Raw genomic sequence first — 72,089 nt, 5'->3', positions numbered from 1 at the left:
ACAGCCAGGTGGTTTTCGAGAAGGCAGAGAGCTCCTCTCTTACCCTCATTGGTAAGTGTCATCCTCGGCTTGCTCTCATGTGAAAAACGCTGTCTTGTATTAAGTGACTACAGATAATCTATTTAGTCTCACTCCATTAAGGTATTTGTAAATCAGGGTTGTGTATATCTGAGAAGTTGGTCCGCTCAAAGCGTGATAGACCCGGGATATTAAGATGTAAACAAATTAGGCTTGATATTTGCGTAATGAACCAAAGTGGATACGTTTACAAGGCTATGCTAAGTGACACTCGGCCTCACTCAACCACCCTGACTGACTTTATCGGTTTGTGTCATGTGCTTGTTGTAACCCAATACGACCCCAAGGGGGCACCCTGTCCACATTTTTTGTTTGGCTATCCTCCCCTTGCTTTCAGTTGTTTTGAGTGATGAAATTGAGATGGCTCTAGAGAGGAAAGTGTCATTCATTCAGTGGCATGTAAAGTACATGTTTCATTATGTCTTTGATGGACTATTTAGTTAATACATGAAAAGCTTAGCACCATCTATGAGCTGCCACTGGTGCTAGGTTTACACACATACAAACACTAATAAAGAAGAAAATGTCAAACGTGAAATAGATGAGAACCTGAGGTTAACAAAGTATTTAACCTTTTTTGTATATTTGCCTTTCTGAAAATCAAGGGAAAGCGAAGACCAGAGAGTCTCGTCAGTCCATCATCAACCCAGACTGGAACTTTGAGCGCATGGGCATCGGTGGCCTGGACAAGGAGTTCTCTGACATCTTCCGTAGGGCCTTCGCCTCTCGAGTCTTCCCTCCAGACATCGTGGAGCAGATGGGTGAGCTCCTCTCTGTCTCTCTGTCTCGGTTGGTCTTTCTCGTCCTCCAGATCTTTCTTTCTCAACAGCAGTTTCTCTTTCTTGACTTTCACTCAATCCATTGTATTCAGTGTTATTTTCACACATGCCTGTTCTCTTGCACACTGTTTCTCGCTCTCTTACTTGTACTTTTTATAGCTCTCTGTGTATTTTTCTCTCACCACATCCCCCTGCTAACCACTTTTCAAGGTCCCAGTGAGCCTGTGTTCCAACCTAACGTTAGACAGACTGAACCATTAGCAACTGTGAGGGGAGGGGGAGGGGGGGGGGGGCAGGACAGCCTGCCAAACCAAATCACACAATCGGTCTCTGGATGAAACACCATGATATGAATAAGACTCTCTGTGTTCTGATGGCATTGGTTTTCAGACCAATACTACTACACATTGTGACAGTCTCAAACAAATGGACCGAATGGGGATACTATTATTGCACTGACAATGTAGTTTAAGACTTTTCGCTTTGTTTGACAACACTACTGAACACTAGACTACCGGTAAACTAGTTATTTGAAAAATGAATTGTCTGACTCACTCGGTTAGGCCCAAGGGGGCTTCCATCATTGGACAGACAATGTAGTGTCCTCTCGAGATGCTGCTCTCATTCGTCAGTCGTCCGTCAGTTATGACGCAGACAACCATCCCCCACGGAATAATCCTTGCATGCACTGGTAAATAGTTGTTTGACATGTCTCAGATTACAATGCTGATTCCCAACACCAAAGGATGGTTCATAGTGAAAGCAAGTCAGGTGCTCTTCTGCATCATCCACACACAAACACACACAGAGAGAGAGCCCCAGTCCTAGCCTCATGGCGTCCAGTGTGAGTGCGAGAGATGACCTTAAGCAGGGCGGCTGGGTGCTATGGGGTGCAGGAGTTGGCCCCTGGCTGTGGCCAGCTGGCTGGTCTAATGAGATGGCGAGCCCTGATAGAGGAGAGTCTAAAGGTGAGGGTGTAATTGGGGAGTGTCGGGGAGCGCAGGTGCTGAGAGAGATGATCATAGGGGGGAGGTGTGTGTGTGTGTGTGTGTGTGTGGTGGGGGGGGGGGCTCTCACTCTCTCCATGTCTCCTCACACTCCCGCAAAAGTCAGGAAGACGGCAAGGGATCACACACGCTATAATGCTTTACCTGCAGCCCCTCCTCACTACCCCTGTCTGTCTCCCCTTCAGCACGTATAAATGACAGGGGCGATGTTTATCTCTGGCCCTTCGATGAGTTGGGAGCAAATGTCACTAAACAGGTGCAAAAAGCTACTAGGACCAATGCAGTCTGGGTTTCAGTCTAGACCCAAAACTGCTCCAAATTGGTTGGGTCTAATCACAAGACTTGATCTTTATAAGAAACACACCACAGAGTCAACTTGTAGTGAATCAGAGCAGTAAATACAGTAAATCTAGCTGATTCATCAGTTTTTCCTGCTCATTCTCACAAATTGAACTTGTGAACTTTAAATACCTTGGGAATGTTTCATATCTGGATGTGACATATGAATCAGGGATGAGATCGGACAATGACTTTAAGGCAAAAGTCACCTCAAACACAGTGCATCGGAGAAAGAGCCAATGGAAGCATAGAGTGCTAAAGAGGCCTAAGGACTTTTCCCACCGACTCTGATACGATTGTGACGCACACAAACCATTCACACCAAGGCTGATGTGTTTCTGTTAACTTTGTGTCGGTGTGTCCCTCCCTGGCAGGCTGTAAGCACGTGAAGGGCATCCTGTTGTTCGGGCCTCCTGGCTGTGGTAAGACTCTGATGGCCAGGCAGATTGGGAAGATGCTGAACGCCCGCGAGCCCAAGGTGGTCAACGGCCCTGAGATCCTCAATAAGTACGTGGGAGAGTCCGAGGCCAACATCAGGAAGCTGTTCGCCGACGCAGAGGACGAGCAGAAGAGGGTGGGAGGGAAAAAAAATCATAAACACAATGTGACATAGATAAAAACTCAGTAAGATGCGTACACACACACACACACACACACACACACACACACACACACACACACACACACAAGTAAATCAATTGTGTATGTCATTAATTACACCCAGTACCTTCACTGCAATTACTCATGTGGTTATCAAGCACAACATACCTGATAACAAGTCAATCAAATAGATGTCATACTAAATGGATTCCTTATCCTGAGGCCAATATGCAGCCTACTCCACGAAACACAGATAAGCATCACACAAATCCTCACGGAGAAGCTCATTTCTCCTGCAGAAGATTGATTTGCCCTTTAAGGAGGCATATTAGTAATAATAACGGTGGAAAAGTCAGTGGGTTTCACCATACTGGGGGACAGTTGTGTATTGAGCCCCCATGGTGACGTCGGTGTGACAGTGACGGCCTCACTCCTCACCACCTAATGAGTTGCTGGGTTATCTCTGTCCCCCTCTCTGTCCCCCTCTCTGTCCCCCTCTCTGTCCCCCTCTCTCACCTAGCCCACAATAAGCCCAGCTCCACACCTGCTTTTAATGCTACGTCTGGAGACTGACAGGGCCAGAGATGGACAGATAACCCCCCACCCCGCTCTCTCTATCTCTCGCTTTCAGTCTCTCTCACCTCGCTCTCTCTCTTTCTCTCACGCATTCTCTCGGTCTCTCTCTCACACAAACTCTCTCTTTCTCTCTTTATCTTTCTCTGTGCGGACTCTGTCCCTCCATGGCAGAGCAGAGGGAGGATGAGGAGGCTTTGAAAGGTTTTAGATTTCACTCTGGTCACACCAAGGAGAATTTAGCCCAGAACAGCCATGGCTGCGAGTGGTAGACATTCTACATATTCTCCTAAGTTAGCACTGCATTGACTGTGTGACCACAGCATCCTTCCTCCTGCTTCATTCACCCATATCTCTCTCCTTCCACAGCTGGGCGCCAACAGTGGGCTGCACATCATCATCTTTGACGAGATCGACGCCATCTGTAAGCAACGTGGCAGCATGGCGGGCAGCACAGGTGTCCACGACACGGTGGTCAACCAGCTGCTCTCCAAGATAGACGGAGTAGAGCAGCTCAACAACATCCTGGTCATAGGTAAACACGCATACATGCGCATACACATACGTGCGCACAGAAACACATACACACATACAGTACCAGTCAAAAGTTTGGACACACCTACTCATTCCAGGGTTTTTCTTTATTTTGACTATTTTCTACATTGTAGAATAATAGCGAAGACATCAAAGCTATGAAATAACACATATGGAATCATGTAGTAACCAAAAAAGTGTTAAACAAATCAAAATATTTTTGAGATTCTTCAAATAGCTACCCCTTGCCTTAATGACAGCTTTGCACACACTTGCCATTCTCTCAACCAGCTTCATGAAGTAGTCACCTGGAATGCATTTCAATTAACAGGTGTGACTTGTTTAAAGTTAATTTATGGAATTTCTTTCCTTCTTAATGTGTTTGAGCCAATCAGTTGTGTTGTGGCAAGGTAGGGGTGGTATACAGAAGATAGCCCTATATGGTAAAATACCAAGTCCATATTATGGCAAGAACAGCTCAAATAAGCAAAGAGAAACAACAGTCCATCATTACTTTAAGACATGAAGGTCAGTCAATACAGAACATTTCAAGAACTTTTAACGTTTCTTCAAGTGCAGTTGCAAAAACCATCAAGCGCTATGATGAAACTGGCTCTCATGAGGACCGTCACAGGAATGGAAGACCCAGAGTTACCTCTGCTGCAGAGGATAAGTTCATTAGTTACCAGCCTCAGAAATTGCAGCCCAAATAAATTCTTCACAGAGTTCAAGTAACAGATACATCTCAACATCAACTGTTCAGAGGAGACTGTGAATCAGGCCTTCATGGTCAAATTACTGCAAAGAAACCACTACTAAAGGACACCAATAAGAAGAAGAGACTTGCTTGTGCCAAGAAACAGGAGCAATGGACTTTAGACGGATGGAAATTTGTCCTTTGGTCTGGAGTCCAAATTGGAGATTTTTGCTTTCAACTGCTGTGTCTTTGTGAGACGCGGTGTGGGTGAACGCATGTGTATTTCCCACCGTAAAGCATGGAGGAGGAGGTGTTATGATGTGGGGGTGCTTTTCTGGTGACACTGTCTGTGATTTATTTACAATTCAAGGCACACGTAACCAGCATGGCTACCACAGCATTCTGCAGTGATACACCATCCGATCTGGTTTGGGCTTAGTGGGACTGTCATTTGTTTTTCAACAGGACAATGACCCAACACACCTCCAAGCTGTGTAAGGGCTATTTGACCAAGAAGGAGAGTGATGGAGTGCTGCATCAGATGACCTGGCCTTCACAATCCCCTGACCTCAACCAAATTGAGATGGTTTGGGATGAGTCTGACCGCAGAGTGAAGGAAAAGCAGCCAACAAGTGCTCAGCATGCTCAGCATGTGGGAACTTCTTTAAGACTGTTGGAAAAGCATTCCAGGTGAAGCTGGTTGAGAGAATGCAAGAGTTTGCAAAGCTGTCATCAAGTAAAAGGGTGGCTATTTGAAAAATCTGAAATATAAAATATATTTAGATTTTTTTTTTTAACACCTTTTTTCTTACTACATGATTCCATATGTTCTAAAACTTTTGACCGGTAGTGTATGCAAATGTATACACACACACGCACGCACACACGCCGTGTCCAAGTACTTATAAATACACAGCAAATTTGATATCAGAATTTTAACACCCACAGTGTTAAATTTAACACTTTCTTAGTGTGTGTATGTGACCCACTGAAATAGTGTTAAACCAACACTTTTCAAAGTGTTGACAAACTAACACCCTAAGAGTGTTGGGTCACTAACACTGTGGGTGTTGCAAATTCCGACTTAAAGATGCACTATGCAGAAATTTCTTCGGCATTTCCTTGTTGCAAAAATTCTAATAGTTCACCTAATTTCAGTTTATGTACCTAAACAAGCAATAATGTAGAGAATCATTGTATCATCTTAACCGCTATATATTATCCATAACCAGAAATATTGTATTTTCAGCTGTTTGAAACTGGTGTACAAACCTGAAAGTAAAAGACCCAAAAACTAAACTTTAAAATGGGAAATGTAGAAATAGCACAGATCAACCACTTATTAGACTTGCTTTCAATGAGAATGACAAAGCTATAATACACATTTCTATGTGAATTTTGTCAGGTCGCCCAAAAAGTTACATAATGCAGCTTTAAAAGAACACTTAGTTGTGTTAAAGTAATATTTTGTGGTGTTTTAACATTGTAGTGTGTAGAGCCTCAGTTACATATTTCCCAGCATGCCTTTCAAGTGAATGTTAGAGATACCGACCCATGAATGTGTGTGTTAGTGACAGAGGCATGGTTTTTGCAGTCAAAAACGTATAGTCCTGAAACCTTCAAGTGAATGTGTTTGAATTAAAAGTAAAACATTTATGACCATATATTAGACATTTCATAAGGCCTTTTAGATATGGCCTAGTTTTTCCCCAACATTTGTATTTGTATTTATTATGGATACCCATTGCCAAAGCAGCAGCTACTCTTCCTGTGGTCTAGCAAAATTACGGCAGTTATACAATTTTAAAAACATTACAATATGTTCAGATTTCACAACACACTGTGTGCCCTTAGGCCCCTACTCCACCACTACCACATATCTACAGTACAAAATCCATATGTATGTGTGTGTGTATAGTGCATATGTTATTGTGTGTGTGGACGCATGTGTCTGTGCCTATGTTTGTGTTGCTTCACAGTCCCCGCTGTTCCATAAGGTGTATTTTTACCTGTTTTTTTTTTAATACAATTTTACTGCTTTCATCAGTTAATTGATGTGGAATAGAGTTCCATGTAGTCATGGCTCTGTGCTGTACTGTGCACCTCCCATAGTCTGTTCTGGACTTGGGGACTGTAAAGAGACCTCTTGTGGCATGTCTTGTAGGGTATGCATGGGTGACATTCAACATGTCAATACCTCTCATAAATACAAGTAGTGATGAAGTGAACCTCTCCTCCACTTTGAGCCAGGAGAGATTGACTTTCATATTATTCATGTTAGCTCTCTGTGTAAATCCAAGGGCCAGCCGTGCTGCCCTGTTCTGAGTCAATTGCAATTTTCCTAAGTCCCTTTTTGTGGCACCTGACCACACAACTGAACAGTAGTCCAGGTGTGACAAAACTAGGGCCTGTAGGACCTGCCTTGTTGATAGTGTTGTTTAGAAGGTAGAACAGCGCTTTGTTATGGACAGACTTCTCCCCATCTTAGCGACTGTTGTATCAATATGGTTTGACCGTGACAGTTTACAATCCAGTGTTACTCCAAGCAGTTTAGTCACCCAAAACGTGCTCAATTTCCACATTATTTATTACAAGATTTAGTTGAGGTTTAGTGAATGATTTGTCCCAAATACAATGCTTTATGTTTTTCCAGCAGCAACTATGATTGATAAAGCCAAAAGCCGCACTGAAGTCTAACAAAACACTGAAGTCTAACAAAACACTGAAGTCTAACAAAACACTGAAGTCTTACATTGTGATCTGATGATCCTGGCTCATGGGTCATATCCGATCTGCAAGTCACAATATGCTGGCTAGTGAAGTGATTGGTAATTCCTATTGGAATCCAGCCAGAGGGAGGATATTCAACAATTTGATCTTTTTATCACCGACAACCTGCATTCAAAAGGACTGCTATGGTGAAGAGCTTGTCAAACAAGACTACCTAAACCATCTAAACTGGAACAAACATCTCCGTAACAGTTGCAATAAGTCCAACCACTTACAGATTGGATTCGTTTTGAAAAATCAAAGTTATTTATCTTTTGTTTAGTATAATTAAGCAATAAGGCCTAAGGGGGTGCGGTATATGGCCAATATACCATGGCTAAGGGCTGTTCTTACGCACAACGCAACGCAGAGTGCCTGTATACATCCCATAGCTGTGGTATGTTGGCCGTATATCACACACCCCCGAGGTGCCATACTGCGATTTTAAACTGGTTACCAACGTAATTAGAGCTGTAAAACTAAATGTTTTGTCATACCCGTGGTATATGGTCTGATATACTGTGCCACGGCTGTCAACCAATAAGCATTCTGGACTCGAACCAATCAGTTTATTAGGTCAATGAATCAATAGGGGACAGAATAGGGGACACTGCAAAAATGAATGAATGGCTCGCAACAAGCGCGATTGCGCTTTTCAATATGGTTGAGTAGCATGTTGATATTTGTTGCTTACTGCATACGTTTTTACTAAACAGTACTTTCTAAAATAGTATGTAGTAGGGCCACAGTCTGCTTGACTGACCGGTCGAGTTGGTCTGAAAAGATGAGCGGGATTATCTGAGCTATGCCTTTCTTTCCCTTCCTCTTCTTCTATCTCATCCTCCTTCTCCCTCTATCTCTCCACCTGTGTCTCTAAGGAATGACCAACAGGCCTGACCTGATAGACGAGGCCTTGTTGAGACCAGGCAGGTTGGAAGTCAAAATGGAGATCGGTAAGAAAGCAGAACGTAGTACACCACAAAGCATCCACCCTAACCAAAGACCTTGCTTCATTTTTGTTAGTTTACTGTATTCCGGTTTTGTTTGTTTTCAGGTAGTTTCTTTTCTTCTGAGAAAGACATTGTTATTCATAGATGTCGTACCTTTTTACCCGACAACCAACAAACCAACACCCAGACATTTCTACTGTTCCATTTCCATCTCTTGTACAGTATGCAGTTACACGGTAAAAAACACACAGATATATACGAGACGTTTCCCCTCGCGCTTCCTCCCCCAGGTTTGCCTGATGAGAAGGGGCGTGTCCAGATCCTCAACATCCACACGGCTAAAATGCGTCAGTTCAACCTGCTGGGCAGCGACGTGGATGTCAGCGAGCTGGCCACCGAGACCAAGAACTACAGCGGAGCCGAGCTGGAAGGGCTGGTCAGAGCTGCCCAGTCCACTGCCATGAACCGACACATCAAGGTCACTATTACACACAGGTGGCCATTTTCATTAGCCTAGATCAACCCTCTTGGTTGGAGAGCTAACATCCTCAAGATTTTCAGTCCAACCCTGATTTAGCACACCTGGTTCTAGTTATTAGCTGCTCGCCAAGACCTTAAGTAGCCATTTCAGGTATGTTAAATTGGGGTTAGACTGAAAACCTACAGGACGTTCGATCTCCAGAAAGAGGGTTGGGCAGCCCTGGCCAAGGTAGAGGGCGTTTTTCTCTTCTCAGCATTAACTCTACAACTGACAATCTTTATGTGTTAAGGAGCTGTAGGTCTCGTAGGTATTTCACAGTCAGCCATGAGACAAAGTGCTCCCTCAGAGCGGAAAGGTCAGACAACTCTCGTCTGGGAGGGAGGGAGGGAGAAAACGAGTGATAAGGACCGAGAGAGAGATGGAGGGGAGGGGAGGGAGCTCTCCAGCCATTACACCTGTGTAAGCCCTTGTCTGTCCATGTCATCACCCTCTAATATGGTCCAGGAGTGTGGTGGGGGGGCAGACCACTTAACAGACTACCACCTCGCTTAATCTGTGTGTGTGTGTGTGTGTGTGTGTGTGTGTGTGTGTGTGTGTGTGTGTGTGTGTGTGTGTGTGTGTGTGTGTGTGTGTGTGTGTGTGTGTGTGTGTGTGTGTGTGTGTGTGTGTGTGTGTGTGTGTGTGTGTGTGTGTGTGTGTTAAATCAGTAAGACCTAAAAGTCACTATTACCTTGTCATCATTATAGGACGAAATAAAGGTAGATACTATCAATGATTAGCGTGAACATTTTGTCTTCACTCCTTGATATAACAGTGCCATTAATAAATCTAGTGTCAGGGTTTAGCTTTAAAGTTAGTCGAACAGTTTGTTGAACATCTATTAACCGTCTGTATTGCACCATCCTAATAACATGTCCCTCTGTCCCCCTGCAGGCCAGTGCCACCGTGGAGGTGGACCTGGAGAAGGCTGTGAATCTGCAGGTCCACAGAGATGACTTCCTGGCCTCGCTGGACAACGACATCAAACCTGTGAGTAGACCCCTTCCGTCCTCCATCTCTTTACTTTTCTCCAGCCCTCTCTCTTTACCATTGCCTACATCCAAAAGTCCTCCTCCAACATTTGGACTTACAAAAATGTCATCATCCACTTGCAGTTGATGGCAGTGTCCACTATATGCAGGGAATGAGATTTTTTTTTTAATAATTTTGAGATATTTTTAAGAAGTGATTTTAATAAGGGACCCTTTCAGGCTATGGATGGTTAAGTGCAAGGGTCCCCAATTACATTCAGCCGTGGGCCAATTTTTCTTTCAGAGCATGGTCGGTTGGCTGGAACATAGTTATAAATAATTTGTACACTGCAAATTGACCGCAGTAACCCCAAACAGATATAGTATTTGACAAAAACAGAATCATTTCAAACCTTGATTACATTTGGAAGCGATCACATATGCCTCTCTATTTATGCGTGGGAATACTTGGGAACAGATTTCCTTCGTTAAAATCACTTTGAGCTCATTTCCTGGTAATTATACAGCCTTTATATTCAAGAACGAATATTTTAGCGAAAAAAAAACTTGGGGGGGGCAAATAAAATCACCCGCAGGCTGAATTTGGCCAGCGGGCTGCCTATTTGGGAACCCTGGTTTAGTGGATCTGACTCTCTCTCTCGCTCTCTCTCATGGCCAGGCTTTTGGTACCAACTCGGAGGACTATGCCAGCTACATCATGAATGGCATCATAAAGTGGGGTGACCCGGTAACTGCTGTGCTGGATGATGGGGAGCTGCTGGTGCAGCAGACTAAGAACAGCGACCGCACACCGCTGGTGTCTGTGCTCCTGGAAGGTAACACACACACACACTTTTACATTTGAATCAGTTAGCAGACAATTTTATCCAGATCGACTTACAGTTAGTGCATTTATCTTAAGGTAGCTAGGTACGACAAGCACATTTTATTTAAACTTTATTTAACTAGGCAATTCAGTTAAGAACACATTATTATTTACAAAGACGGCCTGCCACGGGCAAACACTCCCCTAACCCGGATGACGCAGGGCCAATTGTGCGCCGTCCTATGGGACTCCTGATCACGTCCGGTTGTGATACAGCCCGGGATCGAACCAGGGTCTGTGGTGACACCTTAGACCACTGCGCCACTCGAGAGCATCTCAGTCATAGTATGTCAAATTTCCCTCAGCAAAGCAGCTCTGAGCAAAGTCAGTGCTAGTAAGAAAAGCAATGACACCAACAACTGTTACAATGTTCTATATTATGTCTATAGAATATACTATAGAACATTGTAACACGTCTATAGAATATACTATAGAACATGGTAACACGTCTATAGAATATACTATAGAACATTGTAACACGTCTATAGAATATACTATAGAACATTGTAACACGTCTATAGAATATACTATAGAACATTGTAACACGTCTATAGAATATACTATAGAACATTGTAACACGTCTATAGAATATACTATAGAACATTGTAACACGTCTATAGAATATACTATAGAACATTGTAACACGTCTATAGAATATACTATAGAACATGGTAACACGTCTATAGAATATACTATAGAACATGGTAACACGTCTATAGAATATACTATAGAACATTGTAACACGTCTATAGAATATACTATAGAACATTGTAACACGTCTATAGAATATACTATAGAACATGGTAACACGTCTATAGAATATACTATAGAACATGGTAACACGTCTATAGAATATACTATAGAACATGGTAACACGTCTATAGAATATACTATAGAACATTGTAACACGTCTATAGAATATACTATAGAACATTGTAACACGTCTATAGAATATACTATAGAACATTGTAACACGTCTATAGAATATACTATAGAACATTGTAACACGTCTATAGAATATACTATAGAACATTGTAACACGTCTATAGAATATACTATAGAACATGGTAACACGTCTATAGAATATACTATAGAACATGGTAACACGTCTATAGAATATACTATAGAACATGGTAACACGTCTATAGAATATACTATAGAACATTGTAACACGTCTATAGAATATACTATAGAACATTGTAACACGTCTATAGAATATACTATAGAACATGGTAACACGTCTATAGAATATACTATAGAACATTGTAACACGTCTATAGAATATACTATAGAACATTGTAACACGTCTATAGAATATACTATAGAACATGGTAACACGTCTATAGAATATACTATAGAACATGGTAACACGTCTATAGAATATACTATAGAACATGGTAACACGTCTATAGAATATACTATAGAACATTGTAACACGTCTATAGAATATACTATAGAACATGGTAACACGTCTATAGAATATACTATAGAACATGGTAACACGTCTATAGAATATACTATAGAACATGGTAACACGTCTATAGAATATACTATAGAACATTGTAACACGTCTATAGAATATACTATAGAACATGGTAACACGTCTATAGAATATACTATAGAACATGGTAACACGTCTATAGAATATACTATAGAACATTGTAACACGTCTATAGAATATACTATAGAACATGGTAACACGTCTATAGAATATACTATAGAACATTGTAACACGTCTATAGAATATACTATAGAACATTGTAACACGTCTATAGAATATACTATAGAACATTGTAACACGTCTATAGAATATACTATAGAACATGGTAACACGTTTATAGAATATACTATAGAACATTGTAACACGTTTATAGAATATACTATAGAACATTGTAACACGTCTATAGAATATACTATAGAACATTGTAACACGTCTATAGAATATACTATAGAACATTGTAACACGTCTATAGAATATACTATAGAACATTGTAACACGTCTATAGAATATACTATAGAACATTGTAACACGTCTATAGAATATACTATAGAACATGGTAACACGTCTATAGAATATACTATAGAACATGGTAACACGTCTATAGAATATACTATAGAACATGGTAACACGTCTATAGAATATACTATAGAACATTGTAACACGTCTATAGAATATACTATAGAACATGGTAACACGTCTATAGAATATACTATAGAACATTGTAACACGTCTAAAGAATATACTATAGAACATTGTAACACGTCTATAGAACATGGTAACATGTCTATAGTAATTTTTTTTACCCCTTTACTGCTAAAAATGACACCAGCATGAAGATGGTAAAATAAAGATATATAAAAGAAAGACATTTTCCAACGTTTGGCATTATAAGAGCTGAAAGATATATTTAAACATACTGATAAATGCAAAGATTTATTCAAATAATCATATTATCGTTAAGATGTCCTTTGGTTGAAAATACAGGATAGCGGTATATATAGTATACTATGCTCTGTCTCCTAGGTCCCCCCAACAGTGGAAAGACGGCCCTAGCAGCTAAGATCGCAGAGGAATCCCAGTTTCCCTTTATAAAGATCTGTTCTCCTGACAAGATGATCGGTCACTCCGAAATCGCTAAGTGCCAGGCCATCAAGAAGGTGAGGAAAGGGTTACACACACACACCTGTGTCAGTACCTGTGTCTTGACCACCCTTAACCCTCTTTGTTCCAGATATTTGAAGATGCCTACAAGTCCCAGCTGAGCTGTGTAGTGGTGGACGACATTGAACGCTTGCTGGGTAAGGTCCTGCTTGCATTTGTGGTTACACTGTTCTTCTTTTCGTTTCTTTTTTAAGCATCCTTTTAAGTTCAGGGTTGTAACATACAGTAAACACTGGGCAGTTGGCTTAGGATACAGACCTTCTCAAAGAACCATGTGTTGGAAAACCATGCTCTTAGATTTTCCACCCAAGCATCACTTTGATGGTAAAAGTCCACAGATCATTGAATCATGAGGTCGGAATATTTATTCCAAATTCTCGTTAACTCTTTGTGCTTTGGTGTCCTTGTTCTCAGACTATGTCCCGATTGGCCCTCGTTTCTCAAACCTGGTCCTTCAAGCTCTGCTGGTCCTCCTCAAGAAACCCCCTCCCAAAGTCAGTATTCTGTGAACTTTGGCACTTACTTGAATGTGTGTGTGGGTGTGTGTGTGTGTGTGTGTTTAGTCTTAGCATTTAAATGTTTCTGTGCATACTCTAGTCGTTATTTTGCCAGTGGCAGACAGATGTCAGCAGATCGTACTGATGCCCCCAGTAATGCAAGTCATTTCCATGCAGAGTGAATCAAAGTGTATCCTAGTTGTGGCACAGTATACATCTTTACCCCTGTGTTTCTGTGCTCGTGAGCTATATCTGAATGTAAGCCACGACCAGATTTAAGGCTGTAGGCCTAGGCTACGTTCAGCTGTGAACGTTTGTCAATGAGTATGATAATGTATTGGTCCAGGCAGGCTGTTGTGCTGGGTGTGAATGGGAGCCGGGGCTGCTTCTCCAGGCTTGTGAAGCTCCAGGCCCAGCGGGGTGCCCGGCCCGGGTGAGGCCAGGGGAGGCCTGCCTCGGGGGGGGGGACAACAGAATGGAATGGGCTCTGTGAGAGAGCCGGGGGGGCGACCTGGCAGCACTGCTGCCTGTGTGGTACCTCATCTGCATGCATGGGCACACCCCCTCCGCACAATTGGGAGGGGGGGGCAGCCAGCCAGCCAGCCAGCCCATAATCCCCCTCTCTCCTCTCCTCTGGTCCCGAACGAGCGACTAGGGCCTCTGGGGAAAGAAACCAGCCTCTTTCCTGATTCAGAGTCACCTAGACTTAAGCAGCTGTGTAGAGGTGGTTGACCGTGGAGAGACTGACAGACTGACCAGAATCAAGCTTGATAAAAATGCAAAAGGTTTATAAAAATCCACAAGGCTCATAATAGGCAGTAGGGACCCCACCTTTCCAGACAAATGTCCCTATACCCATTGATGTTGATGATGTGAAGCACGCCGTTTTGAAATGTTTGATACACTTCCGTACATGATATGGTGAGCTGAGCTTAATTTCCTACTCCATCATGTGTCCCCCCCCCCCCCCCACACACACACACACACACACAAACACACACAGGGCCGTAAGCTGCTGATCATCGGCACCACCAGCAGGAAGGACGTGCTGCAGGAGATGGAGATGCTGGATGCCTTCAGTACCACCATCCACATCCCCAACATCTCTAGAGGAGAGCAGCTGGTTGAAGCCCTGGAGGTAGGCACACACACACACACTCTCTTTCACACGCATGCAAGCACACACACGGAAATGGATGTTCCTCGCTCTCGGGTTTTAAAGTTGTGATAAGTAATGATGGATTTGTTGCGTGAGTTTTTAAACTGCTTCTCTGTCTGCTGTAGATGCTGGGTAGTTTCCAGGAGAAGGAGCGGGCAGCCATTGCCAAGGCGGTGAAGAGCCAGGCGGTATGGATCGGCATCAAGAAGCTGACGATGGTCATCGAGATGGCTGTGCAGGTGAGAGTGACAAATCCCCGGTTTAGTTGACACATTTTTATTCCAGCCCAGCACTAACCATCAAATAATCACCTAACCGTGTCCTCCTTCAATCTGTACCACGATTAGCGGGTTAAGATGTGTTACTGCTGGGCTGGAACAAAAGCCTACACACACCCTTTAGCTCTCCCAGAGCGTGAGTTGGAGAACCCTGGCCTAGACAACCACAGTCTAGGGAGTCACAGATGGAATCTCGTCTGGTTTCAGTCAAAACAACCTGCTGTTAATTACGACCTTTCATTAAAACCAGTTTGGATTCAACAGTGATTTTTGTGGTGAGCCCCAAAAATGTCATCGCTATAGTTCCCGACCATTCTCTGCATACTTCCCTGTCTTATGTGTTCACATGCTCTGACTAGTAGAGGGATACCACACATAAAGACCACATCGCATCTTGGAAACGTCTTATCTACTGTTGTGAGGGTTGTTACTCTCTTAGGCCCAGTCCAGAAACAACCCCATAGAGGGGTGCATGTTTTTGTTATTGCCCAGCGCTAACACACCCGATTCCGCTAATCAAGGGCAGGAAGATGACTTGAATTGGTTGAATCATGATGTGGTTCCCAAGGACCAGGATGTAAAAATCCAGTGCAAGTGTTACTGCTGTATGTGTAGTTGACGGTATGTGGCTGTGGTGTGCTTGGTTGTATGGTCTCTGGTCGCTTGTCCATGTGGCTGCTGAATGCCGTGTAGCCTAATTGCTGTGGTATGCACTAATGCAGCCATGTTGAGTTGGCACACCGACGCACACGCACAGCTCCCTCCCTCCATCCTGGAGGAGTATGAACGAGTGTCTGCCGAGACATGCTGCACACAGACGCCCTGCTCCGCCGACGTGACACACACACACATCTTCAAATCCTGTTTCCTCAATAGAAAAGCATGAAATCGAGGTCATGTCTGAAATTCCACATCTTTTATGTAACACAGTTAATCGTGTTCAGTCCAAATCAATCATATACACTCAGTTTATTAGGTACACCCATCTAGTACCGGGTCGGACCCCCCTCCAGAACGTTGCTCAGTTGGTAAAAGGGACCTATCGTGTGGCAGGAAAACATTCCCCGCACCATTACACCACCGCCACCAGCCTGTACCGCTGACACCAGGCAGGATTACGCCAAATCCTGACTCTGCCATCAGGTCATGGGATTCCAGGGGATGTTTCGCCACTCTTCAATTGTCCAGTGTTGGTGAACGCGTAACCACTGTTTTTAGCTGATAGGCGGGGAACCCGGTGTGGTCGTCTGCTGCAATAGCCCATCCGTGACAAGGACCGACGAGTTGTTCATTCCGAGACTGTTGTACTGCACCGTTATTTGCCTGTTTGTGGCCTGCCTGTTAGCTTGCATGATTCTTGCCATTCTCCTTCGACCTCCTTCATCAATGAGCTGTTTTCACCCTCCCGAGTGGCGCAGCGGTCTAAGGCACTGCATCTCAGTGCAAGAGGCGTCACTACAGTCCCTGGTTCGAATCCAGGCTGTAACACGTCCGGCCGTGATTGGGAGTCCCATAGGGCGGCGCACAATTGGCCCAGCGTTATCCGGGTTTGGCCGTGGTAGGCCATCATTTTAAATAAGAATTTGTTCTTAACTGACTTGCCTAGTTAAATAAAGGTTACACACACACACCCACAGGACTGCCTCTGACTGGATGTTTTTTGTTTGTCGCTCCATTCTCGGTAAACCCTAGACACTGTCATGCGTGAAAAGCCCAGGCGGCCGACTGTTTTTGAGATACTGGATCTGGCGTGGCTGGCACCGACGATAATACCACGCTCAGTCGCTTAGGTCCCTCGTTTTTCCCATTCTAACTGTATGGGCAAAACTGAATGCCTCGATGCCTGTCTGCCTGCTTTATATAGCAAGCCACATCCACGTGAAAAATGTTTGTGAACAGGGTGGTGTACCTAATAAACTGTCCACTAGTCTATATCTCCATCATAAATGGAGAAGATGACCATAGTTGAATGCTACCACATATCTGCATTGTTATGTAACATTGTTTCTGTGAGCCCCTCACTCACACCTTCCCAGCCAATTACAGACAGCCCTGCGTGAACGTTTGCTGTGCTGGCCCCGGGCCTGTACTTTTCAACACGTTTATAGGAAAGGAGGCTATGTAAACAATGTAGGCAAGTGTATGGACATATGCACAGAGAGCTAACGTGTGTGTCTTCCAGATGGATCCTGAATACAGAGTTAGTAAGTTCTTGAACCTGCTGAGAGAACAGGGAGCGTAAGTAGAGCACTATTCTGTTCTGTCCCCAATCTCACACCACCTAATTCTTGTGTAGTTGGTTGACGGTTTAATCCATGTATATTTCCTTCCCTCCCCACAGGCTGGGTTCTGACAAGCACATAGCCATCTAAGCCCATGGTGGAGCTGCATTGCCCAGCAGTAGCTGCCTCTCACAGTAAGTGCTTGAACAGAGGGTAGAGCAGGGGCGTGTTAGAGTAGGTTTGGAACAAAATGATTCTTCCTCTTTCTCTTCCTTCCTGCTCTTCTAACTCCTCTCACTTTTTTTTTATTCTGTCTTTTAACCTCAGTGGGCGAGGAGTGGAAGCCCGGATGCGGCCGGCAAGATGGAGTGAGCGAGAGATTTTATATCTCCGCCTAGTCTGGCCATCGCAAACGCTCGCCGCGTAATCGCTGTACCGTGTGTTTCCATGGCAACTCGATCCACCAGCGTCGTCCTCCTTCCTCATCAGCACTATTTCTCTGTGTGTGTAAACTAAGTCTGTAATTGTTATTTCTGAAGGCAAAGTGTTGTGATTCAAATGACACTCTATTCCCTATATAGTGCACTAGGTTTTGACCAGATGTCTATGGGCCCTGGTCAAAAGAAGTGCACTGTATAAGGAATAGTGTGCCATTTGAGATGCATCCAAAGTGTTGTGATTTGTGCTGCTAGCACTCCAGGGGATTTTATGTATAAAAAATCTAATGTATGTTTGTAACTAAACATGAGACGAGAAAAGTGTATGCAAAATCATGTACACTGAGTGTATGAACCATTTGGAACACCTTCCTAATATTGAGTTGCACTCCCTTTTGCCCTCAGAACAGCCTCAATTCGTTGGCGCATGGAATCAACAAGGTGTCGAAAGCGTTCCACAGGGATGCTGGCCCATGTTGACTCCAATGCTTCCCACTGTTGTCAAGTTTGCTAGCTGTCCTTTGGGTGAGGGACCGTTCTTGATACACATGGGAAGCTGTTGAGCAACAACAACAAAAAACAGCAACGTTGCAGTTCTTGACACACTCAAACCAGTGTGCCTGGCACCTACTACCATACCCCGTCAAAAGGCACTTAAATATTTTGTTTTGCCCATTCACCCTCTGAATGGCACACCTACACAATCCATGTCTCAAATGTCTGTCTCAAGGCTGTCCCAAATCCTTCTTTAACCTGTCCGCCTCCCCTTCATCTACACTGATTTTGAGGGATCCTAGCTTTCACCTGGTCAGTCTGTCATGGAAAGAGCCGGTGTTTATAATGTTTTGTACTCTGTGTATATGATGACCTATTTGATTTTGATGCAACTCCAACATTGGGCATGATGCATTTGACAAAGCAATTTTCATATTGTATGCATAACTGACCAGTCAAACTTCTCTATAAATGCATCATATGCTGAATATGCGCAACATAATGGTGAAACTGATTAATTGCAGCATGTATTGTGTGTGCTCTAATATATTATGTGCTTAGATTTTATAATCATTCCAGGAAATGATGGTTCCAAGCCTTACTCTTAACTCTACTCACACAAAACCTAATAGGACCAAAGTATCACAGCAGTCTGTTTTGTGAATAATTGTTATGAATAAATATTAATGTTACTAATATTGATTAGCTAGTAACTGGAAAAAGTGATTCATTTTCAGACCCAGACCATTTTAGAAGGAAACCTCTCCCCAACCACTCAGACACACATGTGCGAACACACATACATATGACCATACTGTTGACAGTTCTTTTTTCTGCATTGTGCTGTTCTCTATGAAGGATCTCTGGAGACCCTCTGGCATGCCTTTGCATTTTTAGAAACACTTAAAATAAGGACTGTGTTTTGTGTAGGCTTACCCTGGCGTGACGTTTTGATAAACATGTTAATCTCAAAATAATCTCAATATATTCAGCTCTATTTACTTTATGATTCAAAAATGCTAATTAGCATCAAAGTAGACATCACGCAAAACTACAAATCCCTGCAAGCTCCTGCACGTCATCTCTAGCAGGTGTGTTTGTTAACAGGTATTGGGGTCAACGTGCATAAGACAGTTTACAGAATTGTCCATTTGAAGAAATGTAAGTGTTTGGTCCCATGTTTCATGAGCTGAAATAAAAGATCACAGAAATGTTCCATATGCACAAAAAGCTTATTTCTGTGCTGGGTACAATAAAAGGCCACTCTAAAATGTGCAGTTTTGTCACAACACAATGCCACTGATGTCTCAAGTTTTGAGGGAGCGTGCAATTGACATGCTGACTTCAGGAATGTCCACCAGAGCGGTTGCCAGAGAATTGAATGTTCATCAATGTCGTTTTAGAGAATTTGGCAGTACACCCAACTGGCCTCACAGCCGCAGACCACATTGTAACCATGCCAGGCCAGGACCTCCACATCCGGCTTCTTCACCTGGGGGATCGTCTGAGACCAGCCACCCGGACAGCTGAGGAGTATTTCTGTCTGTAATATATCCCTTTTGTGGGGAAATTTTCTGGGCCTTGCTTCCAAGTGGGTGGGCCTATGTGCAGTTGTGAAATCCATGCATTAGGGCCTGATGAATTTATTTAAATTGACTGATTTCCTTATATGAACTGTAACTCTTGCATATCTGTTTAATCTAACCCTGGAATGTAATGAAATTCCAAAGATCTGGAAATCAGCATTTGTCCTGCCACTTTTAAAAGGGGGAGATCCAACTCTTTTAAATAATTATAGGCCAATCTCAAAGCTGTCACCCCTGGTGAAAATACTTGAAACCCTTGTGAGTGACCAGCTAAAAGAGTTTTTATATACTAACTCTATTTTATCAATGTACCAATCGGGTTTCAGGAAGAAGCATAGCACAATTACAGCAGCCATGAAGGTTTTAAATGATATCACTGAAGCTCTTGACAAAAAACAGCATTGTGTCTCACTTTTTATTGATCTCTCTAAGGCTTTTGATACAGTTGATCATGCTATACTAAGGCAGAGATTGTCGAGTGTAGGTCTTTCAGAGCATGCAGTTGCATGGTTTGTTAACTATCTGTCTGATAGAACTCAGTGCACTCAATTTGATGGGCTTAGGTCTGTTAAATTGTCTGTCTTAAATGGTGTGCCCCAAGGCTCTGTACTTGGTCCTCTCTTATTCACTATTTATATAAATAATTTAGACAAAAATGTCCAAAATGCACAACTTCATTTTTATGCTGATGATACTGTTATTTACTGTTGTGCTTCATCTCTTACAAAAGCTTTCCAGAACTTGCAAACTGCTTTTAATACTGTTCAACATACCTTGTCTCAATTGAAGCTTATCCTCAATACTGACAAAACTAAACTTCTGGTGTTTTCTAAAGCAAGAAATAGACCCCTGAACCTTTCACCTATTACTACCTTTCAGGGCAAGGAGATTGAGGTTGTAACCTCATATAAATATCTTGGAATTTTGATTGATGATGGCCTCTCTTTTAAAATGCATATTCAACAACTTACAAAAAAATTGAAGCTGAAATTAGGATTTTATTTTAGGAATAAGGCTTGTTTTTCTTTTGAAGCCAGAAGGAGGCTAGTATCAGCTACATTTATGCCTTTACTAGACTATGGGGATATTTTATATATAAATGCTTCCGCTCAGTGTTTGAGATCAATTGACACCCTTTACCATGGCAATATGGGATTTATTTTAAATTGCAAAACCCTTACGCACCACTGCACTTTGTATACCAGGGTTGGCTGGCCTTCTCTAGTCACTCGTAGGCTCAGTCACTGGTATACTTTTATTTACAAAGCCATTTTGGGTTTACTACCTTTTTATTTGGGCATTTTTATTGTTCAGAAATGTGGTGGGTACTCTCTTCGTTCGAGGGACTTTATCTTGCTAACTGTTCCAAATGTCCGAACTGAATTTGGTAAAAGGGCTTTTATGTACTCTGCGCCATCGTCTTGGAATGCCTTACAAAATACTTTTAAACTGGAAGAACTTGTCCCGATTGGTATTTTTAAATCACTGATGAATGATCTTGAGACTGATTCCCTGACCTGTCAATGTTTTTAATTTGCTGTTTTTGATTTTGTTATATTCTTTGTTAATTCTATGGTTTTTACTAGATTACTTGTAGTTTTTCATGTTGTTTGTCTAATTTTTGTAATGACTTGGCGCTGCCTATCTTGGCCAGGACGCTCTTGAAAAAGAGATTTTAAATCTCAATGAGCCTTTCCTGGTTAAATAAAGGTTAAAAAAAAAAACTAAAAAAACTCAGTAAAATCATTAATTGTTGCATGTTGCGTTTATATTTTTGTTCAGTATACATTTAGATAACATTAGTTAATCCAGAGATTCTTACCTTTGCCTCAATTTGGCAGTCTCATCCAGATCATTATGGTACTTGTAGTTCTTCAAGATAGCCTCATTAGCTGCTAATTGGCATTTCATTTTGGGGGGGTAAATACAGGCAAATATATTGATGAAAGTCACAATTATCAAAATGTCACGCCAGGGTACGCCTACACGAAACACACCCCTTATTTTAAGTGTTTCTAAAATCAGAAATTATTGGAACCATTTCCCTGTTTGACCTCTAGGTGTTATCGGTATCAAATTGTATTAGTCACATGCTTACTTATGAGCCCTTAACCAACAATGCAGTTTAAAAAAAAATACACATAAGAATAAGAAACAAACATAAGTAATTAAAGAGCAAATAATCTGGGTAGCCACGTGATTAGGTGTTCAGGAGTCTTATGGCTTGGGGGTAGAAGCTGTTTAGAAGCCTCTTAGACCTAGACTTGGCGCTCCGGTATCACTTGCCATGCGGTAGCAGAGAGAACAGTCTATGACAGGGTGGCTGGAGTCTTTGACCATTTTTAGGGCCATCCTCTGACACTGCCTGGTATTAGAGGTCCTGGATGGCAGGAAGCTTTGCCCCAGTGATGTACTGAGCCGTTCATATTATGACTCATACTGTGGTACTCTATTGAGTGTTTGCTCCCTAAAATAGGATAATGTCGATATTAGACATTATTGCACCACCTCTCTCCCCATCTGTGTGCATGCCTAACAAACTTCCATTTACATACAGTACTACAGTATGCAGTTATTCTTTTGCAGATAAACACAAGAAAGTGTCCGTTTATTAGGTACACCCATCTAGTGCTGGGTCGGACCCCCTTCTTTGCCTCCAGGACTGCTTGAATTCTTTGGGGCATGGAAACATAGCTCAATTGCTATCAAGGGACCTAATGTTTGCCAGGAAGACATTCCCCACACCATTACACCGCCACAACCAGCCTGTACCGTTGACACCAAGCAGGATGGGGCCATGGACCCGCCTGTTAGGTTGCACGATTCTTGCCATTCTCCTTCGACCTTTCATCAGTCACTTAGGTCACTCATTTTGCCCATTCTAACGATAAATGGAACAGTAACTGAATGCCTCGATGCCTGTCTGCCTGCTTTATATAGCAAGCTTGGCCACGTGTCTGTAGGAGCTAACCGTTTTGTGAATGGGTAATGCACCTAATAAATGGGCCACTGAGTGTATATATGTACACTGACCAGATGTATACATTATTTGCAGTGACCAGTGCGCTTTTTGTCCAAAATCTATTTGTAATGAAGTCTTGGATGCTGTAAGAAATGTTTTATGGCAAGTTGCAATTGTATTAATTAATGAACATTTCGTACAGTACTCTTCTGAAATGTTTTATAAATATGTGTATTATTGATTGATGCTGCAGATGCAGTGGTAATTTACTTGTCATTCACCTATTATCAGGGGAAATTAGCTTGACCGAGACAAATTAGACATTTCACAGATGTGTCCTAGAGCAGATTGAGACATTCTGATTTATAGTATAGAAAGGATTGTACGATGGATAACTGTATCACAGTCAGGAACACCATCACAGCTTGCCATTTAAGTATTGTTATGTGCAATGCCCATATACATGATTTGGTAAGGAAACGTAGAGGAATCGATGCTCACAAACTGTAATGATTGGAAAAGTACCTCTGTCTAAGAAGCAAAAGCATGAGCCAGTCATTTGTTCTTCAAATATATAATCTTAGTTCAGTCATACAGATATATACATTGTATAATAAATTATATTTATAAAAACATAACATTTTCAGATTATAAAATAAAAAGGGAATTATTAACTTTAAAACCTTTGTACAAAACTTTGGATGTAGCGGTGAGGAAAGGAAGGAACTGAACACAGAAAGGTCCCGGGTAGGGAGAGCCTTTTAGAGGGTGACGCAGATACTAAGCTATGTCACAAAGGGAGGAGTCTACACTACCTAGGTAAGTTGTATTTTTGTTGTTAAATATAATGAATAGGAAGCACGTAGGACTGTCAGAACATGTTATGTGGAAACCTCTCACAGGTTGTTCCACTGTTGTGAAGCCAGCATGCCATCCCTCTAACCCTAACACCCGTCACTGGAAGCAGCACAAACACACATTCACCTTCACTCACATTGGCTGTGTCCCAAAACACTAAGTAACCCCCCCCTACCCTCGTCTCCTTAATTTGTTTCCCACAGATACTTCAAATCTCTGAACAGGATTCCACCATATTGCTTCTATTGTCAAGACATTTCACATCAGTGGCAATCCAGGGAAGGAGATGAGGAAAGAGGCCTATTGAAGACTATTAGGACACTTTCTGCTCTCTCCCCTCTGGTCTCCACTTGTCATCACATTTCACTGGTGAGAGAAGGGTTTAGCTTAGACAAGGACTTCACAGTACTATGAGGAACATAATGAAATGGACTGTCAGCGTGCTGGATAAATTATCTCATTGTCGTAGTATGACTGCTATGAGTAGAATAATTCATTAGCATTAGGCCTATAAGTGCAAAATAAACTGATGAATGAATCCAATAAAGTCTCTTATACCTGAACTCTACCTGTTTGTTGTGAATGTTTTGTTCTATATGACATTTAAGCAATGAGGCCCGAGGGGTGTGGTATATGGCTAATATACCATGGCTAATGGCTGTTCTTATGTACGACGCAACGTGGAGTGCCTGGACACAGCCCTTAGCCGTGTATTATTGGCCATATATCACAAACCCCAGAGGTTACTTAGTGCTATTATAAACTGGTTACTAACATAATTAGAGCAGTAAAAATGTTTCGTCGTACCCGTGCTATACGGTCTGATATACCATGGCATTCAGCCAATCAGCATTCAGGGCTTCAAACCACCCAGTTTATAATTCATTATAATTTCCTCAAATACTGTAAATCTGTCTAATGTTTCATACTCAAGGGGAAATTACAGCAAAACGTCTCTGATCTGAATGAGATGAACAATCTCAGTTGTGTTACTGTATGTTAGAACGTAACTGGTTAAGACAAGAAGAATGCATTTGCTCTCATAAATAGCAATAGCCAACATTTTACCACCTCTAGACAGTTCTTGTTCAGCTGAATAGTGCATACGTGCAGAAATGTTCGTTAGTGGAAACGAGCGTGTTTGTTTCCTGCACATGTCCCCTCCTGCATACCACCTCCAGTCCTGGCCCATTGCTAATATTTCAGAAATGTGGGGCTATAAAATCAGGCTCTAGCATATCTTCCAGGCATCAGGCATCCCAGCCAGGCGACAGCTGTAGTTCAGTATCAGTACAGTGTGCAGGGGTTGGGAAAGAGGAGATTTCATCAGCTCAGTAGTTTAGTTTAGGAAGGAAAGGTCCAGTAACAGCTGCTCAGTGGGTTCAGTAGTTAAAATGGTAGGTTCCTGGGCTGTCGCTGTGTGTTTAGTACTGTTGGAGAGTTGGTTAAGTTCTCAATAGTCGACCAGCCAGGTGATTGACTGGTGGAATCAGGTGTTAGTTAAAAATATGTCAATTCAATAGCAATGGTCTGGAAAGTCAGCGGTTACTGCACAGCCGTGTGTGGGGGAAATAAATAAAGAAGGGGTCATAGCCCAATGGTGCAGGAATGGGAACAGGTCAAACTGACAGCTTGTTCCAAAGGAAATGGGCCCTCCCATATGTCCGCTAGTGGAACTACCTACTCAAATAGAGGAGGAGGATGCAGGGCTTGGAAGAAGGATATGTTTTTTTTTTTATTACAAGGTTGCAGAAAATAGAGTTCCAGTACAAAGTGCCATTCCTCATTGGTGCATGTGTGTCTGTCTGTCTGTATATATGCAAGGACTGCAGTGTGTGTGTGTTTGTGTGTTTGCGATGGACGCTGTTGTCCATCATTCTGTCCATCTGTCCGAGCGAGCGCACAGGCTCTCACTTGCATGTGTGCACGTCGTAGACGCGCACACACTCCTGGCAGCTGACGTAGCAGCACCAGTGGAAGATGCAGTGGCACTTCTCCTTTCGCTTCTCAGTCCTGGTGTTGTGGCCCCTGCCGCAGCAGAGCAGGTCGCAGCCCTCGATGCCGTGCGAGGACACGTTGCAGGCACGGTCGCGGGTGCCGAACGAGCCCGTCTCCTGGTTGGGCTCACAGAAGTTGGGCGAGCCCTCGTAGTAGACCATGTCACGCTCCGTGGGGTGTTTGAAGAAGGCATACTTGGCACGCAGCGTCTCCACCCAGCCGCGCGACTCGCGGTGCTTCTCCACCACCATCTCCGAGGCGCTGTCATACTTGTCTTTCAGGTAGTCACCCAGCATGCGGAAGTCGGGCTGTGCCCACCAGCACGTTTTCACCTCGCAGCTGCCAGACAGGCCATGGCATTTACAGCGCAGGTGCATGTGGTCCAGGATGGTCTGGGAAAAAAAGAGAAAGAAGGAAACAGTTCAGAAACTGAAAGAATAATCCTGTTTTCTTTCAGCACAGTGTAAATGTGATATCGATTGGTAGCTTGTCAGTCTACTACCGGAAAGTCTGTTTGATTAACTACTCTTACCAATAACCTGGCTAGTGACTACCGACTTGTAGGTTGAGAACAACATGCTACTTGGCTGAGTCTTCAGGTGTGGTTCAGGCAGCTGTGAAACAGAGGCAGGCCTTTGCAGTGTGCAGCAGCTAATTCCCTCAGAAGTCACTGCACTCACCTGAGCAATGCCACCGGCTCTCTTTGCCTTTGTTTAGATTTGCTTAGCTTTAATTCTCTGGCTATATTTAGCTGCAGAATTCCCCCAGCTGCGGCGGAAGGCAGGTGTTTGTGGCACCTTTGGGCGAGAGGGGAGTGGGGGCGCTGAGGGGTGGAGGGGTTCTTAGTTCTGACATCATGTCCTGGGCTCGTCTGGTCCCTAGCATCTCCCAGGGGCCCTGGGGGGAAACAATGGAGTGTGAGAGTGCCAGGTGGGGCGACTGGGATCAGGGTGATGGAGAGAGGGAGAGGGGTTGTGACAGGGCTGCCTGCCATTTTGCGGCTCCTGTGGTCTCCCTGCTCCTGTCTAGTCAGATCAAAAGGCTGCCTTGTTGCCGTGTGGTCTCTCCAATTGCCCCTCAGCGTGCTGGTGAGTAGCTCGCCAGATTTTTCACTGAGCAATGACAGCAACGAGTGATGGTTTAAGTCCAGGCTGATTCCCTTCTCTTCCCCCTCAACTAACTCAGGTTATTTGTCTGTCAGGGAATTTCAGATGGGATGTGAGGCATGAAAGGCAGGGGCAACTTTTTACATCAGATAATTACCCAGTCTTTCAAGATGAAGTGCTACTTTTCAGGCGGACACTCACAGAAATGTGGACTGAATTTAAGTCAAATACTGAAATCTTTCCTGTCACAGAATTAGTAATCTGGTACTGTAACGTTTACTGTGGATAATTCCATCCTATTGCCAAACAAGTAGATCTTTGTTCATTGTCTTTTTACTACTGTGCTTTTTACCTTTCTTCAGCTACAAGGCTGGGTGTGTCCAGTATCATTATGTAGTGATGTGTACTAAAGTATATACACTGCATCCTGCTTGGCTGTGTAGTAAACAGTGTTACATACAGTTGAAGTCGGAAGTTTACATACACCTTAGCCAAATACATTTTAAATCAGTTTTTCACAATTCCTGACATTTAATCCTAGAAAAAATTCCCTGTCTTAGGTCAGTTAGGATCAGCACTTTTTTTAAGAATGTGAAATGTCAAAATAATAGTAGAGAATGATTTATTTCAGCTTTTATTTCTTTCATCACATTCCCAGTGGGCCAGAAGTTTACATACACTCAATTAGTATTTGGTAGCATTGCCTTTAAATTGTTTAACATGGGTCAAACATTTCGGGTAGCCTTCCACAAGCTTCCCACAATAAGTTGGGTGAATTTTGGCCCAATCCTCCTGACAGAGCTGGTGTAACTGAGTCATGTTTGCAGGCCTCCTTGCATGTGTAACCGATGTGAAATGGCTAGTTAGTTAGCGGTGGTGCTAATAGCGTTTCAATCAGCGACGTCACTCGCTCTGAGACTTGAAGTAGGGTTTCCCCTTGCGTTGCAAGGGCCGTGGCTTTTGTGGCGCGATGGGTAACGATGCTTCGTGGGTGTCAGTTGTTAATGTGTGCAAGGGTCCCTGGTTCAAGCCCAGGTTGGGGCGAAGAGAGGGACGGAACCTACACTGTTACACTTGCACACGCTTTTTCAGTTCTGCCCACAGATTTTCTATAGGATTGAGGTCAGGCCTTTGTGATGGCCACTCCAATAACTTGACTTTGTGGTCCTTAAGCCATTTTGCCGCAACTTTGGAAGTATGCTTGAGGTCATTGTCCATTTGGAAGGCCCATTTGCAACCAAGCTTTAACTTCCTGACTGATGTCTTGAGATGTTGCTTCAATATATCCACATAATTTTCTTTCCTCATGATGCCATCTATTTTGTGAAGTGCACCAGTCGCTCCTGCAGTAAAGCACCCCCACAACATGATGTGGCCACCCCCGTGCTTCACAGTTGGGATGGGGTTCTTCGGCTTGCAAGCCTCCCCCTTTTTCCTCCAAACATAACAATGGTCATTATGGCCAAACAGTTCTATTTTTGTTTCATCAGACCAGAGGACATTTCTCCAAAAAGTATGATCTTTGTCCCCATGTGCAGTTGCAAACCGTAGACTGGCTTTTTTATGGCGGTTTCCTTGCTGAGCGTCCTTTCAGGTTATGTTGATATAGGACTCGTTTTACTGTGGATACAGATACTTTTGTACCCGTTTCCTCCAGCATCTTCACAAGGTCCTTTGCTGTTGTTCTGGGATTGATTTGCACTTTTCGCACCAAAGTACTTTCATCTCTAGGAGACAGAACGCGTCTCCTTCCTGAGCGGTATGACAGCTGCGTGGCCCCATGGTGTTTAACCTTGCTTATATTGTTTGTACAGATGAACGTGGTACCTTCAGGCGTTTGGAAATTGCTCCCAAGGATGAACTAGACTTGAGGAGGTCTACAATTTTTTTTCTGAGGTCTTGGCTGATTTCTTTTGATTTTCCCATGTTGTCAAGCAAAGAGGCACTGAGTTTGAAGGTAGGCCTTGAAATACATCCACAGGTACACCTCCAATTGACTCAAATTATGTCAATTAGCCTATCAGAAGCTTCTAAAGCCATGACATCATTTTCTGGAATTTTCCAAGCTGTTTAAAGGCACAGTCAACTTAGTGCATGTAAACTTCTAACCCACTGGAATTGTGATACAGTGAATTATAAGTGAAATAATCTGTCTGTAAACAATTGTTGGAAAAATTACTTGTGTCATGCACAAAGTAGATGTCCTAACCGACTTGCCAAAACTATAGTTTGTTAACAAGAAATTTGTGGAGAGGTTGAAAAACGAGTTTTAATAACTCCAACCTAAGTGTATATAAACTTCCGACTTCAACTGTTTGTGTATTTACATTACCAATTTACGTTGTATAGTATGTATAACCAATATATCCATTCTAGTTGTACAGTAAATCCTCAGTGTAGGCCTATTTACCGTGCGTCCTGCCTCGTTGTTGTGCCGGTTCATAGCAGAGCGTGCGTCGGGACGGTTCTCTCTGGCATCAGCAAACTCCCTGGACACCAGCACCCCGAACTCGGCGTCCTCGCTGCAGCCGCCCCACTTCCAGCCCTCCCCCGGGGGACCCTTGTGGTGGGAATCACAGCCACACATGGTGGACGTGCCTTCAGCGCAGGACCGCGTCACAGCAAACGCCACGCCCGCAGAGGCGATGGCGTGGACGAAAGCCGACTCTCTAGTGGCTAGCGAGAAAAAGGAAAGAGTAAATTCAATCAATTAATCTTTAGTATCATCTTCTTAACAAAACAGTTTCTGCAATCTTCACTGCTGCCAACTTCCATACATCAGGGGTAATGAAAATGACACCCTTGGGCACAAACCTATTAACACAGCTTTTCACCTTCAAGCAGGTATTCATATATCATAGCGATAAATACTTGGTTGACACACAATGTACTGCAAGAATAATGTTTTTCAGGAGAAAAGTCCTTGAGAGGATTTAAAACATTGGGCCCTGATCAGTGTAGAAAACACTGGGTGAAATTATCTTCACTCTCATCATCTCAACATCTACCATAGAGCTAGGTGATATGGACAAAAATCATATTGCGATAAATTGACCCATTTTTTGCGGTAGCAATAAATCAGCGATCAATTATTTTTGGGGGGAGGTGGTGTGTTCTACCGATTTTGGAAAGCGTTGAAGAGATGGCTACATGAGACATGTCCCCTATCTGTGGCATCACCATATTGTGGCTGGTGTCAGTAGTGCCTAATGCTCAGTGAGATCTCAGTGACCTTCTGTCATCCCTGAGGTGTGCTGTTTTGCATTGGAAAGTGTTTCAGGAATGTCGTCCCCCCCTCTCCTCCCCCTGTCAGAGCCCACAGGGCCTCTAGGTAGAAACCGAGCAGTGCGTCTGCTTTGCTCCGTGTTTGTGCTGAGAGATGGAGTTACGCCTCCTTTGAACGGAACAACTTATTATGTAACCAGACACCATTGTTTCACAATCGCAGCACACTTACTGTGTGCTGAGGGCTTACCCATTTCTCTACTGCACCACCTCGCACTGCACACACACAGGCAGGGACACACACACAGAGGGTATGGGGAGGGCCCACTCTGCAATCGAGCCACTGTTAAAGCATCTAGGGAGGCCTAGCCTCTCTAAAACTGACTGCAGTTAGTAGTGTTCTCTACTAAACACCTGCAGGGAAGTTAGTTATTCTACAGTGTAAGTCAATCTACAAGTCTTTGTAGTGTTAATTTGCATTAAACAGAGAGAAACATACTTGAAAAAAGTTGTCGTTTCGGTCGCTAGGGGACATTTAACACGCTCATAAAGTTAATTAGCGCTCAACCTTTCATGACGTTATTTTTTGTATTTAAGCCTTTGTTTGATTGAAACCTTTATGCGAATGGCTGAATAGAGTCACAGTTCATAATAGGGTGAGAGGTCATATGGCTGCTCTGATGGGAAATTCTGGGAAGTGGAAATGTAATACAGTCACTGAACTAACACTAAACATCACCCCTGTTATCTACATGACAACATGTCTCACACAATATCCAATCAGGTGATACATCTTGTAAATATATGGTCACAAAACCATGATTAAAGACATTTTCCAAAGTGCCCACAATCAAAAATGTTTTCCAGTGTGCTTCATTCTAGGTAAACAGCGCTAAAAGCGTAATTTTTGTGCTAAAAGCTCAATGTTTGTTTGATTGGATCACACACACCTCTGGTTGGGAGGCGAGCGGGAGTCCCAGCTAGCCCTGGCAAGCCATGCTGGGCTGTCCACAACAGGGGCCTGTGAGCTGTGGGCCCCGGGAGCTCTGGCTGTCAGCCAAGGCTGCGCTGCTCCTGCTACCTGCTGGGCCCATCAATCCGCCTTTGTTTCCCTTGTGTCACACTAGATTACCCACACAAAGGGCCCAGCGACTCGCGCCCCTGCAGCCCCGCTCTGCCCAGAGTTGGCAATCCCTAAACTCCCCCCCTCCAACACCCTCTCTCCACCACCACCCTGAAACCCCATCCTCCACTACCACCATCACCGCCACTTTGCACCCTCAACCCCCCCATTTTCCGCCTGTAGCCACCACCATAAACACCATAGTGGTTAAGGTGGTGGTGGACTGGTATAGCCACCCTGGTCTGGGACCCCCTCCCTCGTCAACCCCATGCTGTCACTCCCGACTCAGGCTGCCCCCCCCCTCCCTCGCCAGCACCCCCTGCCTTCCTTCCACCTCACCCCAACATGCCGGCCTAGGGTAGGTTGGGAGATTCCCTTTCAGCCTGTTTTCATGACAGAGTCAAAAGGGCGTGTGAATGGGGCGCCCGTGGGAGCCGGGCTGTGTGAGGCGAGCACTGGTCTTCAGGCACAGTAGGGGTTGCGCTGAGCCCTCCAGCCCCTTTCTATTGCATGTAATCTCATTTGGCCTTCCCGCTCCCTTTTTTAAAATGTATTTTTAGGAGAGCGATGGAGGTTCACACTGCCCATTCCTGCCCAGATCCCTTTCCCTCTGACACGCAGGCTAATTAATATCCAATCAGCAGCCTCAGTCCGCAACACAAAGACCCATCTTCATCATTAGGTATTTAAAGGCCTACTCCGAGCACCCCAGGTTCTGTTTTCTTAGTGCGTTCTGTGTTTTTCTATCAGATGGTTTAAAGCACCCAGTCAGTCTTAAGACCGTTGATGATTAGTATTCACTGTGAAAAGCCTGGCAGATGATCTCCAGTGTATTAACTGTGACAACTGTGTATCAACTGTAATTGTGTGAGCTAATCTTGAGAGATTTACAACACTAACTAACTTTCATGTGCGAAAACATCAAGGTTGGGAAGCTCAGAAGAAGACTGAGCACACAGACTCAAAAGACAAATGTGATGTTGAAGGTAGCGAGATGGATGGACGTCAAATAATCTGTCAGTGCTTGTACCGGCGCTCCTTTCTCACTGCAGTAATAAAGGTGTATATTACTGTAATTACCCTGCGGGTCATTTGTCAGTAGGAGCATGTGGAACAGGCAGTGCTCAGCAGCAGAGCAATGGGTTCTTCTATCCCTATGTCAGTTTACGGTACTTACCTCACATTTGTTTACACACCTTGTTTCCCATTTTCTCACTGATATGCAGTGGTGTAAAGTACTTAAGTAAAAATACTTTAAAGTAGTACTTAAGTAGGTTTTTGGGGTTCTGTACTTTACTATTTATATTTTTGACAGCTTTTACATTCCTAAAGAAAAGAATGTACTTTCTACTCCATACATTTTCCCTGACACTCAAAAGTACTTGTTACATTTTGAATGTTTAGCAGGACAGGAAAGTTGTTCAATTCACGCACTTAAAGAGAACATCCCTGGTCATCCCTACTGCCTCTTATCTGGCAGACTCACTAAACACAAATGCTTGTTTGTAAATTATGTCTGAGTGTTGGAGTGTGCCCCAGGATATCTGTAAATTAAAACAACAAGAAAATAGTGCCGTCTGGTTTGCTTAATATAAGGAACATGAAATTATTTATACTTTTACTTTTGATACTTTAGTATATTTTAGCAATTACATTTAATTTTGATACTTAAGTATATTTAAAACCAAATACTTTTAGACTTTTACTCAAGTAGTAATTTTCTGGGTGACTTTCACTTTTACTTGAGTCCTTTTCTATTAAGCTATCTTTACTTTTACTCAAGTATGACAATTGGGTACTTTTTCCACTACTGCTGATATGTCCCTTTAATGTTTTTATCACCGCTATGAGAAAAAGTAGTTTCCTCATAGAACCTGCAATCCCCTGTTGAAGTCAGATTAGCTCATCTTTTACTGAGGAGTCAAATTCCATGGTTGTTGTACATCAATTCGTTTTTGAAATTTTTTATATGGTACTTGGCTGTAATTCATGTATCCCAAAGATATCTCAGTTACATCCCTCATATGAATACCTCACTGGCAGTAGAGAGGAAGGAGTATATTTGTATTCTTCAAACAAACAATCCTGTTACAGTAGGAGGCCTACCTTTGTCCAGCACGGGCCCAAAGATGGCCAGGTTGTCCTTGATGGTGGTGCAGTTCCAGCGGCGCCCCCTAAACTGGTGCTGGCACTCTTGGATGCCCAGCTTCACGCCCTCGGCCACACTGGGCATGATCTCGATGTAGTTGCGACAGAAGCGCAGCTGCTTGGGCACCAGGCCGGGGATAGAGCCACACAGGATGGGTTGGGAGCCCAGAGACGAGTACTGCTGCCCCAAGGCTAGGGACCTGCAACACAGGGAGAGGGAAGGACGGGGGAGTGTGTCATGTACCTGCCCATCCAGACCTACAGTATATTACTGTCTAGTCTAACGCCTACCCTACACAGTCTGTCAGTCTCTCTGTATCTCCATTCAGCTTTCTAACGAGAAGCCATCTATAGGATCTGCTGCCATTGAGTATAGAGGGCCCTCCCTGAACTCACTGCCTCAATGGCAGGGAGGGTTATATATGCCAGGGAGGCCCTCCACAGAGGCATATTGTTCAAAGAAAGAAAGCAGATTGCCTCTCGATATACAAAATGCAACTTTTTATCCCATTGGTTTTAATATATTCTGTGCTCAGAGTTGCTTTTGCAGTAGGTGGGGTTGATTATTGTTTCTCTGTGGCGGTTGGGTTGACTCGGTGAGTGTTTTATTGGCTGCATGAGTGCTTAATGCAGTTGCACTTACAGAAGCTAATAGCCCCTCTTTAAGAAAGGGATATGACCTATTAGTATTGACTTTTCAAAGTGCTCCCTCTTGTTAGCCCCCGCAGATCCTGATGATCTGAAAGATAACACACGCTAATCTGTCTGTTAGTTTCTCCTCTAGATAAGACACACACATGCTCAATTCTGTTATTAGCCTAATTTCTGGCTTTCCAATTGACGATATGTGGTGTGTGTGTGTGTGTGTGTGTGTGTGTGTGTGTGTGTGTGTGTGTGTGTGTGTGTGTGTGTGTGTGTGTGTGTGTGTGTGTGTGTGGGGGGGCTGTGTGTGTGTGTGTGTGTGTGTGTGTGTGTGTGTGTGTGTGTGTGTGTGTGTGTGTGTGTGTGTGTGTGTGTGTGTATGCAGTTAAGTGTGTGCCATGTGTCGTATTGGACATATGTCATTCCTGAAACTCCCTGTGCCTCACCAGCGGGCTGGCAAAGATGTGCCTAAACATGGATTAATCACCACAACGAGACAGCCCAGATCAGCCAGGGATGCCAGAAACCATTATAGTTTCATCGAGGTAATTAACTTTAATTACCTGCTTTTTGTCCTTAGATAAGGGAAGGAGAGGAAAAGGTGATGTTTGCTATGTCCATGTTTTAACATGCTTACTGTGATGACAGGCTCAAACAAAACTGCACCTTCTAGAAGATGCTATGTTTGCCATAAAGTAGTTATGAGATTTTGAGGTTTTATTGTTTATTTATTTGCAAGTGTATGCCACTTTTATAAACATGCCCTTACCTACCTATGCGAAGTGGCACAATCCACCATGCACCACAACGCATTGCTGCAGATATTAAGTCCTGTAAGCTAAATTGACAGTACTATAATTTAGCAGTAGCTTCTCTCAAGAGACAGAGCATTCATGATCCTTATCTGTTTCATGATATTGTACTGTACTGATTTTTTCACAAGCATACAGAGAGACACAGAGACAGAGAGAGAGACACAGAGAGAGAGAGAGAGAGACAGAGACACAGAGAGAGAGAGAGAGACAGAGAGAGAGAGACAGAGAGAGAGAGAGAGAGAGAGAGAGAGAGCGAGAGAGAGAGACAGAGAGAGAGAGACAGAGAGAGAGAGACAGAGAGAGAGAGACAGAGAGAGAGAGACAGAGAGAGAGAGAGACAGAGAAACAGAGAGACAGAGAGAGAGGAGAGAGAGAGAGAGAGAGAGAGAGAGAGAGAGACAGAGAGAGAGAGAGAGAGAATCATGGGGAACAATCGGTGCTGATCAGATCAGAGCTCCACCCGGGAAGACCTCAGGCCAGCCGCAGGGTGCAACTCTATCACGGCAGCCACTGACTCTGAAAGATGAGCGCGCTGCTGCAACCCACCCCGACACAAAAGCCAAGCCATTGAAGTCAGAGGGAAAAGTTCACAGCTCATGTACGCTTTGCTTTCTCTCCCAGCCACAACCCCCAACCACCGCCTTCCTCACACTTTTGCTTTTTGATCTCCTTAGGAACACAGGTGAGCATTGTTACAGCAGGCTCCCAGGTTTCACTGCTTGCCAATGGGGCTTACACACTGAGACAGCAGGCTGAATGGCTTGGCTAGTACTGCAGCTAAGCTGATGGAACATGTGAGACTGTCATCACTGCCTGGCCTGCCACATGTTCATCTTGCACTAACTTACCAATAATGTTCAGAAAGATCATGCAATTTCTGGACTAAATACAGATGGAGGGAAGACAAGCGACTAGTTCAACATCTATTGCAGTGAGCAGTCCTATCTCAAAAGATTCAAATATGCCAGGTAAAGCTAAAGTCATTTCACCTGCATTCACCCAGGCTTCAGACCTCTAACTCATTTCAATGCTGAGTTTTGTTATTTTAAACACACACGAAATGTGTTCGTATTCATAAATATCTGTCGGCCCAATAACAATATCCCAATAATATCAACTGAATAAATAGTTCCATAACATTTCATGTTCCCTTGCACAAAAATAGAACTCTGATTTATGTGCTAGTAATTAGAGAGCGGTCATTTTTTATCTATCCATCTTTTTCTGTTATCAATTAATCTAAGGCCATGTTTACTCAGGCATGAGGGAAGACCTTATAAACTCATCTGCCAATCCCAGAAATGCCACTGAGTTCAAGTGTTGCTGACTTCACTCTGTCTGGAGTGACTGAGTGACTAAGTTGCGTAATTACAGTCTGCCAGCTGTGCTACTGCCCATTAATCTCCCAACCTGCCATGGGGCGGACCTGAGTTGATGCCCTGGCCCTGCATGGAGCTGCCTGCCGTGGTGGAGCCCATCCCTGGCACCACATAGCCAATCGGCTCGCCCTGCCTCCTTCTGGTACGTTTGCTGCTGACGCACCAGTTTTGGAGGCGACGTGTGGATGTCTGATGAAGTCAATTACTTAACCGCACGAGGGCTTTCTTGTGGACTTAGCGTGTTTAGACTACACGCTGAGGCTCTGCGTCCTCTTTTATTTTGTTTGTAAAGGATGAGCCTCACTTGGTCTGTAATGGACTGACGAGATGAAAGCAAGGGGTGTCTTTGGCTAGGTGCTAATGACAGTCTTAGATCTGAGAGGAAGCCTGTGGGTGCCAGGCATATCACACACACACACACACACACACACAGAGCGCTGTGCGTATATCACGCTGAGCCAGTCGGCTTCGCCTCGCTTCTTGGAAGCCATGAGCGATGTGTCTCAACCAAGTGGGAGAGGAGCACAGAAGCAGCAGGGCGTGGGCCGAGGGAGGCAGAATGCCGGGGGAATCCGCTCTAGGGGAGTAGACAGAGGAGCAGAAACTGCTTGGCAGGTGCATGCCTAGGCAGGTCTGTGACTGTGGGGCCTCCTCTGGCCCTGTGGGGGATTAGTACTGCTGGTTGGGGGGTTTCTCAGTATCAAAAGCAACTCGACGTGAGCATATGGGCCACTGGAAACCACAGACACGAAGAAGAGGAGACAAAGGGATTTCACCACAAAGTGTAAAACGGTTGAAATTCAGGACATATCTCTCAAGGCTATTTTCACAGGGGCAAAGCCTCTGAAGGTTGCGATTCTGCTCCATATGTCTTCTGTGAAGGTTTGCTTCACCACTCCCTTAGCTGCTTGAATAACCTTTGATTCAATCAGTATGTGTAGCTAGAATGTTTTGCAGCTATCTCTGTGGGAGGTCTACATCACAGGGGTCAAAATGTCATACCTGTCTAAGAGCAGACTTTCCCTTTGCCCAGAGGCACAGAAAACACTCTGCGACCCTCTGAACCACTTTAAGCATGACACCTGACCTCATTGCCTTGAGCTTGGTGGCCTGTAGGAGCAGTTTGAAGTTCATGACCAGCTAGGCTTCCTATCCTATCATCACTTTAACCTCCAGTCATGCATTCAGCTCAACACCAGTCAAGGACAATTACCTCAAATGTGTAGCCCTCTTAATCTCTCCAATAGTATAAAGCCAATGTCAACTGTAACATGTGCAATCACTCAGTTGTATTAGGCCTATAGGCTTACTTTGTAAAGTGAGTGGGCATATTCCTGAAAATGATATCCCTATGTCAGTGCTGTTATACCATGTTGACAACTTTTTTCCTTCAATAGGCCTAGGGTACAATTCATCCCATTCTCTATCATTTGAATGTAGCCATGTGAAGGGGATAACTAGGCAAGCTATCTCAATTCACCAATATTGTTGTCAGTTTGTCATCCATCTATCCAGTAATAGGCCTATAAAAGAACAGGACACTGTTTTAAATTTCTTCAGTCATTATATTAGTCGACACATTTGAATTATTTAGGATTTCCAATAAAGCTTTATATTTGTGTTGTTAATTAAAGTCACTGCTGAACTCACCATTTTGTTGGAGCCCTCATCACGAGGAACACTTCGGGTACTAGACTTGTGGTTGCTTGGTCCATTATTGCTTGTTTACTTGTTGACGTAAATAGCCTACACGTTTTTCACGCACAGAAAATGCCAGTCAAGTTGTCAACTAGTTAACATATCTTCCGCCAACATGGCGCCACATTTTGACTTTCACCATTTGTATTTTGCTAACTTTAATTTCGGCGTGTAAAGGTTTACCAAACATATATGCTATCAAAGAATGTCGCCACTATGTGATAGCGCGCTATAGCAGTAAAACAGCCACGTGCTGTTCCTTTTCTTCCCGCGCTTTGTTACCGATCGTACTCTTCTCACATGATGTCGCCTACACTAAAATACACCACAAGTTGTAACTTTTGGCAATGAAAAGTTACCAGGTAAGATCCATGCAATGTTACAGGGTTGGGGATTCGGTTTTCAATTAATATATGGACAATTTAATTCCTGAATCTATGCTAATGCATGTCTGGTCTCAGGCAAGGATAGGCTAGCCTAGGCTACTCACACATGCTACACACATGCAACAATTAAGATTTTGAATGGAGAGCAGAAATGATGCCCTACAAGCTGTCAAACTCACTTTAGCTTGAGTAAAGTGCAGGTAGGCTAGGCTACTTAACTGCAGTAAACAACATTTCCAGGAGGGGTATTGCTAATGTCTTCTGACTGAGTTGCAATCCGCAAAAATGCAATGTTTGCCCATGGCACTATGACCATAATGGGGTCTAGGAAGAGAGGGCAAAACAGATAGGGAGAGAAGGATTAGAGAGAACCAGCCTGTCACAATCCATCCCTCTATGCATTATTCCCCAGGCACTGTTCAAAGCTCCATGGAAAATAGGGTGGTGTGTGCTTGTGCAGCGGGAGGGCGCAGAGGGGATGGCTCTGTTGCTACTTGTACTCAAAGGCTTCACTCCTATCATGCCATGCATTTAGGTGCACACATGGCTACTCTGTCATAGTTACTGTACAGTGCTTTTTCTGCATAGAAAAGTAAGTAACAACAGTAAAAAATTAAATAAATAATAAATAAACATAATTTACGTGACGTTTAAACGTTATTAGTGTAAACTTAAACGACTACAATCAGATATAAAGTATGTAGAAAAGGGCAATTCCACAGTAACAGAAATACGCTGAGACTCAGATTTTTCACTTTTAAATTATGCCAAACAAAAACCATTGATTGCAAAATTAAACAAACCATACAACTCTATGCACAAAGACTACTTTGAACAATTTCCATTCAGAATTTTACAAAAACTCATTTAGTGGAAGCACTGTGCAGAAACAAATTTGGTAACAGAATTTCTGTAAAAATCTCCCTCGGGTTTTATGCAACAACGTTTTCCATGTATATGCTCTGAATTAAGATTACAAGATGTCTGCAAAAAGAATGGGGTGTCAGCTATGATATGACACCTTGAGTTTGAAAAAATCTATTTTGGTTATTGAACTACAGTAAGTGAAGTGGATTAACACCCGGTAACGGAATTACGGTAACATAATTAAATGACGGGTCCCTGATCTGTACTATACTAAAATGCATAATTATGAATGTCATTCTCTTCATAGTGATGTATCCGGAATAGGTACACAAAAGGTAGAAACATGTAATAACCTCCTTTGCATGTTTGGGTATTATTCTACTCACTGGCTATTATTCTAATGAGCTCTGTCCCCAAACAATACCAAATTTGGTTGGTCTGGACCGGACAAATCTGTACCAGTCATAGACGTCTATGTTTCAAAAGTTTGGGCATCACAGTACAGTACAGTTTATTTGTTTATTTGGATCTCCATTAGTTTTGCAGATGCAGCAGCTACTCTTCCTGGGGTCCACAAAAAACACAAACATGAAAAGTAACAAAACACTGATACACTGATAGACAAGGAGTGTCATACAAATATAAAATACAACGATATACAAACAATGCAACTAAAACATTATACAAACAATACAACAAAAATAATGTGTTAGAGTGTGTCTGTGTGCGTGTCTGTTTTGAGCCAGCTGCAGCTTTCTTTCTTTGAAGCACTTGACCATTTTAATGGACAGTAATCAAGAAGGGACAAGACCAGCGCTAGTACAGTTCATTTTCGTGTAAAAAAAACACAACATATATTTTAATAACAGACATACCCCTCCCCATCTTCACAACAACTTTGTCAATATGGTTTGACCATGATAATTGACCGTTCAATGATATACCTAGGAGTTTAGGTTTCTCAACTTGCTTAATGGTCACACCCTTTATGTACAACTCAAGTTAAGGTTTAGGTTTTAGAGAATGTTTTGAACCAAATACAATGCTTTTAGTTTTAGATGTATCTAAGACCATTTTATTCATAATCACCCATTCTGATAGACTGTAACTCCTTATTTAGCATTTCAGTGAGCTCACTGGCTTTGGGTGCTGACATGTGGAGTCATCTGTACACAGTCATTCTAGCTTCATGTAAGACCAGTGGCAAATCATTTGTAAAAATAGAGAAGAGTAAAGGCCCAAGGCAACTGCCCTGAGGGACACCACAGAGAAGCTTCCATTGAATAATATTCTCTGGGTTGTATTGGTTAAATAACTCTCCAACAATGTGATGAGTTTTTTTTAACAACAATTTATTATCAATAACATCAAAAGCTGCACTGAAATCTAAGAATACAGCTCCAACTATCAAATATATTATCAATTTATTTTAATCAATCATCAGTCAGTGCAGTACAAGTTTAGTGCCCTTCTCTATATGCATGCTGAAAGTCAGTAGTTGTTCTCTGAAAATTAACATTGTATTTGGTCAAACACAATCCTCTCCATCAGTTTACTAAGAACAGACACACACACTCCTTTAGGCTTTTGTTAAAGATGACGCAAATAGGGGTGGCAATACAGTCTGCTATCATTCTCAATAGTTTCTATGCCTGGTGGCTTATTATTATTATTATTGATGGACAACAATAGTTTTTCCACCTCTCCCACACTAACTTGACAAAATTCTAAACCGTGATCCTTCTCTTTCGTTATTAGATATTTAATACAAAAATAAACAATATATACAAAAGTATGTGGACACCCCTTCAAATTTGTGTATTCTGCTATTTCAGCCAAAGGTGTATTGCTGACTGGTGTATAAAATCGAGCACACAGCCGTGCAATCTCCATAGAACAAACATTGACAGTAGAATGGCCTTACAGTGACTTTCTACGTGGCACCGTCATAGGATGCCACCTTTCCAACAAGTCAGTTCTTCAAATTTCTGCCCTGCTAGAGGCACCAGCCAACTGTAAGTGCCGTTATTGCGAAGTGGAAACATCTAGGAGCAACAACGGCTCAGCTGCGAAGTGGTAGGCCACACAAGCTCACAGAACGGGACTGCCGAGTGCTGAAGCGCATAGCGCGTAAAAATCGTCTGTCCTTGGTTGCAACACGCAGTACTGAGTTCCAAACTACCTTTGGAAGCAACATCAGCAACTGGTCATCGGGAGCTTCATGAAATCAACACGCGCAATGCCAAGTATCGACTAGAGTGGTGTAAAGCTTGCCACCATTGGACTCTGGAGCAGTGGAAATGCGTTCTCTGGAGTGATGAATCACGCTTCACCATCTAGTAGTCCGACTGACTAATCTGGGTTTAGTGTATGCCAGGAGAACGCTACCTGCCCCCAGCATATAATGACCTTCTAGATGATTCTGTGCTTCCAAGGCCCTTTCCTGTTTCAGCATGACAATGCCCCCATGCAAAGTGAGGTCCATACAGAAATGGTTTGTCCAGATCAGTGCGAAGACTTGACTGGCCTGCACAGAGCCCTGACGTCAACCCCATCTAAAATCTTTGGGATGAATTGGACCGCCGACTGCGAGCCAGGCCTAATCGCCAACATCAGTGCCCAACCTCACTAATGCTCTTGTGGCTGAATTGAAGCAAGTTCCCGAAGCAATGTTCCAACATTTAGTGGAAAGCCTTCCCAGAAGAGTGGAGGCTGTTATAGCAGCAAAGGGGGGACCAACTCATTAATGCCCATGGTTTTGGAATGAGATGTTCAACAAGCATGTGTCCACATACTTTTGGTCATGTAGTGTAGCTTCAAGAGCTTTGTCCAAATACTGAGGGCAGATTTAAACAGCAACAAACAGCAGGGATTTAGACAGCCGCCAGCCCAGGATAATCCGCGGTCCCAGCCACAAGGGCTAACCGCGATATGGCCTGTGTTCAAGCTTTTAAGGAAACGTTGCTAGCTGGATAGCTAGTTAACAGCTAGGCTAGCTGCTACGCCCAGCAGCTCTTCAAACTTTTGGTTGGCAGGATCCCTGGACAGATATAGCGGTCCCAGCAACTGAGGCTACCCTCGTCGCGGGATCCAAATTCAAAAGGTAGCTAGTAACCAAACTTTTTCATAGAACACTTTTTCAGAGACTTTCAAAAGTACTGTACTGTATTGTATTGACCTATACTCTACTTTTCTTTACTGTACTGTACTGTACTGTACTGTGCTGTTCAAACTTGTGAAATAGACGTCTATGATTGGTTCAAATTTGGACTGACCCAATTTCAACTATTTTTCAATGTCCATGGACGTCCAGTGTCGTTCGGTGCTCAGTGGGGGAGTGGGCTGGTTACAGTGAATGGAAAGAGAGGGAGCTCATGGGTAGGTGTCAGTAAGAGCCGGGAGAAATGACATTAACTGGAGAGAGTGAGAAGAGAGACAGGGAGAGAGAGAGGGAGGGGTTGTCCAGACTGTTTTCACACTCTTGCTTTGACCACCTAGCGACAGAAAAAGAAAGAAAATGGTTATGAGCTGAACCTAACAGTATGCCAGTGGAAAGGAGAACAGTAGCAGGTGACCCAATTGTGTTGTGTGACTACTATGAATTCCCATTGTAGCCAATTCAGTTGTAGTCATTCTTTTACAGATTTGTTTGGTCGTTCTGTTACATACTTAATAAATCATAAACCAAATTGTTATCTGTAAAAACACTATAACTAATTGATAAGTCTACATTTACTTGTTACTTTTGTGAACTTTCATTGTCTTCCCTCCTCATGAGAGAAATTAGAAAATATTGATGTGTTTTGATGTATTTCTAATGCCTTTTAAGACTTTTTCTGATAGATGTTCCTTTTCCAAAACCTTTGTTTATTTCTAATTTGTCAGATGGAAAATGGTTGTAATGTATATACAGTATGTCTTAATTTCTCAAACATGTAGACTTTGCTTTCATTTGACACCAAATTTGATGTGCTCCTATGAACGTCACATGTTAGTGCTCTTGTTTTTTTTCTCTCAAAGAAACGCACAAAATATAATAATTATTATTATTATAATGGACCTATCTATTTTTAAATAAGATATTCTTTGAGACCAAACAATCACAAAAAATAAAAGCTATGCATTCAGGAGTATTTTTGTCATGGCATGGGGCCCCTCATTGATTTTGTTGTTTGAGTCACTCAGGTATAAGCCATGGCAAAATGTGTAGAATTTCAGGAAGTTAGCTTTAAAACTGCAAATGTTTTCTCAGCCTCATGGCAAAATGTGTAGAATTGTAGGAAGCCAGCTTTAAAATGGTAAAAAATGTATCTCCATGGCAAAATGTGTAGAATTTCAGGAAATTAGCTGTAAGACAGCAAATTGTGTCTCTGCGGCCAAGAGGAGAGCCTCTAAAATGTTCAATCGTTGACCACGCCATTGGCCACCCCCACCGTCACATCCACCACCTAAACCCAATTTTTATCCTGAAAAAAACCCTGCTGTGGGCTAAATTGCTGTCTTATAATTCAACTGAATGTTCAGTGAAACTACTGTACCATAACTAGGCTTGTTGTAGCCTCAGCCACTGCATTATCCTGCTTGTTGAGTGTGTTGACTGGCTACTTCATAAAACAGATAACAGCCTGCTGAAAATTTGGCAGATGCTGATATACCAATCTTTTCACTCATATCACATTTAATTTCATTTCAATGTGATGACTGAGTGTACCTTGTTTGTTTGCATAGAACACTCAGTCTCAACCACCCCTACACATAATGTAACCCGTTGATTATGACTTCCTGATAGATCTGTGTTGTAGGAGAGAAGTGGGATTCATTTAAGATTTCTCCACCACACATTTGCATAGGGATAGTTGTTGATGAATGACAGTTGGAAAAGATACCGGGACACCTTGCAATCATGATTCCCATTTGCAGTCCCATTTGCGTGCGATAGTTGTCTTATCAATCACACCAAGATGAAACTCAGACTCCAGACTGTTCTGTCTATAGGAACGCTCTCTACAATGAAGTGCTATCAAACTTTATTCTAGCTCTATGTTGACATCACAAGTTGTCAGATTTACCCTGGGGGTCTGTGCTAAATGAGGCCTCATGCACTCAGGATGCACACCAAAACATTGCCATCGGAATCTCAATTATAATCCAACCACAGAATCCACAGGAGAGACAAAGACACTCTGAAGAGAGTGTAAGTGGGGCACAGGAAGTTGTCGGCTTCGCCCCCAGGATGGGACTTTTCCTGGCGGAGGCTGGAATGCACAGCTCCTGTCTGTGTTGTTGTGTTCTGTTTTTCTTTGGCACACTTTTGATTTGTAGTCCAACAGCTCTGGGCTAATCAGATAAAAAATGACAGGACCCCTGCAAATTTTTCCGAACTGTTTTTTTTCTTCCTTCAAACCCTTCATCCCTCTCTCCCTTCATCCCTCTCTCCCTTCATCCCTCTCTCCCTCACTCTTGTTCTCCCTCCTTCTATACTTTGAGAGCGAGTGCAAAGCTGGGACAGGGAGCCCCTGCAGTCAGAACAGAGGAGAACAGGGAGCTGGGGTGTAAACTTGTGAACCTGCCTGTCAGGAAGCGACACTGAGTGTGAGAGCCGTGCAGCAGTGGGGAGCGTACAGAAATGGTCTGGGGAGCAGACAGAACACTCTGACTGACTGTGTTTAACTCAGTGCAGCAGTGCCAGTCATAGTGGAAGTAGCTCTCTTTCTTTCTTTCTTTCTTTCTTTCTTTCTTTCTTTCTTTCTTTCTTTCTTTCTTTCTTTCTTTCTTTCTTTCTTTCTTTCTTTCTTTCTTTTGTTCGTTCTTTCGTTCTCTTGTTCTTTCATTCTCTCGTTTTTTAGTTCTCTCGTTCTCTCTCTCTTGCTTGCTCTGTCTCACTCTGTATGTCAGAGCACAGACACAACTGAAACTGTTCAGATAGAAAACAGCATGGCCTGTTTACAAAGTGTTTGTATGAACCATCCAAAGGAAACAGTAGTAATCGGTGACTGCCCTGGCTTTACCTCTCCTAGCATTGTGAGACAGTGCCAACTCGTTTTGATTTACATTTGGTTGAATTGTCAACATGAAATCAACCAAAAATATCACCTTGTCATTTGATTAAGGTTAAAACTTGGGTGAAAAAAATTACAACATTTTTGCAAATCCAATCAGATTTCCATGTTGATTAAAAGTCATCAAATAGAATTTGTGGCTTGAAATGACATGGAAACAACATTGATTCAACATAACATTTATTGAATTACACTACATGACCAAAAGTATGTGGACACCTGCTCGTCAAACATCTCATTCCAAAGTAAAAAAAAAATAAAAATCATCAAATCAAATGTTATTTGTCACATTCGCCAAATACAACAACCTTACCATGAAATGCTTACTTACAAGCCCTTAACTAACAATGCCGTTTTAAGAAAATGAGTTAAGAAAATATTTACTGACTGAATGAACTAAAGAAAAAAATTGCTAAAAAATGACAAAAACAAAGTTACACAATAAAATAACAATATGGAGGCTATATACAGGGGTGTACCAGTACCGAGTCAATGTGTGGGGTACTGGTTAGTCAAGATAATTTGTACATGTAGGTAGGGGTAAAGTGACTATGCATAGATAATTAACATTGAGGAGCATCAGTGTAAAAACCATGGTGGGGGGGGTGTTAGTGCAAATAGTCTGGGTGGCCATTTGATTAACTGTTCACCAGTCTTATGGCTTGGAAGGTAGAAGCTGTTAAGGAGCATTTTGGACCTAGACTTGGCGCTCCAGTACCGCTTGCCATGCGGTAGCAGAGAGAACAGTCTATGACTTGGGTGACTGGAGTCTTTGACAATTTTTTGGGCCTTCGTCTGACACACCTAGTATATAGGTCCTGGATGGCAGGAAGCTTGGCCCCAGTGATGTACTGGACTGTACGCACTACCCTCTGTAGTGCCTTACGGTCGGTTGCCGAGCAGTTGCCATACCTGGCGGTGATGCAAGTCATGAGCATTAATATGGAGTTTGTACCCCTTTGCTGCTATAACAGCTTCCACTCTTTTGGGAAGGCTTTCCCACTAGATGTTGGAACATTGCTACGGGGATTTACTGTACATTCCAATTCATCCCAAAGGTGTTCAATGGGGTGGAGGTCAGGGCTCTGTGCAGGCCACACCGATCTCGACAGACCATTTCTGTATGGGCCTCACTTTGGGCAAGGGGGCATTGTCATGCTGAAACAGGAAAGGGTCTTCCCCAAACTGTTGCCACAAAGTTGGAAGCACAGAATCATCTAGAATGTCATTGTATGCTGTAGTGCTAAGATTTCCCTTCACTGGAACTAAGGGGCCTAGCCCGAACCATGAAAAACAGTCTCAGACAATCCTCCTCCACCAAACTTTACAGTAGGCACTGTGCATTGGGGCAGGTAGTGTTCTCCTGGCATCCGCCAAACCCAGATTAGTCTGTCGGACTGCCAGATGGTGAAGCGTGATTCATCACTCCAGAGAATGTGTTTCCACTGCTCCAGAGTCCAATGATGGCAAGCTTTACACCACTCCAGCCGACGCTTGGCATTGCGCATGGTGATCTTAGGCTTGTGTGAGGCTGCTCGGCCATGGAAACCCATTTCATGATACTCCTGACGAACAGTTCTTGTGCTAACGTTGCTTCGAGAGGCAGTTTGAAAGTCGGTAGTGAGTGTTGCAACCGAGGCCAGAGGATTTTTATGCGTTACGCGCTTCTGCACTCGTCGGTCCCGTTCTGTGAGCTTGTGTGGCCTACCACTTCGAAGCTGAGCCGCTGTTGCTCCTAGATGTTTCCACTGCACTTACAGTTGACTGGGGCAGCTCTAGCAGGGCAGAAACGAACTGACTTGGAAAGGTGGCATCCTATGACGGTGCCACGTTGAAAGTCACTTAGCTCTTCAGTAAGGCCATTCTACTGCCAGTGTTTGTCTATGGAGATTGCATGGCTGTGTGGTCAAGTTTATACACCTGTCAGCAACAGGTGTTGCTGAAATAGCCGAATCCACTCATTTGAAGGGGTGTCCACATACTTTTGTATATATATAGTGTATCTGGAATCTTGAACCTGAGACATAACCTTGGAAGGTTTGACTATAATTAAGCATTTAGGGTGCACAGGTGTGACCAATACTAATTAGTCACCAGACTGTGCCTGTCTAAAGGTTGCTTCTTGTTCATGATTAGCTACTGCCCAGTATATTTAAAAAAAAAGTAACCTTTATTTAACTAGGCAAGTCAGTTAAGAACAAATTCTTATTTGAAACCCTAACCCGGACGAGGCTGAGCCAATTGTGCGCCGCCCTATGGAACTCCCAAACATGGTCGGTTGTGATACAGCCTGGAATCAAACCAGGGTGTGTAGTGATGCCTCTAACACTGAGATGCAGTGCTTTAGACCGCTGCGCCACTCGGGAGCCCAGTAGCAGATTTTTAAACAGGAGCTATAAAAACGGGCAATTCTGGCCAATGAAGGTTTATACGGTGGTGTGTGTGTGGGTTTCCGTTTCAGAGTGAATGAGTTTGTTCCTTCCCTCTTTAACTTCCCTCTCTCCTTCTCTCTTTCCCTCTCTCCTTCTCTCTCTCCCTCTCTCCCTCCCTCTCTCCCTCTTTCTTAGTCCATGTGTGTGCCCCTGAGGACTCCTGTGCCTCTTGGTGTTTTGGCCTATTTTCCTTTGAGGAACTGTCCTGACCTGTGTTTTAACGCAGGTAATAGCTCTGCACTGTGGAACTTTGTCATCACATGTTCTTTGATGATATGCGGAGATTAGGAATCTCCTTTACTGCTTTGAACTACCAGCCTCCTTTGAACCTCTCTCCCAACCGTCTGGTTAGACTGGATAACGTCATGCCAGTGGTTTGTTTTGTAGAGCTGGACAGTCAGGTGTCAGGCTCTTTTTGTGTCAACTGAGTGTTAGCTCACTCGGATGACGTACATCGATTGCAATTCAAGCAGTTAGCTACTGTAGCTATCACTGTGGCAAAGGAACCACAGCACAATATAACCCAAACTGGGGCACAAATAGGGAACCTTATCCACCTGCTCAAGTGATGTAGGCTAGTCCAATATCTACTGTATAGAATGGAGGTTTGCCAAATCGGAAAATAAACTTGCTTTTCACATGGCACAGATCTCTGTCTGGCGACGTCACTATACTAGCCATAGATAATTCTCACAGGCATTAGGGATGTCTTTGACACCCGCCTGTATGGCAGCCGCTGCCATTGTTATGGAACCTTACCGGTCTTAATAATAACATTCTGAAAGGATTTCCCCTTTTCTTTCCCCTCCCTCTTATTGCACTGCTCAATATAATGTCTGAACATCCTTGATCTTTTCACACCAGGATTGCAGACGGAGGATTTTCTCGCACTGAGGATCATTAAAGTGATCCCTTCAGGGGGGAGGTCACAGTCACATAATGACATTCCAGAGACCCAGAGATGGACCCTAGAGCCCACATTTAAGCCACAAGAGTTGCCCTGCACATAGAGGGCAGGGGTGGCCAGGACAGGGCAGGACAGGGATGTGTATGGTAGTCATGCCTTAGAGAAGATTGACCATTTCATTTACTCTGCTACCCACATATCACAGAGGGAAACAGTGTTTAGACTTCACCTCTCTCTCTCTCTCTCTCTACCTAACCTTTTATATAGGGCCCGACTGATATGAGTTTTTGGGTTTGATTCTGATTTGTTGGGGGGCAAAATGTACCGATACCGATATATCTGCTGATATACTGTTTTACAGCAGGGAAAATTAAAAAGTGTAATTTTTTCCACACTGAATTCTCATACATTTCCATCCAAAAGAGCATTTGTCTTAAAACTTCTTCGGGATCGTGTCCCGTCCACGGGACGGTTGAGCTAACGTAGGCTAATGCAGTTAGCATTAGGTTGTAAGTAACAAGAAGATTTCCCAGGACATAGACATATCTGATGTTGGCAGAAAGCTTAAACTCTTGCTAATCTAACTGCACTGTACAATTTACAGTAGCTATTACAGTGATAGAATACCATGCTATTGTTTGAGGAGAGTGCACAGTTTTGAACATGAAAAGTTATTAATAAACAAATTAGGCACATTTGGGCAGTCTTGATACAACATTTTGAACAGAAATGCAATGAGTCATTGGATCAGTCTAAAACTTTGCACATACACTGCTGCCATCTAGTGGCCAAAATCTAAATTTCAGTGGGGCTGGAATAATACATTATGGCCTTTCTCTTGCATTTCAAAGATGATGGTACAAAAAAAATACAAAATAACGTTTTTTTTGTATTATCTTTTTACCATATCTATTGTGTTATATTCTCCTACATTTCCACAAAACTCAAAGTGTTTTCTTTCAAATGGTACAAGAATATGCATATCCTTGCTTCTAGGCCTGAGTTACAGGCAGTTAGATTTGGGTATGTCATTTTATGCGAAAATTGAAAAAAGGGGGTGGTTAATAACTATGCTTCAAATGTTGATTTCATACATTATGACAAAAATGACACATCACGAGAATGGCTGCAGTGTTCAGATCAGCATGAGATTCCCTTTTCTCATCCCATTTATTGAATATCGTTTATCGGTGGAGTTATCGGCCAATACCGATATAGTAATATTGGTGAACCGATATATTGGTCAGCTTTAGTTTTATACAATATCTATGTCACTGCCTTTCCTCTATCTACTTTCTGTACCTTCATCTTAACTTCCTTAGTGTATTATTTTATTATAGTAACACTTTGCTTTCACTACCAACAGACATGAGAATTACAGAATGTATGCTATGTTACATGGGAATGTACTTTATAATATGTTAACATCATATTTCTGCAATTTCCTGTGTTCCATGTCTGTGGTATTGACAAATGTCTTGTATTTGTCTGTCACGATTGAATCAAATAGATAGTTTTGGTGCTCCACATATCCCTACTCTAACCTGCAGGAAGTGGATTCCATGCATCTGACGTGATTATGCCGACTAGGGCGGTGTTGAAATTGGTGCTACCGGAGGCTACACTGATCTGCTGAAAACTGCATTTCACCAGAAGTCACCAGAAACTGGCATTAAAAGCTGAAGCAACAGCTCAGTCAGTTTGAATAGTAACATACAGTTTCCATAGGTGACATCCTCTCTCTGGTTCCATCTGTAACAGAACAGTGGCCATGATTACCAGAATATTAAGTGGGTAATAGTCTGCTGGATTTAAATGTTTAGCGGTTCTGTGGCAATGTTCTTTAACTACACCACAAATCTTTGTTCCACCAAGGTTGGTATTTGAAGAGTTTCTAATGGGTAAGACATGGGCGATGTGGAGTGTCGACATTCACTCATCATGGCCACTGTCTATAACATGAATACAAACAGAAATGGCTGAACTGGCTGACAGGTTAGCTTTAGCGCTTTCATTTAGGGATTACCTGTGTATACACCAAGCGTTGATGGTATTTTAACGTGTGATGGGCTCATCCTAAACTACTTATGATTTGTCAAGATCTTTTTAAGTTGCTGTTCTCATCATTCTACCATGATGACAAACACGTAGGCCTACTGTAGGTACAGTATAGTGTAGAATACAAAGTTGAAGCATATCAACCCTTTTTCTCCAATCACTTGTATTTGATTTGTATTTATTTGAGTTGTGCTGCACTATAGCATTATTTGATTCGAATACAGAAATAAAAAATTAGCAGGTCAGCATTTTTCACCACCAGTCTTGTTCTGGATGCAGCTCTGCAGAGTGGTCACTAACTGGCACAGCCACAAAGTCATCAAATCTGATTTTAAACCTAACCATAACCTTAACCCTAACATTAACCACACTGCTACCCTAATGCCTAACCCTTAACCTAAATTAAGACCAAAAAGCACATTTTTGATTTAATAACTTTTTACAATATAGCCAATTTTGACTTTGCAGCTGGCCTATCTAAGGGGAAATCGGTTAGTTCTGCCTCCAGGACAAGACTCATGACAATGAACGACAACAGGCGCAAAATTCTGTGAGAAAAGATTTTCATACATCCCAGTTGTATAGCCTGGCTAAAGACACCATACAGTATGGAAGCAGTACAGGGCTTTGCCACAATCTTTTCCAAAATACTTGATATTTAAGATGAGACTTGGGAGATGTACTATATTTATGTATAGCGTAAGAGGCGAGTAATAGAGATACTATACAAAGTAAAAAAACACAGATTTTTCTCCAAAAGCCACACATTTATATTAGAGATGGGCATCAGGCTGCCAAAACCTTTATCAGATGGCTCTAGTCTACCGAGTGGCGCAGCGGTCTCCCGAGTGGGCACACATCTCAGTGCAAGAGGTGTCACTACAGTCCCTGGTTCAAATCCAGACTGTATCACGTGATTGGGAGTCCCATAGGGCGGCGCACAATTGGCCCAGCGTCGTCCAGGTTTGGCCGGGGTAGGCCGTCATTGTAAATAAGAATTTGTTCTTAACTGACTAGTTAAAAAAAGGTTAAATAAAATACAGATCCCTCTTGGAACATACTGTTATCTTTTATCTGCTTTGATATCTTTACACATACTTTATTTTCTCTCACTAAGGAAACTCTTCTAGCTACCAAAAATGTTTGCATTTTAAAAAGGGGTCTATTTAAGTTACATTCTTGCGGGGGGGTGTATTTTGTGTGGCAGCTCCAGCTCCTCTCCAAACCCCCCCATTAGCTAGCTATTTCACTCTATCACCTCTTCCTCTATGCATATGTACATCTCCAGAGTTATTTATGCTCTGTTTTGTTTTCCACACCCCATCTTGTGATTGTGTGACTGGCTGCCAGGCATGGTGCAGTCAAAACTTCTTCTCCCCTCCCTTCCCCACTTGGCTGGATAATTTACGACCAAGTCATCGCCCTGAAGCTGAAAGGAGCCCTGGCTCGCTGAAACTTAGCACCCTCTCCCTTGATGCACCACGTCCCCATCTCGTTGTTTTATCCGCTCTTGGATGTGCTCGAAAACGTTCCACGACGACAGTGACAGCGCTCCATGACATCCATTCCTCAGCACCTGTCTGACCACCTGAAGCTATACAAGGCCATTTCATCTTTTCTCCCTCTCCACCTCCACCTCCCCCACCCTCCACTTCAAATGAGTTATCCAAATCAAAGGTGGTGCGCATTGTCTGGAGCTGAACATTACACCAGTGTCATGTAAGCTCCTGCAGAGAACAGCTGCAGGTAATTCAGACAGAGAATCCTGGTGTCTTTGTTATGTTGTGTGCTGAATCAAGGGAGTGGGTGTAAAGTCGTCCTGCCATTAACACTTCATCCCTGTGGCCTGTATGTTTGGCAGCTCCCCTCTCTGTAAATGAAACCAGAAGATGCTGGTGGTTTGGGCAGGACCGATGTGGGACCACATGCTAACTGGGCTACTAAAAGTGCAGTAGCTCTGACAAGTATTGTGTCGGGAGCCAAAGAAGCTTTGTCATACATCTACTCACAAATATCTCCAAAATAAAATACGTCATGTTACAAAAGAGCAAGGCCTATGAGGTCAGATGCATAAAGCTGAATTTCTAATGAGATGATCCTCTACATTTCATGTGAGGGTGCCAAACGGGTTCTGGAATATTTCAACAAAGACACATAAAGCCCTACAGAGCATAACCTGATTGTACCATGACACTAACAAACTCCCATAGACCTCGGCAATATTGCAATACTAATTTAATGACAAAGTATATGCTTAATCATTGTTTATATTAAGTATATTCAAATGTATTAAAACCATTTATGTATAAATTAGACCTGACACTGTGGCAGTCTCACAAATGTATTGATTTCATTGATTTGAAGAATTTCAAAATGACAGGGCTTTAAGTAATTTCAAACACCATTAATGGTACTAAACAGTTAACACTTTAGTTTGTGAATAACTCCCTCGAAACAAAACCAATAAAGAACATTCAGTTAACAATGAAGAGTTACACGGCATGATTGGGGGCCGGCGGCCAGAATGTAGAATATGGACCCACAATGGCAAACCAAAACAAAATGACGCTGACTTAAAAGGTCCTGATTGTATGACTCCAAATATAAAATTATAGTTTTATTTAACAAAATAAACTAAGTACTCATACATTTGGACTCACAAAATGTATGGTTGAGTTTATACAATTCTAGTTTTTCCTGAAGATGTTCAATGTTGTCATTGTCCTTGGAGGATGGAGACATTATCTAAACCAATAATTACACTAATTCCAACCGCTATTTAGAAACGCTCCAGGCCAATATTCAGAGACAATTTACATAGACAAGCCATCCATAGGCTCCTTTAAAAAATCCCTATAGATATTGAATAAGCTTCATGCTCAAAACTACAATTCCAACCTCCTTAGCATCTCAACATTTATCTAATAAGATAAATGGACCTTAGTGTAGAGGAAAAGAACGGCAAGCCTTTTCCGTTACACCAGTACTTGAGGTTAAGATTCTTTTGGACTGGGCTGGAGAACATTTTTCCACGCAGTCAACTGAAAGTGCACTGTATTCTGCCCTCTAAAAATGATCATTGACCAAAAGTCTCCCTATAGCAGCTCTAGGATTTGATGCTGAAACTCTAGATTGTACTCACCACCAGATGGGATAACCTCCAAGCACCCGCCAGCTGGACAACCACACACACATCATATATCCAACCAGGTACAAATCCATGAGGTATGCCTTGTGGTGATAGGAGTGGAAATGGATCAATACATAGAACGTCCAATGGGGAATGAAGAACAGACTTCCTGGAGGAGAAGCTTTAGCAAAAGCTTGATTGTTGAGGGAGGGGAATTTAAATGAAATTGAAGCAACAAAAAAAACCTCCTGTTTTCCCCCTTCTTTGAGTCGGGCCAGGGAAGTGTGTCTGGCTCCTTGTAGTTAAGAGAGTAAGTCTCTCTCTCTCACACATACACAAACGCACACACACACACGCTCCTACCCGTCCTCTCCTTCCCTCCCTCTCTGAGGTTCTTTCCTAAGGTAGATATCTTTTTCTCTCCACTTTTTTTTCTCCCTCAGGATGCCTCATCCACAGGCCCAATATTAAAGGGGGGGAGAAGACGAGCGAGGTTTGGAGATGTCAGCTGGCAAGCCAATCACAGAGGATGGCCTTAGGTTACGAAAAAAAATATTTGTTCCCGTCTGTCAATCACACACCACCCCCTGGTAATGTGAAAAAAAAGGAGAGAGAAAGAGGGAGGGCGAGAGGGAGGGAAAATGAGAGGGGAGGTATAGGGAGGGACAGAGGAAAAAGGTAAGAGTTCTTCTTATTCAATCTATTTCATCCATGATAATTCAATGCAAGCACTCCCTAAAGTGGCTGAGGATAGGTGAAAGGATGTAAGGCCTTCCTTTTCATGGAGGCTTTGGGATTGACAACGGAGAGGAGGGTATAAAGGGGAGGAAGTGTTGACTCCATTTTTAAGGGGTTGTGCCCCGACTAATTGATCCGGATATATGTGCATACAGTGCATCCACACACCCTTTCTCTGTCACGCACACAGGGGGACATTTACAGTGAATTTTCTAAATTGTTGTCCTCCCACACCGACAAGAGGACATAAAAGGAGACACAATAAAGCCATAAAACGTGGTGGTCGAGCCAGTCACTCAAGTTAATATGCTGTAGTGGGCCAAAGGTGACACATTTTACATCAATACCATTGTCATTTTGATGGGCTGTGGGGCAGGCAGTAGTCGGAGAGAGAGGAGGGAGAAGGGGGCACTATTTCTAGAGCTAACCCAAAGTCAATTTAGATGTTGGGAAACTGATTTGTGACCATAACAAACTTCACACTTTTGTTGAGTCACGGGGTTAAATGTTCTTTTATTTATATCAAGACATAAGGAAAAGTTTTATTTTCAACAAAGGCATATTGATGGACTGTACCACAACAGCAAAAACATAAATTAACCCATGAAAAGACTGCAGTATGTTAGCGGAAATTGATACATTTCTTATGTTTCCCCTATAGAGAGAAAATCTATTCTCGGTTGGACAGCTTGTTATTAGAGTTTTGCCAGTGTGTTGCATCGTGTGTTTAGAGAATGATGTCTAATGCTCTTAGTGGTTCCTCTATGTTCTTATGATTCTGTGTGTTCAGATGGTGTTTTCTCTGTAACACAGATGCCGTGACATCACGCCTGAGTCAAAACAAGATCAATATGAGTTATTTAAAAGTTATTTACCGTGAGATTTATTCAACTGTTATATTTCTCACCAGACGCACAGCTATTCACTGAAGTAATCATCCTTTTGAGAAACATTATTCATTGACTAAACTTGTCTAAATGATTTCCTTGATGATCTGTTGTAGCTTTTGGACTGATGTCGACATAGTGGCACAGGTGCCTCAAAAAGGAATTGATCATGGCTTTAATGTTCTGTGTGCAGTACCCATGAGAATTATGTTGGCCCTTCATCCAAACCTCGTCTATACTACTACCTCTCAACATCCCTAAAATAAACCCTATTGGTTACCCCCAATCAAAGCTCTCTCGTCTTCTCGGGTGTGGCTATGAAATGTACCCCAGGGTAGGGTTTGTCTGGTGACAACTGATGTGCTGCCTGGGGGTGGTGGTGGTCATGCTCTACACCAGGGCAGGAGGGAGTGAGTGCTGGAGGGGCTGAAGGAAGGGGCTGAAAGGTTTCACAGTAGGGGCTGGGAGTGTGCCCTCTGGAGGGGAAAGCTGCCTACTTACCACAGGGACAGAGCCCAGTGACCCCAGCCTAGAGGTCAGTCGCAGAATATACTCCTCACTCTCCTCATGTTTTGTTCCCCCACAACAAAGAAGCTGTGACCGATGCACTTTGGGACCAAATATCGCCCGGCTTGAGAAAAGAAAACATCAGTCACTATCCACAAGAAATGTGAGAGTCATATTGACATTAATGATATACGGCCTTGTATACGTACACGTACGTCAAGATGGTGTATGTATCTGTGACGCTCACGACAAGGAACTAAGGTCTGCTTTTGATCACAGACATTATCGTGTGCTACGGTGAACGAGTTCGAAAATGTGCCGAGATCAGCATTCTTTGAGGAGTGATCGACGCTTCGCGGGGCCAACGATGGATGGATGGGGAATGTGACAAGAGCGTAATTTACGATCGGAGGCGATGGAATGGTCTGCGGTCTGCATCTGAACAACATTGAAACCACGTTTCCCTGCAGGTCAAAGCCACAATGTGATCAACTGTCTGGAAATGTATGGTTAGAATCTACAACTCTATAAAACCTGGTCCTGAACTGTGACTCGTGGAGAGTTTCCATTGTGCAGATGTAGGATCTTAATTTCAGCCAGTTTGCTACAGCAGGAAGATACTCCTGCAGCAACAGAAAATGCTAATTATTATGTGGATTATAATTAATGGACATTTTTGTAGGGATTGAGCCATTTTTCATAAGGGAAAATTACAAACTTCAGAAGCCTTTTTAAAACGCAAATACACTACAAGTTTAAAAAGTTATCTAGCAACAGGGTGATCAAATTAAGATGCTACGTCTGTAGTCTGTCTGATACCATACATATCTATATCTCTCTCTGAAGATGACTCATGACAGCCTGAGAAGTAGACTATTCTGTGAAACATCAGTACCTGTTTAATCTTTGTTTGTTAACTACGTAATGTATGGATGTATGTCAAAAACTCAATAGTGACAGAAAACATGTGTGCGTGTCTATTCTTGTGCATGCGTGTGCTCGTCCGCAAGCATCTGTGTGTAAATGAGAGAGAGACTATGTACTTGTATCAGTATGTGCCCGGGGGGGCACACATAGAGGACCCCTGCTGTGCTGGTTTCTACGGTGACCTGAGAAAGGCTGTAACCAAGTCCGGCTCTTTCTCAGGCCTGATCAGCGTATTACTACAAAGGAGGACATGTGTTCAGCCCCCCGCCTCCCGCCCACTCCCACTCAATCCGACCAACGTGGCCGGACACAGGCAGCCAATAAAACCAGGATTAGGAGGGTGTCTACACACACTGGGCTGTAGCGAAAAAGTTTCTGAACACGCCCAACTCCGCCTTCCCCTCACACACTTCTTTTCTTTCATTAGTTCTTTCTTAGACCATCTTTCTGTCTTTGTTTATTTCATTCGCTCCCATTTTCTCTCCTTCCTCTGTCTCTTTCTTTCAAATCTCTAACTCTGTAAGCTCCTGACACAATGGGGTTTCCAGAAATTACTCATTTTGCCGGCGCAGTTCAGCCAATTCCCAATGCCCGTCTCCCCGTCATACTTAGAGTCCTGTGTCTTGCCCTGATATGATAATGAAATTTGCTCCGTCACAATAACAATGGTGTGTGTTTGTGTGTGTTGCTTGTGTTCGTTTGTGTGTGTTGCTTGTGTTCGTTTGACAGAGATACAATTCAATGTCTCAGTTTTTTTGTTTCACTCCAGGACAATGCAACGATGTTGCAGATGTGTCCCATCTGCAACGGAAACGCATCTTGTGTTGTGTGCTGTCATGAATGTCTGGCGCACTCTACCAGTAGGCCTCTCTGTATCCAGAGACTGCATCCTCATCCATCTGCTCTGGATCTCCCGAACGCTATAATGCTAACGTGTCCTGGAAATGGGATTTTTGTAAGCTGGGGACAAAGAGCGACAAGAACTCTCCCCCAAACAAACCATTTTCATTAGAGCAGCAAACACTTCATCCTTTAGCTATGCAACAGGAGCCCCTGATGGTGTGGAAGGCCAAGCCACTGTCACACAGGGAGGGAAGAGCCTTAAACCCTCGGCTGGCGGTCTTCAGTCGGACACTGAGCCCAAGCCTAATTAAAGGACACTTAAGCCCACAATGAGCCGCCGTGCAGGTTTGGGGGTGGCGGGGGTCTCAGAGTGTATTCATGGCACTCGTAAACAAGGGGGTCTGAGAACAGAGAGAGAGAGAACAGAGACTGAGAGAACAGAGAAGGAGAGAGAAGAGGGGCTATGTACCAGCGACTTTGTTCACACTCCTCAAGATGAAGAGTCAACAGCCAGCCCTCTTGCCATCCCCCCTAATAACCACCTTCTTCAGAGGGCTCTGCAAACACAATGCTTCTCCCATTCCCCTCTTCTCGCTCTCAGTCACTGATGGGACAATGAGGGAGCCCACCCCCCGCTCCCAAGTCTCACCCCCCCCCCCAAACAGACACTTCTTTTATTGAAATTCTTTGGTGTTCTAATCCCCAGCTTCCTCAAGGGCCAATAATGGACTCCCTGCGACAGACTTTTCCAGCACCGATAGCTAGCATTCTCCCAGCCCGGGTCATAAGTCTTCTCCTTCTCCAATGTCAAGTCTTCTCCTTCTCCAATGTCAGCTCTATGTCTTCCCAGTCAGTGAAAATAAACTATAGCTAGCACTGTAGCATTTGTTAGTGAAATGCAATGTTGTCTTGAATCAATACAAATGTGCTGCTGAATTCAAAGGTTGATGGGAAGTCAGTGTTGGAAGTTATAGTACTCCAGTAACAGTGTCATGTTGTATTTCAAGGTGATGCTACATCTCAGAGCCAATAGCAAATGTGTCTTTCCACCTTGTAGTCACCAACCTTAGTTTTGCTTTAACTAAAAATGTCTATGTATGGCTAGTTTTACAATTCAAATAAGAAGGGATTGATTTAAGTTGTATTTTGGCAGAGGGTGACAGAATGCAAAGTTGGGCAGAGACATGGGGTTGTATAATGGACTGCATGAACAATGAGCATACTATGCAACATCATGCCTTTCTGTTACATTATCATACGGCTTATGACGAATGTCCAACATACCTGTCCTGTCCACTTTCACATTTAGCTTGACTACATGTTCAATTGGTTCTCACTGCAGGTGTACCATTCACTCTCAGTCAGAATAATCCCAGAGGGGGGAAGCGACCAGTTGGAAATGTGAGGATGGTGACATCTACTGGTCACATGGGATTCTTAGGGGCTAGTTGATGTTTATTGTCATGATTCTTGTCCTGAAGGCAGAACTGATCGATATCTCCTTAGATAGGCCAGCTGCAAAGTCAAAATTGGCCATGTAGAAAATAGAAGGGAAGCGCTGCTAGGGTCCACAATAGTATGTCTTTGTAAATAGAAGGTGCTCTTTGGTAAAATAAAAAAGGTGAATTTGTCAGAAAAAAAAGAAAGGAGAACCAAGGCACTCTTCATATAATTAATTGAAATGCCTTTATTTGTATGGCATGTTCTATGGAACAAAGATTAAAAAACTTTGATGCGTTTCATCTGCATGGCCTACATAAGGGAGCACAAAATTCGAATGATACTGTACTAGCAGGGGCGCAACTTTTACTGGGGCCCACATTCTGAAATTGCATTTTTGTCCCCCCCAGATTTATCATTGGAATGTGATACAAAACGAGGCAAAGGTTTGCTTTAGGACCATGCAGACGCCTCCAAGTGGTCGGGTAGGCTGTTTGGAGTGTTTATCTGACTGGATTTAAAAAAAATCTATTTAAAAAAAGAGGCCCCCCCACTTCTAAAACCAAAGTTGCGCCCCTGCTGTACAATGTATTTTCTTTTGAACAAAGCATTTTCCAATCAACCCTGATTGAAGAGGGAGTGGTCACAGAACAGCCAATAGTTCAAATTAATTGGAAAACACCTAGTAAACAACACTATACATTCAAAAGGGAAATAGAAACACTATCAAAATACACATCAAGGTCAGACGCATTAGAACCACTAGAAAAAAAACTAAGTAGTTCTAGCCTTGAATCGGAGTGGGCAAAATTGTATTTATGTTCCAGAAACGAAGGCCCTAGAGAGTAAGAGAGACAATAATGCCAAAAGTGAATCTAAGCATGAAAGGTATCTCATCATTAAAAGCTGTTATTACAGGCACAAGTCCTATTAACATGTTACATTGTAAAGCCTCACTGGGAGAGCCTCGAGGGACCAGAGAGTATAGAAATGTAATCTGCTCCAGAACACATCTGAACAACTATTAAAATGTGTGTTAGAGAAAGAGATGAAAGATGAAAAAAGACCACAAGGACTTTGAAGCTTCAATTTGATCATCCACCAAGGTAGACAGAGTTGTTATAGGCCAGGGATCACATTTCCACCCACGTCAGACTGAGTGTTTATCATACTGTAGCTTTACAATAAAACATGAAAGATATCCACGGTGGGCTGAAGATCTAGGCCCATGCTTCAGCCTACACATTGCATTATACATTACATTACGGATTCCTTCTGGCAGCAAGTTTAGAAATGTTTCATGACGAGAACGTTGTCACCTCTGAGAATTATGGAGTAATCAGTGGCTTTGACAGTGAATATGTGTATGTCTCTATGAGTGTTGATTGAACATCATCTGAAGATAGTCTCATTTGATTGGATTGGATTGTTTGATTGCTTGATTTCATATGTCATACAACCATTTGGTGCCCATAGGGCTAATTAGCCACTATTCATCAGGTACTTGTGCAACAAAACAACATTTATATTTTACTAATTAGATGCATAAGTCAAAATCATAGCAGGTACAACAAACACATTGTCAAATTATAACGATAAGGTTGATTTATACAAACAAACAATACCTTGCTCCTTCTCCCCCAGGCATTGAAAATATATATTGAATACGCCCTTTCTGAAAAAGAATTCTAGCCTATGTTTGTGATGTTGCCAGAACACTTCAGGGTGAGCTTTAAAAATGTACAAAAAAGAACATGTCTCAACAACGTACTTAGGAGCCTCCCGAGTGGTGCAGCGGTCTAAGGCATTGCATCGCAGTGCTTGAGGCATCACTACAGACCCGGGTTCGATCCCAGGCTGTATGACAGCCGGCCATGACCGGGAGACCCATGAGGCGGCGCACAATTGGCCCAGCGTCGACTGGGTTAGGGGAGGGTTTGGCCGACCTTACAGTGAAATGCTTACTTACAAGCCCTTAACCAACAATGCAGTTTTAATCAAGAAAATACCCCCCAAAAAAGTAAGAGATAAGAATAACAAATAATTAAAGAGCAGCAGTAAATAATGTCCTTGTCCCATCGTGCTCTAATGACTCCTTGTGGTGGGCTGGGCACCTGCAAGCTGAATACTGTTGCCAGTTGTGCAGCTGGCTCCCGGGTTAAGCGAGCACTGTGTCAGTTGACGCATGGCCCTTGACATTTGCCTCTCCCGAGTCCGTACGGGAGTCGCAGCGATGGGACAAGACTTTAACTACCAATTGGATATCACAAAAAGGGGATAAAAAGTACCCCCCAAAATATATATTATAATTTACTTAGCTTTGATAACCATGACAAAAGTATAGATATTATGATATGGCCATGACTTGATAGGACTTGATATGGCCATGACTTGACAGCGGTGTTATGGTTTTTCTCATTGTTTCAAATGCCAGCTGTGATCTCAGAGCCTTGTTCTGTAATATGCATGTGACGGTAGATCTAAGTTTACATCTCTAACACACCACCCAGAGCTATGACCATGAGATAATACCTTGTCAGCTGGCCAAACCTGTTTAATGCCACTCAATTCTGGGGTATCCTTAGAAAACAGTGGGTATCACATAACCACCCAGTTAAATGGAACATAGCTGACCCCCTCAGCTTTAGGGAACGGTGTTCCCTAAATTAGTGTTTGGACTTAGCTGGGGATCTAGAACATGACACTCTTGATCTTCTTTGATTTGGGAGTCTCAGGCATCAAATCTCGTCAATCATTCTCACTGCTTCTAGCCTAGAGGAGCCTCCACTGTCCCACCACATATAGGAGTCAATGGCCTTCTTTTGTGCACAAATATCAAATTATGATTGAAAGGATGCCAGAGTTCTCTAAAGAGCTAGACTATTTGTTTTGATCAAATGGTGCAAATTTGGCAAAAATATCTATTTTGTAGCACTTTATTTTATCGTTGGCCTACTTTTTCCATTAGTATTGATCTATCTATTTAATATCAATATGAAAAGGGAGTTACACATGTAGGCTACATATTATACACTTTATATACAAAAGTATGTGGACACCCCTTCAAACTAGTGGATTTGGCTATTTCAGCCACACCCATTGCTGACAGGTGTATAAACTCGAGCACACAGCCATGCAATCTCCATAGACAAACATTGGCAGTAGAATGGCCTACTGAAGAGCTCAGTGACTTACCATCATAGGATGCCACCTTTCCAACACGTCTGTCGAATTTCTGCCCTACTAGAGCTTCCCCGGTCAACTGTAAGTGCTGTTATTGTGAAGTTGAAACGTCTCTGAGCAACAGCTGCAAAGTGGTAGGCCACACAAGCTCACAGAGCGGGACCGCTGAGTGCTGAAGCGCATAGTGCATAAAAATCGTCTGTCCTCGGTTGCAACACTCACTACCTACTTCCAAACTGCCTCTGGAAGCAACGTCAGCACAAGAACTGTTCATCGAGCGCTTCATGAAATGGGTTTTCATGGCCGAGCAGCTGCAAACAAGCCTAAGATCACAATGCACAATGCCAAGATCGGCTGGAGTGGTGTAAAGCTTGCCACCATTGAAATCTGGAGCAGTGGAAACGCGTTCTCTGGAGTGATGAATCACGCTTCACCATCTGGCAGTCCGACGGACTAATCTGGGTTTGGCGGATGCCAGGAGAACGCTATCTTCTCCAATGCATAGTGCCAACTGTGAAGTTTGGTGGAGGAGGAATAATGGTCTGGGGCTGTTTTTCATGGTTCGGACTAGGCCCCTTAGTTCCAGTGAAGGGAAATGGTAACGCTACAGAATACAATTACATTTTAGACGATTCTGTGCTTCCAATTTTGTGGCAACAGTTTGGGCAAGGTCCTTTCCTGTTTCAGCATGAAAATGCCCCCGTGCACAAAGTGAGGTCCATACAGAAATTGTTTGTCATGATTGGTGTGGAAGAACTTGACTGTCCTGCACAGAGCCCTGACCTCATCAAACACCTTTGGGATGCCCAACCTCACTAATGATCTTGTGGCTGACTGGAAGCAAGTCCCCACAGCAATGTTCCAACATCTTGGTGGAAAGCCTTCCTAGAATAGTGGAGGCTGTTATAGCAGCAAAGGAGGGACCAACTCCATATTAATGCCCATGATTTTGGAATGAGATGTTCAACGACCAGGTGTCCACATACTATTGGTCATGTAGTGTACTTGGTGACATGCTAGGTAGGCCTACTTTTCTTACATCAAAGAATTTAACTCAATTGGTAACTATCTTGGTAGCTTACCAAATCAAAATCAAATCAAATTTTATTGGTCACATACACATGGTTAGCAGAGGTAAAAATCTGTCGTTCTGCCCTTGAGCAAGGCAATTAATCCACTGTTCCCCGGGCACTGAAGATGCTAATTAAGTTTAAGGAAATGCTTGTGGTGTAGCGAAATGCTTGTAAAAAAAGTCCTGACTATGTAATAACACTTAAGATTTTCTGGGCTAACAATGTAAGAAATAATACATAAAAAACAATATATGAAATGGTTATTACTGTGTAATGATCATTTACTATGTAATTTATCAGTGAATACTTGATGATTTTTGTACAGTAAAAATCAAGCTCTACCATTCGTTTTGATATCAAAGGTTGACCGACTGATAATAGTAATTTATAATGCTTGAAATGTAACACTTATTTTCAAAATGTGCTGTTCAGCACCCATGAAAAGTGCCCTCGCCCTCCTGTTCCTGTGACGTTGCAGGGGGGCGTTTCCCCAACGTTTCAACGCATTCCATTTGAATTGGTCAATTTTACCCATGTGATGTAAATACACCAATCAGTGCTAAGTGCGATAAAAAAAATAAAACAACATCCAAATGTGGAGCTCTGAAAATGATGACGTTCTACATGAATTGCTGGCTGGGAGTGGAAGTGGAACTGTTTAGCCTGAATATCGGACTATAAACTGAAGGATACTTGAATAACATTGCATAAGAAAGCAATACGAAGGTATTTGAAAGAATGACTAGTCGAAACGATATGGCAGTCTGACCTATTGATGCCAATTACCTAACCAGAGAAGGCGATAGTGAATAAGAGGAAAACAGCGATATAACGGACTGAAGCTGAAAGTGCGATTGAAGCCATTTTCTCCTGTAAGTATTATCTTGTTTGATTTGGCTACTTTATTTACTTATTATTGATATTGGAATACAGTAGTCCTAGTGCATGATGCAATATCGTAGATCATAATGTCATATTTCAATTGAATAATGGAAAGTTCTAGAAGAATTGAAAGAATGTGAGTTGAATCAGCCTGCACTACATGCTGGGTCATGACTGTGTTGTAATTCTCATAGCTATTTAATTACTATTTTTGGTGCTTAAAGAGTATCCCATTTTGTATACTGTGTGACCAAAACGAATCTATTTTCTGCTACATTTCTGCAAGACTCCCCCTCCCCAAAGTTACACAAAACCTAGTTCAGCACCACATTCCAACTAAATTTAGCCTATCTCGGGACTCCACCCCCTCCCAATAGGGTCTAATAATGAACAGTGCATGGATGGAATAGTCAAGCTGTAGCTTAGTCGCATTGCTTGCATCATTTGTAATTGCTGGCATACCTAAGGAATTACACACACCCTTCTGTTCCCACCACTCAGTGTTGACCCCGAGCAGACGAGGAGCGTGGTAACGTGACATCATGAACGTGGGCACGGCACACAGCGAGGTGAACCCCAACACGCGGGTAATGAACAGCCGGGGCATCTGGCTCTCCTACCTCCTGGGCATCGGCCTGCTGCATGTCATCCTGCTCAGCATCCCCTTCGCCAGTGTGCCCGTGGTCTGGACCCTCACCAACCTCATACACAACCTGGTGGGTAGTAGGCACCTTAGTAGGCTATGCCTTGGGGCACCAGTGCATCTCACCGACTGTATAACATAAGTACTGTAGGTGGATGGTCCAGTCACTGTTATTGCACACAATGGTAGTCTCCATAAGCAAACTACTCTGCAGTCTGCACTGTCACTAGGAGTGTGCTGAGTGACAGTGAATAAAAGCAATAGGCCATGGGGCAGTCTGGAACGTTTGTCTCTTTTTGTGGCATTTTCATTGCTATAAAAAGTCACAGAACAGATCAGCTTCCACATCCTTTTCCAAACTAAATCGATTTGCGGTTCTAGGCTACTGACAATTTCACAGTATCACTTTTGCCCGTACAATGTTTTATATAACAGCTTTCCTGACTGACTATTCTGTGGTGTGTGTGTTGCAGTGCATGTACCTGTTGTTACACTTGGTGAAAGGAACCCCGTTTGAGACTCCGGACCAGAGCAAGGCTCGCTTCTACACATACTGGGAGCAGATGGACTATGGTGTACAGTTCACTGCCTCACGCAAGTTCCTCACCATCACTCCTATCGTCCTGTAAGGACATCGACACTACCTTATGCTTTATAGACTATTTATAAAATAATAGTCTATTTACTACTAATAGTCCTTTATAAAGTATAATTTAATGCAACGTGTTGCAATGGTATTTTTGTAGTGATAGGACTGTGAAGTGAAGCATTAGCCTATATTTTTACGTACGTTTTTTTTTCTCACTGTCCTTGTTAATGACTTCAGCAGCCTTGTCCAGCCAGTCTTTGGGCAGTGGGGAGTCTGGGCTGCTGTGGTGCCTGCTGTCAGCGGAAGGCTCTATTTAGAGACACTGCTGACAGATGGTTTGTCACTAATGCTTGGTCAATGAACCATGATGGATCTATTTGCAGATACGTCCTCTTACATTTTACATTACATTTTTATTTTAGTCCTTGTCACTTTGATCTTCAAAAGTCCTCCACAACAGTTGACATGTTCACATGTGGCATTGTGAATTGGAAAGACGTAACTGTCGACCAAAAAAACAGATACCTGTAGTTGTCCAGACAATACCTTTTTTAAATGACCTCCTTCACCCAGCTCCAGTCTTTCTCTGACCTACCCTTTCTTTCTCTTCCTCATACTATTCCCCTCTCCCCCTAGCTATATCCTCACCAGCTTCTACACCAAGTATGACCGGGCCCACTTTGTGGTCAACACGGTCTCCCTGATGACCGTGCTCATTCCCAAGCTCCCCCAGCTTCACGGAGTTCGGATCTTTGGCATTAACAAGTACTGATGGTGCGGAAGAGGACACCGCCATTCCTCCATCTCCCTGTGGACTGTAAACACAGAGTATCAGGCCCCGCCGCATTGGCCCCCAGCCCATAGGGATCCATGGCCCCTCTCTGGCTCACAGGGCTATTGAGCACTCTGATAAATGAAACCTAAGGGCGATAAACAACACAGAATTGACTTACATGGCTCGGCTGGGTCCGAGCTCCTATGTGGTCCTATTGAAGCGGTGCTGTGGTGTTTATTTGTGGTTCCCTTTATGTCCATTTTATTTCATTCACAGAGAACACTGCAAGTGACGCCTTTGAGGAGTATGAGATGTATTGAGATTGAGTTACAATGTGGAGAGGAGAAACCTCTGAGCAGTTTGGTCCTGAGAAAAGTGAGACTCAGACATTTTGCACCCAGGAAGACATTTTGGAAGTTATGTCACTCAGTTATGGATGCCCTCTAGAATTATAACTCTACATTTCTTTAGCATCTTGTCCTCACAAGGCTCATCCTCTCTTTCTCTCATAAGAAAGGACAGACTGCTAGAGAAAGGGTTAGCTAGGGAGTTGCTCTGACTGTTGCAGTGGTCATACAGGAGGGACCACAGGGTTTATATTTAGCCCCCCTGACCACTCAGTCTGAGTTTGGAAAGTTTAAGCAACACTTATTTTATCGGATTATTTCCATATTTAGATTGCCTTGCTCTGATTTCAACCAGAGTAAACTTCTGTTCACATTGCAGTCTGTAATCTACAGTGCAGAGTAGACATGCTCAGGCCCCAAAAGCTAATTCCAGCTTTGTGAATCTGTTGTATTTATATTTCATTTGGGACCCTTAGGGCAGAAGATGAAAAGCAGGTTAGGCTATTCATGTTCATGGAAACATTTGTGCATACATATTGTATACTCTAAGTCAGGTTTCCCCAACTGGCCCTTGGGTGGTTTTATTTGTCCCCTCAAGTTTTCTGAGATTTTAATTGTAGGACATAAAAGACTAGAAACACCAGGAAATCAGCTCCAAGTGATTTAAATTTAAGAAATCTGTTCCCAAGTATTCCCACGCATAATAGAGAGACATGTGAAATGATTATGTTTAAGTCAAACATTTATATCTGTTTGGGCTTCTTGCGGTCAATTTGCAGTCTACAAATGATTTGTAATTATGTTCCTGCCCCTGGACCATCCGCTCAAGAAAAAAGTATTGTATATTCAACAATAATAGATTGTAGTGCATGGGTATGGGCTTAAAGACTTCCTTCAAACTGCACGGAGAGACATAAAAATTGTATCCATGACTTCATCTGACTCTGGGTAAGTAGAAAATAGGGCTTGATTGCCAAAATCTCAAACTATCCCTTCAGTTGATACAAAGGCTGTAAATGTGTCATGAAATGTTGTAATGTTGGTGTTTTAATAAGGTACCGAGTACAGATAGATACCGGGAGTTTGCCACATACCATGTATTTCCACTCTTTGAGCAGAGTCATCATGGCAACATGGCAACAACATGGCAACAACAACAACAAGCGTCTTTAAAAAGGGGAAACGGAAACTGAGAACTACGCAGCACAAAGTGTTGTGTTCAGAACTCACACTCAGTTTACTCCGAGTGAAGAGAGGTTGTGATAATTGAGATGAATGTTCATTTGAAATTCATTTCCAGAGTCTTTCACACAGCTTTAGATAACCCCCATCAGAAATTTTGGCTATGAAATGGAGAAAAGAACTTAGTGGAGCATTTTCATATCCACAAAATGCACTATAATCAAATATGAATGGCTTCAGTGGATTTTAGTAAGCGCAGAGAATATTTATTAATTACACTTATGATTGACAGGGTTACAATGTACTACCATTAGAGATACTGCATATTGTTTTTTATTAGAAGTAAAAACCAAAGTATGTGAATGGTATAGAGTATGTGCGCATTCCTAGTTTGTTAGCACAGTAGGTAGCAAAGAACATGAGTGTTTTTCAATGTGTGTGAGGTCTGTTGCACAGTAGCAATGTGACGTTTATGTGTGATCTGACTGGTACAGAGCACAGGACTTTATTCATTTGATTGTGTAACAACATTACAGTCTTATGAAATTGTAGGTACTCGCTTGATAGTGGATTAGGAAAAATATAGCTTAGGGCTTTTTTGGCACGAGTTCAGAAGGAGGATGGACTATTGTAAATATATTTTACAAATTAAAACCTATAACAATGAGGGTTAAAGTTTTTGTGTTTTTGTTTTGTTAAGAGTAGGCCCACATGGAAAAAACACATTGTTCTACGGGCAAGCAAACAGTTCTTTCTTTCTAGTGAATACCTGTACATGATAGGCATGATTTAGTCCAACCACACAGAATACCATGCTTATCTCTGGTATTTGGTTTCAGTGAATGAGGGTCGTAACTTCAGTGGGTTGTACCAATGGTATTCCAATACATATAGTACACCTGAATACAGTTGGGAAATTCCTGACAAATGTACAGTAGCAAGCGATATTAACATAACTTATGTTGGCATTACGCCTTTAGCAGTATTTTGTCATGGTGTATAAAAACCTTCCCAGGCCTCGAAGTCCTCCTATCTTCAAAGAACTCTGCTCATGTTTAAAGTTGTTCAGCAGGAAACGTCCATTATGAAAACTTTGGTGGGAGTTTTTGTTTCTATTCTAAATGGTAATTTAAAGTAGTGCTGAAAACATGTTAGCTCATGCATAGACAAGTCTTTTTGTTACATATGATAATAGTGTAATGTTTAGGTTGGTTAAACAACAAAACAGTTGGGCCACAGAAATGCGTTGGCTAAGTTGCTGAAACATGGACATTGCCAAGTGGTTTAGAATCTAGACCTTGTGCGTATTAGCTGAGCCTTAATTATTAATAGCATACTATTTCTACTAGTGTTGATTTTGAACACTTAGGCTTGTGCTCTCTTTCAACCCCTACTTAGTAAAAAACTAGTCATACAACTTTAGATAGTAATCCATGGGTATTGCAAACCGAATCCAATTAGTGTTTGGAACGTTAGAACCCAAAGCCAGCAGCTTGTTAAACATTGATTGAGGGAGAGTGATAGTGATAGTGCTGAAAGTGAGTCATCAGGTGTCACTTGGCCAGCTTTGCTAGCCACAGACCGGCACTGAACCTACAGATGTACCCTTACAGAAAAACCACATGATTTCACGTTAAATTTCATGTGAAAACGGGTTTTTGGACCACCACATGTTTTCACGTGTAGTTTCATGTAGTCACATGTTGCTTTCTATGTTGTCACGTTATCACATTAACATTAGATCACATTAAAACGTGTTTTTAGAACACTGTGTGTTCACGTGTGAAATTCATCTGTTTTTTTCCCCGTAAGTGTAGGCCTTTGTTGTTCCAGAAGAAAGTGTCTCCCTTCTTACAGTACAATCCATGTCAGTAGACTAAAGCAGTCGTTGGCTAATCTATTAATAAGTACGACAATGACTTGTGCCCTGTTCATAGCATAATGCTTTCTATTTACAAATACATTGTAGAGCATTGTGAATTATAGCTGATGTTGTTGAATTATATATTCTTTTCCAGGTTGAGAGTCTACAGTTGGCTAAGGTGTTTAATGATTTAATTATACATTTACAAAAGTTTCGTCTTTGTATGACCTTTTTCTCAGTATTTGTATATAAATTAGTGATAACCTACAATGACACGTAAGGAAAGTTAGAAATGGATATTCACTTTACGTAATTAAAGTAGATTTATTTTCTCTCTGGCAGCGAATATACAACAGTTTATTAATAATAGATTTGAGTTAGTACGGTGAACTCGTTAGATTTGTACAATATTTAGGAAATTCTGACTTTTATTTGCTTAAGGGACATTTATTCAGAATCTACACTGAACAAAAATAAATGCAACGTGCAACAATTTAAACGATTTTACTGAGTTACAGTTCATATAAGGAAATCAGTTAATTGAAGAAAAAAGGGCTTTATTACAGAGAGAAATACTCCTCAGTTTCATTAGCTGTCCGGGTGGCTGGTCTCAGACGATTCCGCAGGTGAAGAACCCGGATGTGGAGGTCCTGTGCTGGTGTGGTTACACGTGGTCTGCGGTTGTGAGGCCGGTTGGACCTCCTGCCAAATTCTCTAAAACGATGTTGGTGGCGGCTTAAGGTAGAGAAATGAACATTCAATTATCTTGTAACAGCTATAGTGGAAATTCCTGCAGTCAGCATGCCAATTGTGCGCGCGCTCAAAACTTGAGATATCTGTGGCATTTTGTTGTGTGACAAAACCGCATGTTTTATAGTGGCCTTTTATTGTCCCCAGCACCTGTGTATTGATCATGCTGTTTAATCAGCTTCTTGATATGCCACACCTGTCAGGTGGATGGATAATCTTGGCAAAGGAGAAATGCTCAATAATAGGGATGCGAACAGATTTGTGCACAATTTTAATTTCAGCTCATGAAACGTAGGACCAACACTTTACATGTTGCGTTTATATTTATGTTCAGTATAGTATCTGAATGTTTTCAGAACGGGTTTGTCTAGGCTTGTGTCTTTAACAAGATTACTTGATTGTTTTTTTGAACTATGACACAACATTAAAATTCTATATTTATGTAATCAAATTGTTTTGTAATTGTTTATAGGCTACCTCTCATAACATTTAAAAGTTTTATCACCTCAGTAAACCAACCAACACTTGATGGCAGCAAAGCTGTACTGAGAGGAAATCCTTTAGTAAAGTACACTAGTAGAATACTTTGACATGGATACTGGCCAGCAGTTATCAGCCAATAGCACATCAGTCTGGGTAATTTGAGCTCTAATCATGAACACTAACCATGCCCAGCCCCATATGTTGCTGAATCTGAACCACGCGCTTTAAGGTGTGCATGTTTGTGGCTTTAAATTGGTTATTCAATGTTTATGATAATATCCAGACAGTCCACATACCCCAGAAGCCATTATAACCACTTTATTTCCGTCATACAATGCTAGATTGTTGTTATTGTTATATAGAATTTGCCAATTTTGGTTGGCCTCATGCTCTCCAGTGATGTTATCTCGCTAAAAACACTTATCTCCAGCAGAGGGCAGCAAATGCCTGTCACTGATCCTAATCTGAACTGACATTTTCCTATTATAAATAGGAATCGCCTCAAGATAAAAATGATTGGCCTTTTTTTCCTTCTTTTTTTAAATATCCAGGGGTTTTGTGAGGACTTCTCATCTCACCCTTGACTCTTTAATTAAAATTTCATTTAAAGATTTCTATTACGATTCTTGCTTGCTTTGTGCATAAATAGTGGTTGGTTGGTGGCTTCTATTACATTTACATCATTTAGCAGACGCTCTTATCCAGAGCGACTTACAGTAGTGAATGCATACATTTCATGCAAAAAAAAATTTCTGTGCTGGCCCCCCGTGGGAATCGAACCCACAACCATGGTGTTGCAAACACCATGCTCTACCAACTGAGCTACAGGGAAGGCTAATGGGAAGGCTTCTATGATCTTTTAGCTCCAAATTTGAAATGTTTTTACATTTTTTATAAGTATAGGTTGCAAATGTTTGCCCTAAAATAGCCCCAATTCCTCCCTCATCTCACCCAGTCTCACTGTTCATCGTTACAGGACTTCACTCCCACGTCTCCAATAGCTTGTTCATTTTCCCTATCTGAGAGCAGGGACCTTATGTTCCCCCAGCCCTCCCTATAGTAAGCCCTTCCCATAAATATTATCTAACATATTCTGTACAAGATCAGTCAGTGCCAGCACCTTCGTCTGCACTGTTTGGTGATA

The 72,089-nt window shown here is 42.7% G+C and overlaps 3 protein-coding genes across 3 annotated transcripts in view; 2 read left to right on the top strand and 1 right to left on the bottom strand.

Annotated features, from left to right (window-relative positions):
- The window catches only part of LOC106579324 (vesicle-fusing ATPase), a 56,611-nt gene extending 36,942 nt beyond the window's left edge, over positions 1–19,669 (top strand). The window contains exons 7-22 of the mRNA XM_014159144.3: positions 1–51; positions 684–839; positions 2,578–2,777; positions 3,746–3,911; positions 8,255–8,329; positions 8,617–8,804; positions 9,741–9,836; positions 10,497–10,653; positions 13,228–13,361; positions 13,436–13,502; positions 13,780–13,859; positions 14,866–15,000; positions 15,147–15,260; positions 17,482–17,537; positions 17,641–17,715; positions 17,849–19,669. The exon at positions 1–51 is cut by the window's left edge and continues 25 nt beyond it. Of these exons, the coding sequence (XP_014014619.1) occupies positions 1–51; positions 684–839; positions 2,578–2,777; positions 3,746–3,911; positions 8,255–8,329; positions 8,617–8,804; positions 9,741–9,836; positions 10,497–10,653; positions 13,228–13,361; positions 13,436–13,502; positions 13,780–13,859; positions 14,866–15,000; positions 15,147–15,260; positions 17,482–17,537; positions 17,641–17,671 (1,706 nt within the window). The 3' untranslated portion in view covers positions 17,672–17,715; positions 17,849–19,669. The remainder of the gene's footprint in view (positions 52–683; positions 840–2,577; positions 2,778–3,745; positions 3,912–8,254; positions 8,330–8,616; positions 8,805–9,740; positions 9,837–10,496; positions 10,654–13,227; positions 13,362–13,435; positions 13,503–13,779; positions 13,860–14,865; positions 15,001–15,146; positions 15,261–17,481; positions 17,538–17,640; positions 17,716–17,848) is intronic.
- A 4,535-nt stretch (positions 19,670–24,204) lies between these two features.
- On the bottom strand, positions 24,205–54,234 carry LOC106579325 (proto-oncogene Wnt-3-like). Its single transcript, XM_014159145.3, has 4 exons — positions 53,845–54,234; positions 33,418–33,659; positions 29,374–29,639; positions 24,205–26,249 (listed from the first exon to the last, which is right to left on the bottom strand). The coding sequence occupies exons 1-4, from the start codon at positions 53,922–53,924 to the stop codon at positions 25,770–25,772; spliced, it is 1,068 nt and encodes a 355-aa protein (XP_014014620.1). The 5' UTR covers positions 53,925–54,234; the 3' UTR covers positions 24,205–25,769.
- A 9,789-nt stretch (positions 54,235–64,023) lies between these two features.
- Positions 64,024–69,923, top strand: LOC106579326 (ORM1-like protein 3). Its single transcript, XM_014159146.3, has 4 exons — positions 64,024–64,302; positions 64,814–65,028; positions 65,429–65,580; positions 66,181–69,923. The coding sequence occupies exons 2-4, from the start codon at positions 64,855–64,857 to the stop codon at positions 66,314–66,316; spliced, it is 462 nt and encodes a 153-aa protein (XP_014014621.1). The 5' UTR covers positions 64,024–64,302; positions 64,814–64,854; the 3' UTR covers positions 66,317–69,923.
- The last annotated feature ends 2,166 nt before the right edge of the window (positions 69,924–72,089 follow it).

This window comes from Salmo salar, chromosome 19, assembly GCF_965601325.2.
Source record: "Salmo salar chromosome 19, fSalSal1, whole genome shotgun sequence".
In the NCBI taxonomy this organism is placed as follows: Eukaryota; Metazoa; Chordata; class Actinopteri; order Salmoniformes; family Salmonidae; genus Salmo; species Salmo salar.
The sequence above is the reverse complement of the archived record's forward strand: the minus strand, read 5'-3'. Positions and strand labels throughout refer to the sequence as shown.

Excerpts from the sequence above, each read along its gene's own strand:
- LOC106579325 (XM_014159145.3), bottom strand. The coding sequence starts at position 53,924 with ATGGATTTGTACCTGGTTGGATATATGATGTGTGTGTGGTTGTCCAGC. Across the intron at positions 33,660-53,844 it reads GGAGGTTATCCCATCTGGTG|GTCCCTAGCCTTGGGGCAGC; the intron begins GTGAGTACAATC and ends CCTGTGTTGCAG. Across the intron at positions 26,250-29,373 it reads ACAACGAGGCAGGACGCACG|ACCATCCTGGACCACATGCA; the intron begins GTAAATAGGCCT and ends TTTTTTTCCCAG.
- LOC106579326 (XM_014159146.3), top strand. The coding sequence starts at position 64,855 with ATGAACGTGGGCACGGCACACAGCGAGGTGAACCCCAACACGCGGGTA. Across the intron at positions 65,029-65,428 it reads CCAACCTCATACACAACCTG|TGCATGTACCTGTTGTTACA; the intron begins GTGGGTAGTAGG and ends TGTGTGTTGCAG. Across the intron at positions 65,581-66,180 it reads ACCATCACTCCTATCGTCCT|CTATATCCTCACCAGCTTCT; the intron begins GTAAGGACATCG and ends CTCTCCCCCTAG.